The sequence below is a fragment of the Micromys minutus genome, assembly GCF_963924665.1.
Source record: "Micromys minutus genome assembly, chromosome: X".
NCBI classification, from domain to species: Eukaryota; Metazoa; Chordata; class Mammalia; order Rodentia; family Muridae; genus Micromys; species Micromys minutus.
This window is the reverse complement of record NC_137970.1, coordinates 20,253,299-20,325,387: the sequence shown is the minus strand read 5'-3', so window position 1 is coordinate 20,325,387 and position 72,089 is coordinate 20,253,299. Positions and strand designations below refer to the sequence as shown.

Sequence of the window (72,089 nt, the reverse complement as noted above, 5' to 3'; positions counted from 1 at the left end):
GAAATAAAGAAAGAAATTAAGGATTTTCTATAATTCAATGAAAACGAAAACACAATATCCCCAAACCTATGGGATGCAATGAAAGCAGTACTGAGAGGAAAACTCATAGCCCTAAGTGCTTCCAAAAAGAAACTGGAGAGAGCATACATCAGCAATTTGACAGCATATTTCAAAGCTCTAGAACAAAAGGAAGCTAATAGGAACCTGTTCTCACACCATTCTCCTGTGTGTTTGGGTCTCTGCTCTTCCTGGTGGCAGATGGTCTGAGCGCCAGTTGTGTACCCCAAAAGCCACCGGCTGGGAACAGAGGCCCCAATGCCGGGTTCCTGGTTTGATGGATCACGCCGGACAGCAGAAGGAGCCCTTCTTAAAGGGGCCAGCAATGATTCCCCACATTCTATATTCCCTCACCTCCTTTCAAGGGACTTTCTTCGAGTTTAACACTGGCTTCCACTGAGCTATGCACAATATCAGTTTTAGCTGATCTCTGCTAAGATGCATTTGTGTTTTCCACCTTTACCAGAAAGAATGTAGGCCTCTGAATGGGGTTTGGTTCCCTAGTACGGGATATATAATTGAAATTGACATTGTAGATTTGGACCACTCATAAGCAAAATATTTCATAATAGTATACTGTGTGGAGAGGTGAAATTTGTAACTTATTAAGAATTAACAACATTATTTCAAATATTAGAATATTAATAACCACAAATGCGTATACGCATAAGAGAAGTCATGGTAGATTTGTACTTCTTAGAGAAGAAACACGGGGAAAAAACCCCAAAAACCAAAAAGCAAAACAACCAAAACATTGCTAAAAATACCCCTGCAGGCTTTGGAGTAAATGCCAGTGTGGGTAATGAGTTACTTACAGGCTTGGCAGACTCTGTGCAACAACCAGAGACATGGCATATACCTTAGAAGATATCAACACAATTTAAAAGGAAATTCAAAGCAAAAATTCTACTAACTGAAAACATTTAGGAAATCCAGGACAAAATGAAAAGACTAAACCTAAGAATAATAGGAGTAGAAAAGAGCACAGATTCCCAGCACAAAAACCTGAAAATATCTTCAACAAAATCATAGGAGAAAACATCTTCAACCTAAGGACACATATGGACATAAACATACAAAAAGCCTATAGAACACCAAATAATATCAACCAGAAAAGAAAACTCTCTCTACACATAATAATTAATACACAAAATACACATAAGAGAGAAATAATATTTTAAAATGTAAGAAGGCAGACCTGTCAGAATTACAACTGAATTCTCAACAGTGACACCGAAAGTGAGAAGAACCTGGACAGAGATCATGCAGTCCCTAAGAGAACACAAAGGCCAACACAGGATACTATATCTTGTAAAATGTTCAATCATCACAGATGGAGAAATCAAAATATTCCATGACAAAACAAATTAAAACAGTATCTACCAATCCAGCCTGTACTGGCTGGTTTTATGTCAACTTGACCCAAGCTGGAGTTATCACAGAGAAAATAGCTTCAGTTGAGGAAATTCCTCCTTGAGATCCAGCTGTAAGGCATTTTCTCAATGAGTGATCAAGGGGGGAGGGCCCAGCCCATTGTGGGTGGTGTCATTTCTGGGTTGGTAGACCTGGGTTCTATAAGAAAGAAAGCTGAGCAAGCTAGAGGAAGCAAGTCAGTAAGCAACATCCCTCCATGGCCTTTGAATGAGCTTCTGCTTTCTGACCTGCTTGGGTTCCAGTCCCGACTTCCTTTGGTGATGAACAGTGATATGGAAGTGTAAGCAGAATAAACACTTTCCTCCCCAACTTGATCCTTGGTCATGGTGTTTTCTGCAGGAATAGAAACCCTGACTAAGGCAAATTGGTACCAGTATAGTGACATTCCTGTGACAGCCTGACCATGTTTTTGGGAGGACCGTGGAAAGACTTTGGAACTTTGAGCTAGAAGAGCCATTGGGATATTAAAAGCTCTGTGGGATGTTCAGTGGGGGCTTGGAAGATAATGTTGAGAACAGTGCAGAGGATGGAGGCCAGGATTGTGAAATTTCAGAAGGAAGATTAAATACTCTTTGATGCTGCTGTTTTGGTTGTGAAGATTCTGTGGTTTTGGTTAGCTGGGGCTGAAGAATCAGCAGTGATTAACAAGATACATGAAGTGCTAAAGCAAAACTTTTGCATTACTGGGACTATTGATGTTGGTCATCTGGAGCTAAGAAATTAGAGGTGATTAAAAAGAGACCAGCATCACTGTGGTGAAATCTTCTGGGAACTGTTTTCTGAGAGCACAAAGAGGGTGAGTTCCAGAGATAGCCAAGGTTGTACCTCATGCTGTGGCTAGACTTGGCAATGTGTAAGTGTCACCCAAGTGGTACTGGTTTTGAAGGAATTAAGGGGTCATGGAAAGCAGCTGAGGCCCGGAACTGTGAGAGGCCATGAAAGGTCTTTGGTGAAGGTGCATCCTCAGTGGAAATTAGTGACCCAGGACTGACAGTAGTGGTTTGGAGATGCCAGTACCATAAGATGACCACCAAGAACAGTAGCAGCATTGGAGAATAGGCATCTGGAGCCTAGAAGACAAAGTGTGTGCTTCAAAGGGCAGAGCTGCAGAAGTGGCCCAAGACCTTGGATGAGCCCAGAAGTTTGTAAGTGGATTTTCAGACACTGGATGGTTAGAGATTGATTTTGCTTTGATTGTGACTGTGCCTTGATATCTTTCCCTAAGCCTGCCTGCCACACACCCTGACTGGCTGTCTGGGGAGAGAACACCTGCCAATACTGTGAGAAGATAGGGTGGTGAATTGTGGGATTGTGTCCTTTCTGGCATTGCAAGAGGGCCGCGTGACCACCATCAAGACTCAGGACTCACCAGCAGATGGTCGAGACCCCAGAACAGTCTTGCAAGTGCTCATTCCCCTGAACGCACAGGGAGCTTGCCACACACCCTTCAGGCAGTCCCGGGAGGGATAGCAGTGCACTCTGGGATCAGGTCCTTTCTGGCCCAGCGAGAAGGCCATGCGACTTCCATCAAGACTCTGGACCCTCCTACAGAAAGATGACCCCTCAGAGAAGTCTTGCAAGAGCTCTTACACCCGAGTCCATGGAGTCAGAACAGGGTCACTGCAATCAGAACTCACTACCTGCCTGCAAAGTGATAAACACCTAGAAGTGACTTCCTTCCTGAGCCTACAGTCCCTCAGACCCACAGGAGAAACAGGCTCCAGTCAGAGACAACAAGATTACCTAAAATCACAGATAACACAGAGGGTAAGAGGAAAGCAAAAGAACCTAAGCAATGGAAACCAAGAAAACTTTGCAACACCAAAACCGAGCTCTCCCACCACAGCAAGTAATAGATTGCCAAACACACCTGAAAAACAATACTTTGACTTGAAATAATACTTCATGATGATGATGGAGATATTTGAGAAGCACATAAATAACTCCCTTAAACAATTACAGGAGAACCAGAAGATATCACTCAAAGAAACTATAGGAAAACACAAACAAACAGATGAAGGAATTGAAAATGGAAATAAGAACAATAAAGAAAACTCAAAAAGAAACAACCCTGGAGATAGAAAACCTAAAAAGGAAATCAGGAGTCACAGATGCAAGCATCACCAACAGACTACGTGAGATGGAAGACAGAACCTCAGGGGAAGAAGACAACATATAAAACATAGAATACCAGTCAGAGAATATTAAAAAAAAAAAAAACCAAAAAACTTTTAACACAAAATGTCCAGGAGATCCAGAACACAATGAGAAGACCAAATCTAAGAATAATAGGAAAAGAGTAGGGTGAAGAATATCAACTAAAAGGCATAGTAAATATTGTCAACAAAATTGTGGGAAAAAAGTCCCTACCCTTAATAATGAGATGACCTTGAGCATAAAAAAAAAGCATATAGAACCCCAAATACATTGGACCAGAAAGGAAATTCTTCCCAACACATAATAGTCAAAACACCAAGTGTTCAAAACAAAGAATACTAAAAGCAGTACGGGAAAAATGACATGTAACATATAAAGGCACACCAATCAGAATTACACCTGACTTCTCAACAGAGACTATAAAAACTAAAAAAAAAACCTGGATAGATGTCACACAGATCCTAAGAGAACACAAATGTCAGCCCAGGTTACTATATCCAGCAAAATTCTCAATTATCATAGATGAAGAGACCAAGATATTCCAGGACAAAACAAAATTTTCACAATATCTGAACACAAATACAGTCCTACAAAGAATAATAGATGGAAAACCTAATACAAGGAGGGAAGCTACACCCTAAAAAAAAGCAAGAAAATAACTAAGCAAGAAAACCAAAAAGAAGAAAGACACACAGACATAATTCTACCTTTAACAAAAAAAATAGCAGGAAACAATAATCACTATTCCTTTATATATGTTAACATAAATGAACTCAATTCCCCAATAAAGAGACATAGACTATCAGACTAAACATACACTAATCAGAATTCAGCATTTTGCTGCATAGAGGAAACTCATCTCAGAGACAAAGACAGACACTATCTCAGAGTAAAAAGCTGAGGAAAAAAATAAACCTTCCAAACAAATGGCCCCAAGAAACACGATGGAGTAGCCATTTTAATACAGAACAATGTAGATTTTCAACCAAAAGTTATCAAAAAAAAAGATAAGGAAGGACACTTTTACTCATTACAGGAAAAATTTATCATGATGAATTTTCAATCCTAAACATATATGCTCCAAATACATGAGCACCCATATTTATAAAAGAAACCCTATTAAAGTTCAAAACATACATTGCACCACACACAATAATAGTGGGAGACTTCAACAACCCACTCTCATCAATGGACAGATCATGGAAGCAGAAACAGAACAGAGACACAGTGAAACTAGCAGAGGTTATGAATCAATTGGAATTAACAGACATCTACAGAACATTTCATCCTAAAACAAAAGAATACACCTTTTTCTTAGCACCTCATGGCACCTTTCCCAAAATTGATCATGTAGTCAGTCACAATTCGAGCCTCAGTCGATAAAAGAAGATTGAAATACTCCCATGCATCTCATCAGACCACCTTGGCCTAAAGCTGGTCTTTAATAACAATAAAGACAACAAAAAGCCCATATACACATGGAAGCTAAACAATGGTCTACCCAATGGTAGCATGGTCAAAGAAGAAATAAAGAAAGAAATGAAGGATTTTCTAGAATTTAATGAAAATGAAAACACAATATACCCAAACCGATGAGATGCAATGAAAGCAGTACTAAAAGGAAAACTCATGGCCGTGAGTGCCTCTAAAATGAAACTGGAAAGAGCATATACTAGTAACTTGACAGCACAGGTGAAAATGCTAGAACAAAAAGAAGCAGATACACCCCAGAGGCATAGATGGCAGGAATTAATCAAACTCAGAGCAGAAAACACCAAGAAAAAAAAAAAGAACCATACAAAGAATCAATGAACCCAGGAGCTGGTTCTTTGAGAAAATTAACAAGATCGATAAACCATTCACCAGACTAGCTAGAGAGTATCCAAATTAACAAAATCAGAAATGAAAGAGGAGAAATAACAACAGAAACCAAGAAAATTGAAGAAATCATCAGATCCTACTACAAAGGCCTATAATCAACAAAACTGGAAAATCTGGAGTAAATAAATAAATTTTTAGACAGATACATGATACCAAACTGAAAAGCCTCTGTAAGGCAAAGCACATAGTCAAAGACCACCTATATATTGGGAAAACATTTTTACTAAACCCACCTCGGATCCATGGATAATATGAAAAATATATAAAGAATTCAATAATCTAACCTCCAAAGAACTAAATAACCTAATAAAAATGGGGTATAGAGCTAAAAAGAAGAATCACAACAGGAATCTTGAATGGCCAAAAAGCATTAATGTTCAAAGTTCTTAGTGATCAGGGAGTTACAAATCAAAATGACTCTGAGATTTCACCTTTTGAAAATCACATGGCTAAGATAAAAACTCTGGTGACAGCGCATGTTAGGGAGGATACGGAGAAAAAGGAATACTCTTCCATTGCTGGTGGAATTGCAAAGTGAGACAACCACTTTTGAAACAAATCTGTAGTTTCCTCAGAGAACTAGAAATATATTTACTTGAATACCCAGCTATACCACTCTTGGACATATACCCAAAGATTACCCACCATTTCACAGGGGCATGTTCATTATGGCCTCATTTGTGATATCCAGAAGCTATAAACAACTCAGATGTTCCACGGTGGAAGAATAGACACAGAAAATGTGGTTTATTTACACAGTGAAATAATATTCAGCTATTAAGAACAAGTTTTAATATGAGTTTTGAAAGTAAATCAATGGTACTAGAAAGTAACACCCCAAGTAAAGTAATTTAGAACCAAAAGAAATGCATGTTATATACTCACTAATAAGTGAATATGCGCAAAAATAGAGAATATCTACAATATATTACATAGAACTCAAGATTTACCAGCAGAAGAGCCCCAGTGATGATGCTTCAGTCCCACTTGGGAGGGAGAAGAAAACAGCTATAGGAGGTAGGGGGAGGGAGGAATCTGGGAAAACATGTTCAAATATAAGGGCACCTTGAGAGAAGCTCCAAGGGTCAGCAAAATGAATGGAAATATATTACCTTTGGGGGTGTGAGGTGATAGGATTCTCATGGAAGTGCCAGAGACCTGGGAAGTGAGAGATTCTCAGGACTCAAAGGGCATTAGATAAAATGTCCATCATTGGGGAGAGGGAACACATAGAGTCTACCTTCCTCCAATAGAAAGACTGGGCATCAAGTGGAGGGATGATGTTTCCATCCCAAAGTCAAAAACTCTGACCTAGTATTGTTCTTTCCCAAAAGAACTGCAGGGACAAAATTGAACAGGAGACTGAGGGAAAGACAGTCTAGTAACCGGCCCAACTTGGGATCCATGATAGGCTCAATGGCCTGACAATATTACTGATTATATGGTGTTACAGACAAGAGTCTAGCATGACTGCTGTCCAGGAGGACCAAAAAGCAGCTAACTGAGACAGATGCAGCTACTTATACCCAACCATTGGACTCAAGTCAGGGACCCCTGTAGTTGAATGAGAAAAAAGCTAGAAGAAGCTGGGGAGAGGAAACCCCCTATAGTTAGACCAGAAGACTCAACTAACCTGGGCACATGAGATCTCTCAGACACTGAGACACCAACCAGGCAGCATGCATGAGCTGGTTTGAAGCTCCTGACACATACACAGCAGAGGACTGCCTGGTCTGGCCTCAGTGGGAGAAGATGCTCCTAATCTTTGAAACTCTTGAGGCCCCAGAGAATGGGTAGGGCAGGCAGAGGGCATCATCTTGGAGACAAGGGGGAAGAAAAATTGGATGAACAAGTCAGATTGAAAAGGGGCCAATAACTGGACTGTAAAAGTAAAAGTATCTTTTTAAAAAGAAGAAAAAAACATGTGGTCTGGTTTATTACAGTAAGGGTAAAACATCCTATGACTGATTTTATATAGTACTAACTTTGTGTCAGTTATGTGACATATAACTAACGTAAACATAATAAAATAAGGAAGGATTCTCTTTTGAGTCACACACATATACATATTCATATTCATATATATTTAGTACCTTAGGGCCTATGATGAAGAAAAATGTAAAGATGTTTACACTGTAAGTGGTGTCAGGAAGCAGGGAATTATAAATACTAGCACTTGGCAAGGTTTCTCCTTTTATTTTTTTATTTTTTTGAGTCTGAAGCCACAGCCCCTAGACTGAACATATCCATACTGTAAGGTTTCTATTCCTGTACAAAGTATCAAGACCAAAAAGTAAGTTGAGCAGTTTATGCTTCTCATTGCTGTTCATCACCTAAGGAAGTCAGGACCGGAACTCAAGCAGGTACATGGAAAGTAGATACAAAGTATGTGGAAAAATGTTATTTACTGGCTTACTTCCCTTGGCTTGCTCAGCTTGATTTCTTATAGATCATAAGACTACTATCCCAGAATGGTCCCTTCCAGTCTTCTTCTTCTTCTTTTTTAAATTAGATACTCTCTGTATTTACATTTAAAATGTGATCCCCTTTGCCTGCCCTGTTCCTATCCCCCCCCCTACTTGTCCTCACAAAGGTACACTAGCTCCCTATCACCCTCTCCAACTCAGTGCTTTGTCATTCCCCTACATTGGGAAAATGTGCCCTTTCTGGACCAAGGGTCTTTTCTCACATTGATGCCAGACAGTTATTCTTCGCTACATGTGCAACTGGAGCCATGGGCTTCTCAATGCTTGCTTAACGATTGGTGTTCTTGTCCATGGGAGCTGTGGAAGACTTCTTGGCATCATCAAAACCCAGTTGTCCCAATGTCCATATTCCCCAACACACTATAAAAACAAGACTATGATTTAAAATCACATCTCAAGATGATGATAAAGCACTTTAAGAGGGACATAAATAACTACATTAAATTAGTATAGGATAAATCATGTAAATAGGTAGAACACCTTAAAGTGAAAGCACAAAAATTGCTTAAGGATTTAAAAGATAACACAAACAAACAGGTGAAAAAATTGAATAAAACCATCCTGGAGCTAAAAACAGAGTGAGAATCAATAAAAAAAATCACAAAGGGAGACAACCCTGTATATAGAAAACCTAGGAAAGAGATCAGGAGTCATAGATACAAGTATCACCAACAGAATACAAGATATCAAAGACAGAATCTTAATTGCAGAAGACAGCAAAGAAAACATTGACACAAAAGTCAAAGAAAATTCAAAATGCTCCTGCAAAAGATGGAATGTAATGTCCTAATTATGATATAGTTGGGAACAGTGTGACAACTCATTGTATACAGTTGTATGTAAGTTGGACTGATGACCTGATGGTAGAACAAGTGAACCTAAAACATTGTCAAGGGAAACTGGTGTGATGTAAAAATGGAGCATCTCTGAACAGATGTGACATTGTTCTTTTGTTGTCCTCTTGCCAACACCAAAGGGCATGAAAACAGTTGCATGATGTTCCAAATTGCAGATGTCTGAAAACATAAAGAAGAAAGCCTATCCAAGGAACAATATACTGGACAGTTCCAATTGGGAAATAGGGAAAGGCTTCCAAATGGTCAGTCCCCCAGGAGTCTAGAATCATCCTTAGCCAGATCTTTCCATGGATTCCCATTTTTTTGGAACTACAATCATAACTTTGATGGGAGCCATTTGTTAATTCTAATGAAATTGGTAGTTTTTGACACATTCTTCTTTCTGTGTCTGGTTATTCTCAATTCCTCCAACATTCTTCATATTTTTATTTTATCAGGGGCTTCAGTGCAATGCTTCCCTTGCAGTTATTTTCTAATGAGGGGAAAGAATACTACTTGTTTTTTTATTCACTATTTCCATTTTAATTATACTTGTGCTAGTGTTAGATATGTTACCTTGGCTATAAAACACTAAGGAGTGGAACCAGCCCAGGAGGAAGAAGTTTGTGGATGTCAACAAAGATGAAAAAGGAGTTGAATCTAAAGACTGCTTTGACATCAGGAATAGAGATGGCAGAATTTGGAGTTTTCCCAGCTGGTTGCTTGACTTAATTCAAGGATTACAGTTAAGTAATTGGATGGATCTCAGAAGAGACTTTAAATTATGGACTTTTAACATTGTTGATACTGCTACAGACTATGGGAACATTGGAAGTTGGACTAAATGTACTTTTTTATTATGTTATGTTTAGGTATGTTTTGAACTCATGTTTTGAACAAACCTATGGGGGCCAGGGAGTGGAATGTGATGGTTTGCGAATGCTTAGCCCAGGGAATGGCACCATTAGAACGTGTGGCCTTGTTGGAGGAAGTGTGTAATTCTGGAGGTGGGCTTGAAGACACTCCTCCTAGCTGCCTGAGGTTGCTTAGTCTGTTTCTGGTTTCTGTTGGATGAAGATGTATAACTTTAGCTTCTTCTGCACCATGCCTGCTTGGATGCTGCTATGTTCTCACCTTGATGACACTGGACTGAACCTCTGAACTTGTAAGCCAGCCTCAGTTAAATGTTGTCCTTATAAAACATGCCTTGGTCATGATGTCTGTTCACAGCAATAAAACCCTAACCAAGACAGGTAGCTAGCTGGATTGACTAACTATTAAGGGAATCGGGGTAGTCTAGAGTTAGGTGCACCCAAGGAATACTATATGCAACATGAACAATGAGCCATATGTCCACAGAGAGCTCTGGAGTCCTTTTCATCATGTTGATGGGAACTGAGTGTGTCTGTTCGGATGAACTCTGCATTTTTTCTGATTTTGTTTTCTGAAGCTGGTGCCTTTCCCTTTCAGTGTTAATATACAACTCAAATTTTTGTTGCACAGTTTCATATCCTTTGTGTCTGTCATTATTGGGGATTTTTGCTTTTGCACATGCTCAGAACACCAGTATTAACTTTCTGTCAGTGACCATCACATCTCTATTACTTTCAAACCGGGGCAGGTGTCTGCCACATTTGCTCTCCCACTTTTGCACCAGTAGCTGTCAACTGTTTGGCTTTCTTATCTCTTCCACTATCACATTATATTTTGCCTTTCCTCTTGATTTTTTAAAGCTTATATTTTATCTGTTCCCACAAGGAATTAGACAGTACCTTTGGACACATACACACACACACACATACACACACACACACCTCACTGGATTTCCCTATAACACAAAAATGTTTACTCTGATTGCCATACATCCACAGGAATTCTATGACTACAACCTTTCCTACCTTAAGTGGTTTGTGTCATTTATTTATTTATTTTTATTACAGCAATGAATCAAGTATCTAATACAGTGAGTTTGGTGGGAAAACAGCAAAAGAACAGGATTCATGAAGAGTAAATATACACACAGCACACACACTCTCAAAAGCTCACTCTGCTAAAGAATGTGAACAAAAGTACTGAGGAAGACAGTCATGAATGTGTTAAGGGATCTACAAAGTTGGCTTATGAATGATTCTTTTCTCGTTGTTCATACTCTGTATGAAGAAGTATAAAGGTAAAATAACATGGCCCGCCTTTAGCCACCTGAGCAGGCAGTCATTGCACAGATCTCCATTCACTGTAACACACTTGTGATAATTAAATAAAAACTGAATAGAAAAATGTCAGTTTAAATCATCAATGTCCACCAACCCAGAAGAGAAGGGTAAGATATATTTACACTGAGGTAGCACAGTCATATCTACTAGAGACAGTGAGAGACATGAAGCTAGCAAAACTGTTTGACCCATTTCAAGCAAAGCTGAGCTGAATGCTGCAAGCACTGTCATCTAATCTGCCACTATTAGGGGTTTGTGTCTGCTGGTTGCATTCTTGAAGACATTCTGCATTATAATCATCTTATGCCTTTTCCTGAGAAAATTATGTTTGCATATTTCTAGGAAAATTCTAAAATTAACTTTATCTGGCCCTACTTGTAAAGTCTTCCTTATACTCTTGAGATCATTATGGCTAGATGAGGTAATTACTCCAGGAATCTTCCTGGGGTACTATCCAAGAGCAAACAGAAACAGTGTAATTGTTGTATGATTAACACAGATCATTGACAAGCCCTGAAAGGCCATGGCATGAATTTATAGATTCAAGTTCTCTCTTTACTACACACTTGGAGATTTCTGAAAGCATAGTTTAAAGATAGGTAGGGGAGGTCAAATAAAATATACCCCCTTGAACAATAGAACTGAGTAAATAAGAGAAATTGATAAAAATAATTTTTCTTATATAGATGATTGTGAAGAAGACAGGCGTTGCTGAGGGCACGAAATGATTGAGATTAGTTGAAGCCCCAAAGTATGATTATGAAAATAATCATAAAATGGCAGATGCTTTCTGAACTCCCGGAATGTAAGCCCACTCTGCCTTAATGAACCGCAATGGGAGCAGCTGTTCAAAGCTCTAGCGACGCCCCAAGTCTCAGCTCCATGGGAGAAGGTGAAGTAGACTCTATCCAGATCAGCCACTCCCTAAGTCCCTCCCCTGTTCTCTCTCTCTCTCTCTCTCTCTCTCTTTCTCTCTCTCTCTCTCTCTCTCTCTCTCTCTCTCTCTCTCTCTCTCTCTCTCTCTCTCTCACACACACACACACACACACACACACACACACACAAACACATCTCTAGAAAAACAACTATGGCTAATCTCAGAGGCAAATAAATGGGAAGCAGGTGGTTGGATTCTGAACTGTTTAAAAAGGACAGAACAAAGGAGAGAATCACATGAAAATAAATCACACGTGTTGAAACCTTCTCCGTCCAGATTTCTTTATTCCTATGGGAGCCTGGGGGAGTTCTGCTCAAGTTCTTTTGCTGGTGCTGTATTGCTTTTGTGAACCAGGCCAAGGTTAACTTGCCCCACCAGCTGGGCTTTAATCTCAGCGCCCTGCAGAGCATTGACCTGCCAGAGTTCACAGGCCCAGGCTAGACACTGGCAGCTCGCTGGGATTTGTTTCCATGCTACCCTGCTTGAACTTCTTCCTGCACACCAGTGGGAAAGCAACAGAGGCTGTGTTCCCTCAGACTGGCAATGTGAAACTGCACTCCTTCAGACAGGGTATGTGAGATTGAACTGAGTTCAACAGTTGATGAAACACATAATAAAGGAAATTAGATATTACTATTTGCTATTGATAAAAAATATTCATTCAGATAATTTTTTTTCTGGGGTACTTTAAAACTGGAAATACCCTGGCCTAAAAAGTAGCTATCATATAATACATTTGTTTGCTTTGGAAGAGATGATGTTTAGTGTCTTTAAATTGGAAACAACACTGATAATAAAAATAAAACGTGTTCTGTTTGTATTATTTTCCGACTGTGGCTGAATTTGCAACTCTAGACATATTATGAAAAATCAAAATATAATCTTTACTTCTTGAAGACGCATTAATTAGTCTGACTTTGTTCTCTGAAACATGTATAAGTGAACAGTTTGGTTACTAGTAAAATCAGAGCTTCAGAAACAGTCTAATTGATAGTCCGTCAGAGATGTTAGATTTCACGGACCATAAACTCCTGATTCCCTTGTTTTGCTGGATGCTTGTTTCCACTACTGAATTACAAGATCAGATCCCTCCACCATCTCTCTAGTTTGTGGAGGGTATTTCATTATTTCTATGGGAGGTCTTGTTCAATCTTTGGTACTAAGTGGATCCATGGCATTATTTTGCAAATAGTATTTAGTTTAATACTCTAACATTCCAAGTACTTTCATACACTTGAATCATGTCCAAATCCTACCAAGTTGTTCCCAACAGGAAATACTTTTCTGCATTAGAACATATTGGAAATGACTGGGTATTTCAGAAAGTTCCATCAGTGGTGAGGTCTTCATTCCACTAAGGATACTCAGTGAACAATTTGTCTTCTTTTATTAAAGAAAGCACAACTTTCAGCAGTGCTAACAGGCTAAAAGTACTGCTATTAATTCAATACACATTAGGTGTTAAGTGCCTCTACCTGGTGCATGCTTAAATGCCTGTGTGGTGTTTTATTATTTAAAAATAAACCTCTAATGTAAATTTTGTTCTTGGATTTATGCCTGAACAACTCATCTTGGAATGTAGAGTTTAGGATTTGAATACCTTTAAGGAAGGTAGAATATTCAACAGGAAGAAGAAGATAAAAGATTCAGACATACACGGAAAATCAATGTGATATTTTATTTTAAATGAGTAAGTAATTACAGGATTACTGAGTTGGTGTAGAGAATTTTGTCAGTGAGTCTCCTGGTACATTTTTCATACACTAGAATACTCATTTATGGACCTTTCATCAGCTTGTTTAGCAGTATTCAGGCTCCTCTGAAATTTCAATGATCTAATCTCAAAGAGGAACATAATAACTCCAATGAGTGACAGGGTGGCTGTTAGTAGACCTATTGGAAACACATAAGTGCTGTGTTTCTTTATCATGGCTTCTTTCTTAACTGGAAAGGTTGGTGGAAAGTCAAGGGTGGTTTGGCCATAGAGATCTACTACATGGTTCCAGGTAACAGAAATAATGGTACAAAGACTGCTGAGGATCAAAATTAAGATAGAACACTTGTAGCACACTATCTGAATATTAGGGACAGTGGCTTTGATTATGCTGACTCTAATGGCTGCTGAGCTAAAAATCACAACAATAGGTTTTATCAGCATTGCCAGCAATATAAGCTTCCGTGCACATTGAAATTCAGGTGAAATTGTCCAGGTAGAGTTAAGAGGTCTGTGTACCAGAACTGTGGTCTCAGTACCAGAAAAGTTAAATTCCCAATGGTAATAAGCTTCCCAGAGTCCGATGTAAACAAGTTGGACAACTGTATTCTCAAATTCCCAGACGCGCCAATATTTGCTGTTTGCGAGAACGATTCCAAGTCCTGAAGATAATAGGCTGCATAGGAAGCCAGTTACTCTGAAGATCGACTCCTTCGCCCCTGCAAATCTGAAGACAAGACAATACAATTATAGAGTCAACAGGAACACAAATGTTTAAAACTGAATGTGTCATATTATACTGGTATGAAGTCATCATTCCTTGTCCTTGCTATCTCAATGTTGTATTTAAGTGAATTGTACATGTGTTAGGAGTCTACACACAGACGTGAGATCTGTGATTGTGGCAGGCATCACCATTGTAATATGTTTAGACAATAATTTCCAGTTCCTTCAAATTTTGATATTGTTTTTTGAATATGCATTTCAACAAATAGGGTTAGTGGTATCATTTACAGTGATACTTATTGCAGATTTCTTTGAAAAGCAAAAATGATACAAAAAACTTTAGTAAGTATTCCAAACAGAGGAAGTCTCAACTTATTATAGTTGTTTATTGCATGATGCATACAAGAGCATTTAAATATCTGTGTAACCCTTGGGAGGAAAGAGACAAAAGAAAAATAACACATATGGTATGTTCATTTACGGCAAATAATACCATGGATAACTTCTTTAAATACCCAAAGATAGTAACGTAAATGATGAAACAATGGGGATATTAACTAGATAAAGTTTGATGGATCAGACACTACGATAATTCTCTAGCTATTATCCTAATGGGTGTGTATTTCTCTGGAACAATATGTGTAGTATTTTGTAATTCAAATCAACATCAACACAATATGAAATTTCTATTTATAATTACTTTGTTGTAAAACTTCATGGTAGAATGCATATTTACTAGTATATGTGAGGTAGTAAGTTAAATTGCTATATCATCAAAATTATAATATGTATATAAAAGAAGGTGAATAATGAATATGTGCATTCTATATCTACTTTTTATTCAATATTGCACTTTATGAAAATTGACTACATTGAGGTGCAACATATCTTGTATTTAGAGGATTTCTGCTGAGCCAATATCATCTTTGATTCAAAAATAACACTTCATATTTTATTATGAAATCACTTATTTAGATCTTTCAGTTCAGGTCTATGAGAGTACTTAAATTAAAATGAGAAAATTATAATGACATATCTTTATGAGTCCTTTAAGAGAAAGAAAAGAGGAAAAAACAATCAGTGATTCCAGCATGTGCATATCATTGTCATTGAACATGCAGAAGATTGACGAATCTATAATGGGGTGTCCTTTCAAAAAGAGATTAAGTAACTGTCAAGTAATCATTGTTCCAAAGACTCCTTGGAATGCGCTTTCTAAAGGAGACAAGTCAGAAAAAGTGCCATATGGTAAATTTAATAAATATGATGGGTGTGTGGTTGTTAGACATTGGTTGAAAATCAACATGAACTCTTTCTTACCAAGGCATTTCTGAAGTAGTAGACTAAAGGGATCCAAAAGCAGAATGTAGAATGATTTTTGAGCTAGACAAATTTGCTATCTTGAGAGGGTGTGATACTGTTCTTGTCTGAAACCCAAGTGTAGATAGGAGCTTTTTAAAATGAGCAAAATAGAAAGCCTTCATATGTCATACTTTACCTTTTTGTGTTGGAGGTATAGCAATCCATTTGGAGGATGACAATATCACCAATCTTCTAAGTCACTGGAAATATCAAACATACACAGAGAGAGAGTCACAAGTAGTGGTAAAGAAACTAAATGAAAGATGTTCTTTTAGTCACATGTGCCTACTCATAACAAAGCCTTGCTGACTGGTGGACTTGCACAAATAATTTCATTAAATGTTCATGCTTTGATTAACTTGAACATTTAAGGATATTGCGACAGTTCAATGTTACACATACTGCTATCACTCTCATTTAATACATAGGTAAATAACACACAGCCACTAATTCACATGAACACCATTAGTCAGTTGTACAGTGTAGGAACTAACATTCGACTCCTGACATTCATGGTAGTCAGCAAAACTTACTCAACTGGAATTAATGTCTAACAGTAGCCTGACCTATAAGTCAGAGGCCTTCTTTGGTGTTTATGTCTTAGGATCATGAAGGTGACTAGTGGAAAGAACATGGCAAGTATACAATTCTTACCTCTTTTATCTCTATTCTAGGAAGTTCAAATGTTAGCGACTTCCAACCACAAGAGATATAAGAAAATGTATACATTCTTATGTTTCCATGACTACTAAAGCTAGGTGATGGATCCTGGACAATGGCTGGGTTCCAATGAGCATAGGTGAATTGTGGGGTGAAGTCTTTTTAATTAGTTAAGACCACACTCATTATTTAGTGATGGTTTTGTGGTAAATGTTAGAAAAAGAAAACACTAACCCTCGATATTGCTGCCACTGTAGGGCAACATGGCATATGCAGGGTATTTTCATCTCAGTCAGCAAAATGTCTCTACCTGACTCACTACATTTCCAATTTCCACCTCTTTCTGCTTCTGGCTACTCTCTCGTCCCAACAATGGCCACAGCTCCCTGCTGTGGGATCTGCTTATGTTCCCAGCAACCCAGTAAAATAAAAATTCTAGACGCTTGAAATCGCTCAGTCAGATTTAAATCAATAAATTTCATCTCCACAAAATGTCTACACAATAATCTCAGAGTAAATTGATATTAATAAAAACAGCCCACCTAGATAAGAAATATTGTTCTTTAATAATCCATCCCTTATAAGATATTCATAGCTACCTGTGGTTATTAAAAGCCAAACAGGGGTGGGTCATCTTCTTCCTCTTCCATCTTGGCTTTGCCACCTCCTCTCCTATCTCTTTTGTCTTTCCAAAACTCTGTCCCTGTCTTACTTTTTCGCTGTTCAATCACAGGCCTTGTTCTTATCTTGTTCCTGACCTCATCTGTATAACAAGCACAATTTACACTTTCTGTCAAATTTAGAAAGAGAGTTGAGTGTGGCACAGGCAAGGATCCTGAAAATAAACAGCTGCTGCTTTGTGACTCTTATTCTTGGGTCAACATCCGAGTCTCCTCCACTGTGGTCAGCTCAGACTCCAAAGCTCTAACTGCAGCTATGAGAAGCAACAGATGTTTCAAGCATTGGCGATCTGGCCACTGGGCCAGGGAATGCCCTACTGGTGGAGGTCGGGGTCTTGGAATGAGAAGCTATGGCAGAGGTTTCCAGTTTTTTTCCTTATCTATTCCTGACATCTGTTACCACTGTGGTGAGTTTGGTCATCTTGCCAAAAACTATGATCTTCAGGGGGACGAGGCCTGATATAACTGTGGCAGAGGTGACCACATTGCCAAGGACTGCAAGGAGCCTAAGAGAGAGCAAGAGTAATGCTGCTACAACTGTGGCAAGCCAGGCCATTTGACTCTTGACTGTGACCATGCTGCTGATGAACAGAAGTGCTATACTTGTGGTAAATTTGGGCATATTAAAAAAGATTGCACCAAGGTGAAATCCTATAGGTTTGGTGAAGCTGGTCATGTAGCCATCAATTGCAGCAAGACAAGTGAAGTTAACTGTTACCTCTGTGGCGAGTCAGGGCACCTTGCATGGGAATGTGCAATTGAGGCTATAGCCTAATTATTTTCCTTTGTCATCCCTCCTTTTTCTGAATGATGGTTGTATTATTTTCTCTGAATCTTCTTCACTGGCCAAAGGTTGACAGATAGAGGCTGTTCCCAGGACAGTGAGCTTTATTTACAGTGTAAAAGGAGTAAAGGGGTTTATTTTTTTTTTATAGTATGGAATAGAGTTTATTCAGGTCATGGGAGAGTTAAGAGGGTGGTAGAGGCAGAGAGAGAGAGAGAGAGAGAGAGAGAGAGAGAGAGAGAGAGAGAGAGAGAAGTAGAGGAATAGAGGCCGGCCATGAGCACATGGGAGAGAGGGGGAAGGGAAATGGGAGAGTAAGGCTGCAAGAGCACAAGGGCAAGAGAGGCCAAGAGAGAGAGGAGGGATCAAGCAGCTCCTTTTATAGTGTCAGGTCACTGGGGCGGAGCATACGTGGCCACTGCTGGGTAATTGAGGGGTGGGGTATACCTGGCTGTTGCTAGGTAACTGAGGGGTGGGGTTTACAGAATCCCAACATTCCCCCATTTTTGTTTAATTAAAAAAGAAAAATTAGAGGCGATGGTGGACCAGGAATAGGGTCCTTGTGATCTCTTGACTGCTTCATGCTGGTTTGGGGCAATGTTTTTAGAGAGGCCAGAAAAGTGGGGGTAGGGATGTTTGTCCAGTCTTAAGAGTTGGCTGTTTCCTTGTTGTCCAGGATCTGTGGAACCATCTGAGGATAGGTCAGAAGGAACAGGTCCAGTGGAAGCATCTGTGTCTTCGAGAGAAGGCTGAAGCATCTGTAGATTGCTTCTCTGGAGCTGTTCTAGATGTAATAAGCACCTGGACTTGACAAGATGCTGGAACACACATATGTATACATTATAGGTAGAGATTAAGTACATTTGGTTTGGAAGAAAGAAAGATTTTTCAGGAGCAGTCCTTATGCTGCCATTCCTCCCCTTTTCTTATTATAAAAAGGAGAAAAAAGGGAGGGGGAGGCCGATGGTGAAAGGGGAATAGGGGCGTCGAGTCTCATTGGCTACTTCCTGCTGTCTTGGGGCGTCTTAAGGGGGTGCAGCTGGCTTTCACCATCAGGATCCACCTGGCAGATGTTCTCATCAGGCTCCTCTATGTACAGTGGCTGGTAATCCTGTAACAGGAACTAATTAATAGTTTGATTAGAAATTTTTTTGTCTGTCGTTGAAGTAGACAGAAGATTGATAAGGTTCGGAGCAAATTACTATAATGTGTCCCGGATATTTTAAAACGGCTTGTCATGCCATGAAGAAGAGGGATAGGGGAAAGGTGTGGAGTCATGGCAACATCAGAGTCAGGGCAGCTGAATGTTGATAGTACTTACAGGGGGGACTCTGGCTGTTTTTTTACAGTAGAGCTTACCAACAACTTCTGTCTCTCACCTGGGATCTCATGGATCTTGTATGTGGTAAAAGAGGTGCAGGTATCTCAAGAATCACCTTAAAAGGGTCCTGGTAGGGTCTAGTAATTGGATGACAACAGAAGAGTGTTTAGCAACAGACTCGGTGTCTACCTCAGAAGCTGATAAAGGAAACATGTTTGTGTTAGTAGGTTGACTGGATAGAAGAAGCAGAGGGGTTGCTAGTGAGCTTGGGTTCAGGCAAATGGTGGGGGGGGGAGAGCAAAGGAAATAGAGGCTCCCAACTTAGCTATATCTCTTCTCTAATAAAGGGACAGGACATGTTGGCACTACTAAAAAGGAATGGGTGAGAGGTATGCCCCTGAAAGTACAATTAGGTGGTGGGGTTTGGTGAGGGAGATAGGGTTGTCCTCCTACCCTGACAATAGGAAAACAGGAGGGAGAAGTGGGTCCCCAAAACTCCGTCAGGACAGAGTAAGTGGCCCCAGTGTCCAAGAGGAAGGAGATGGGCTGCCCACATACCATGATAGCTACCCGTGGCTCCCTGTTCGTGATGGCAGTGGTCAGGTCAAGGGAGCCTGGGCCTCTTCAGTTGTCCATAGCCAAGTCTAGAAGGCTGGAGGGTTATTTGGGCATGATGTCCCTCTGTCTTGTGTGACACAGGGCAATCGACAGCCCAATGTTCCTCTGAATCATACTTAGGACATGGCCCCTTGGCTTGTGAGGGCTGGAGCAAGCTTTTGTCCAATGACCTATTGACCACATCTGTAGCAGGGGCCCGGTGGTGTAGCAGTGGCTGGGGCTGGTCGGGAAGCCTTTGCCAGCATATGGTATTTGTGAGCCTTTTTACCTTTCCCATGGTACACTTTAATAAAGGTCAGCACCAAGACTTCTGCCTGTGGAGTTAGGGGTCCCCTCTCAAACTTTTAAGCTAGTCTCTTATGTCGGGGTAGCTCTGGGAAAAGAAATAGGTCATTAGAAGTTGTTTACCTTTTGGATTTTTAGGATCTAAGTTAGTGTCTATCTGATTGATGAATCTCATCTGCATGCATTTTTTCTGCTCCCAAACTCGCTGGCTTTCCTCAGGAAGTAAATTATTAGTGAGACTCATAGTAAAGCATGGAACATCAGACTATAAGATTGCGGCTCAGAAGAGGACAGAAAGGGAGGAAAGGGGCACCGGCAGTGGTGCTGGAGGCCGGGTGGTGTGTCCACGTCCACATGTGAGTCTGGCTGTGGAGGGGAGTTTTGAAAAGCTTAGAATAACATGAATAGAAGCCGAGGTAGAGGTTTGGATTTTGCAGCGATGGCTCGTTGGCTGGATCGAGAGCTGTGGTGTCATCTGCCTTATTGCCTCATTGCTAAAAAGGCAGTGGGTGGGGTTATAAGAACACAGAGAAGGATTAGAGCGGAGATAGATAAATGCCTGTACACAGGGAACCTCTTTCCATTTACCAGATCTTTGGCAGTATGAGTGAAAGTCTCATAAAATTAATGAGTCTAGGGTGTCATTTTGAGTCATTATCTAGTGAATACTGAGTCCAAACATTGTTGTAGAGATGTATCAATTTAGATGTCTTTAGCTGAGGTGTCAGTGTTAGAGATTTGGAATTTTCCAGGAGACATCCCAGTGGGGAGCCTGGTGACCCGTTTTGAGACATTGAGTTGTCCATTGGGACGGTACAGGGAGGGGCTACGGAGCCATCCAATCCAGCATCCCAGTGGATGAAAATCGGTAGGAAAGTAAGTTTCGCCTATGCGCAGGGGTCGCTAGTCGTCACTCGGACTCCTGGTGGCTTCGCCAGATCCCGGATCTGGCAGAGAGTGCCCTCAACAGGCCTGGTCTTCGGCTGAGTGAACCAGCTGCTAGAGCCCTGGGGGAAGGGATAAAGAGTGAAGGGCACTCCCGGCTGGACCTTCTCAATGGTCAATGTCTGTCTCAAAACTGTGGCTATAGAGAAGCAACCCTCTTTGCCCGCAAAGGCTGGCCAGGCCTTTTTTGGGAAATCGGGGATTTTCTCTGCCAACTGGAGTGATAATCTCTACAAATTTGCCGATGTTTGTGCGGGAATCTTAGCCATGATCTGGTATCAGGAAAAGTGAAACTCTGTGGTGTGTGGCTGATCTATCTCAGCAGCCCACATGGCGAGTTATTGGCACACATGGTGGAGCAGTGGCCAGCAAGTGTCTAGAGCTCTAGTAATGGCGACAACTCACATGTTGGAAGTCTGTGAGTCGGGCAGCTCTTGGCATATCAGCCCATGGCGGCAGACGGGGAGGCAGCTGTGACACATGACAACGGCGGCAGGAGACGGTCACTGTGGCAGTCAGCGGAACAAGAGACAGTACAGGAACTCAAGGCAGTGGCGTCGGTTAAGAGGAATAGGCAACCGCAGCGCCAGCCATGTAGCTGCCACTATGCCGAGCCCGATGGGGTGGGCTGGGGTGGCCGGCAAGGACTGGTCTCGAGAAAATCTACGTCCCTGTGCAGGTTTGGCTTAACTATCTCAGTAAAGAAAGGAAAATTTTTAGATGTACATTTGAAACCCACATTTGAAATCTAGAGGAATCCCACCCTTTAGAATAGGTAGTGAGCTTTAGGCAGATGTACTTATCTGGGTGGAGTCTTATTTGGTCTATTGGAGGTAGATCTGATTGTAGCTTATGAGAGATAACAACATGAGTTAACAACATAAACATTTTTAAGATGAGCCTTTATGGAGCAGAAGGAGCAAGAATTATATGTAGTGGAAAAGGAAGTTTAGCAAGAGGAAACATGAAGCATTAATGGAACCAGAGCTTACGTAAGAAAGTAACCATATATCTGAGCTACTTGTTAGAAAATAGAAATCTGTTTTTTTTTTTTTTTTAGTAGTTAAACTGCAGTTACCTTAGCTGCCAATGCAGTCAGAAATCTGGCTTAGAATAAATAAAACTTTAATCTAGCAGGCAGAATAAGATTGAAAGTAATAAAGGGAAACAAAACATGCACGAGACAGGCACTATTGCACACAGGTGAGAAGTGCAGTTGGGGCACTGGAGGCACTCACATACAGGGAGGGGGTTTGGTACTGTGGCAGCAGGGCAAGGCTAGCAGTTCAGGCCAGGGGGCGGGCCACCCCGCCCCTCGGTGGGCGGGGGAGTACCTGTGCTGCCGCCAAGGCAGGGGACCACATGTGTGATCTGCTAGGCAGGCGGCTGCTTACTAGGAGGCCTGCTTTCATGCTTTCCCTAGGGACTGCCAGCAGGGCCAGGGTCCCTGCAGAAACCCAATCGCCACCCTACTGCTCGCTGCCCCTAGGGAGCGGCCGGAGCCTGGGGCACTAGGCCCACAGCACATCAGCCTGCTCTGAAGCTCCAGCGGGAGCAGTGTCGCTGGCTGCTGCTCCTTCAGGAAGCCCACCTACTGGCAGGCTCTACTAGCTCCGGATTCCTGCCTCAGGCCCAAGCAACCAAGGCTGAACCTTCCGCAAGACCAGATGCCTGCCCACTGGGTCCCAGCTGACAAAAAGAGTCTGGAACAGAGACCAGAACTGAGAAAGCACATGTGGGATGGGAACAGCTAGGTCTAGCAAACAGTCCCAAGCAGAGGCTAGGGGCAGGGCCAGACCTTCACACAGAACAGATAGCTAGGGAGGGAGTGCAGTTTATTGGTTTCTGATCACTGTAAATTACACTAAAGCATCTCAGGAAATAGGGACAAAGGCAGCGAAAACAATCTCATGGGTGAGGGTAGGGATAGCTGCCATGGGGGCGCTAAACTCGGAGGCTGTGCTCCACGGAGGCGGCCCATGGGTGAGAGTCAGCAATGGGCTTAAAGCAGAGGCGGTGCTCCTTGGAGGCGGTGCTCCAGAATGAGATCCAGGCCTGGCCTGGGTCTAGTAAAAAGAGGAGGGGGGTCCCAAGGGAAAAAGTCCTAGAATGAGGGTCAGTAAAAGCATCTGTCCTCAGGGGTAGTTTAGGAACACTTCCCTGGGACCTAGTGGATGCTTACTCTGACCGATGTGGGGAGGGAGCTTACCGGGTCTTGGGCTAGTGAGCTTCAGGATGAGTTGCACTGGCACCAATCCAAGGTTGTTAAAAGTCAAGGAAAGGAAAGAGATTTTCTGGTCGTGAGGAAATCTAACCTCCTCACAAGGGGCACCAATGTAAGGAAAAGATGACGGGCACCAATGTAAGGAAAAGATGACAGGGCACCAATGAAAGGAAAAGTCACTGAAAGGAAGAGTCACAGGGCACCAATGTTGTGAAAGGATGATGATCCCAGTCACAGCACCAATGTTAGGGGAAGGATGAAGAGAGTGGGGGGCATATGGCCCATGGAAGTGCAGCGAGGCCTGAGGGGAAGGGAGATGCCTCTGAGGGGCCACACAATAGTATAGTACGGAATAGAGTTTATTCAGGTCATGGGAGAGTTAAGAGGGTGGTAGAGGCAGAGAGAGAGAGAGAGAGAGAGAGAGAGAGAGAGAGAGAGAGAGTATAGGAGTAGAGGCCGGCCAGGGACAGAGGGGGGAAGGGAAAGGGGAGAGCAAGGCTGCAAGAGCACAAGGGCAAGAGAGGCCAAGAGAGCAGTAAAGGGGTTTAAAACCAAATTTCTGCATTTAACAACAAAAAGTTTATGTTTAGTTTGTTAGAGGTGTTTGTTGTGTATGATGTTTTGTTAAAGAACCCTCTTTCTGTGCCACTGGTGAAGAGGGATTAACAAATCAAAAGAGTTCAGTCGACTAGTAAGCCCTTCTGCGTTTGAGTGTGTTCCCACATAGGAGGTAAAACCAATTTTTGAAGCATCTAAGCTTCCATAATTAACTTTAATTCTTAACATAATGACAGCCTTGGATTGTCTGACCTCCATAACTATTAAATAACATCAAATAACATCTGCATCAGGCCCTCATAGAACATAGAGTTGAGTTCAGAGTAAACTGAAAAGACAAATCTGTTGAAGGTTATGTCAGGGAATCTGACTAAAAGCCTAAAACAGGAGCAGCTTCATCCCGGTACTGATGTTAGACGTACAAATGGTGATGGCAAAGGTATAGAACACATTTTTTTCAAAGACTAAATCTAAAACCCAGAGTAAACATCTAATGCTTAGAGTTAATGTAATATGGAACTATTATTTCAGAGAAATGCATTTTCACAAAAATGGAGATGTTATTTTTGTATACTCTATCACTTAGGCAACTGTGTTTCACATTTGCTGTAATCAGTTTTTAAAAGTCAGATGGAGAGAGCAACTGAAGTTGTAGAAAGGAGAAAATGTAATTTTAAACTGTTTCAATAAAGCTGGAGGAGAAAGAGGAGTTTTGACAAAGAAAGAAAGAAGGAAAAGAAAAGAAAGAAAAGGAACTTTTCTCTTAAATGTAAGGTAAGCACGACTATTACCATTCTGTAATTTACAAAGTACAAAATACACTCAACACCCAGTCCATCATATTTGTCAATTAACTAGAACATTCTGTTATCTATCCTAGCTTAAGAACAGCTTAAAAGAGAGGGTGGTGCTTAGAGACGGCGGGAGAGCTTTCTCCATGGCTGCAGAGCAGATCTCCGAATGGAATCAGGATGCCAAGGTGTATGTGGGAGGTCTAGAATAGAAAGTGAGCTAGCCACTGCTGTGGGCGCTTTTTCTCCAGGCAGGGCCAGTGGTCAACACCCACATGCCAAAGGATAGAGTCACTGGCCAGCACCAAAGTTATGGCTTTGTTGAATTATTGAGTGAGGAAGATGTTGACTATGCCATTAAGATTATGAACATGAGCAACCTCTATGGGAAGCTGATACGGGTGAACAAGGCCTCGGCACATAACAAAAATCTGGATGTAGGAGCCAACATTTTCATTGGAAATCTGGACCCAGAAATTGACGAGAAGTTGCTTTACGATACTTTCAGAGCCTATGGAGTCATCTTACAGACCCCCAAGATTATGCGGGACCCTGACACAGGCAACTCTAAGGGTTACGCCTTCATTAATTTTGCTTCGTTTGATGCTTTGGATGCAGCAATTGAGGCCATGAATGGGCAGTACCTGTGTAACCGCCCGATCACTGTGTCTTATGCCTTCAAGAAGGACTCTAAGGGTGAACGCCATGGCTCTGCAGCTGAATGACTTCAGCCAGCCCAGAACCCAGTCCCAGGCTGACTGCCCTCATCAGCTGTTTGCCTATGTGCCCCCACCGCCCTCTGCTCCCAATCCTGCAGTTTCATTCCTGGGTTCTGGGCTTCCTCCACCAGGCATGCCACCTTCTGGCTCGTTCCCACCTCCAGTGCCACCTCCTGGGGCCTCTCTCCTGGGATACCCACGGCCATGCCCCCACCACCTATGCCACCTGGGGCTGGAGGACATGGCCCCCCAGTAGCAGGAACTCCAGGGGCTGGACATCCTGGCCATGGACATTCACATCCTCATCTGTTCCCACCAGGTGTAATGCCCCATCCAGGGATGTCCCAGGTGCAGCTGGCCCTCCATGTCCCCCATGGCCTAGGACACCCCCATGCTGGGCCTCCAGGCTCTGGGGGATAGCCACCACCCAGGCCACCTTCTGGAATGCCTCATCCTGGATTTCCTCCCATGGGCATCCCCCCCCCCCCGTGGGCGACCTTGTGGATCTCCTATGGGTCACCCAGGTCCCATGCCTCCACACGGTATGCGTGGGCCTCCTCCATTGATACCCCCTCATGGATACACAGGTCCTCCAAGACCCCCTCCCTATGGCTACCAGCAGGGGCCCCTCCCTCCACCCAGACCCACTCCATGGCCCCCTATTCCACCCCATGGTCCGCTTCCGGGTCCACTTCCTCAGTAAATTGCCATCTTTTGTCTCCTTTTATCCTCCCTGCATCCTCATTTCTTGGACCAATCAGAGCTGCTGTAGCTTGTCAAGGCTAATGTGCCGACCCCTCTTAGTGGCTGTGTCCCCATTCCAATGTCATGTTTTCCACGGGGGAGTTTTCTTCATTTTTATTTTAAAATGTTCGTCCTAATTTCTTTACACATGTATAGGGAAAAATAAAACTATGCTTCTTGTTAAAAAAAAGAACAACTTAAAAATCTGTGTGTTTTGTCTTGTGTAGCTTGTGTGCTATCTGATAACTATCTAATTACATTATGTTTTCTCAATGTTATGTAGCCTTGGTAGGCTATGAGACTATAATTAGTCTTAAACCTTATGAGGAATCTGAGAATGTTCAAGGCTTTCTGCAAATATAGGAAACCTAACATGGCTTTCAGAACCAAGACAAGTTGTAGAGACACCTGTCTACCTGCACAGTCCCCTGTTAGCAACACTTAAGAGCACCAGTCTTCAGCCTTCTGGCCCAGGAATCTGACAGACCGTAGTGAAACAGGAATTACTAAGAATTAGCATATTCTGTCTCAGCAGAACTAAGCTGTCCCAACATGTAAAATGTGTCCTCTCAAGAACATTACAGTACTGTAGGAGAAATAGGCAATTTCTGCCCTGTGGCTACCTAGCCACAATGTATTACCTCATCTGGAGGTAGAGAAGCTCAGTTTCTTCTTTGAATCCACAAAAGGGGAGCTGTTAGAAGCAGATGTCTCAACAAATGATAAATAACATTGAAGGTCACATTTTTTGGATTTCTGATATTTTAAAAAACCAACTATTTATGTAAAGTGATCTGGATTGGTTTCCATTAACTATTCTTAATGAATTATCACCAAAACACCCTAACAGTAAATGCAGAGCCCTGAATTTGCTATTTGTCCCTTAACTTCTATGATTAATCATCTCAGATATTTATAATAGAAGTTATATTACTGAATCTAAGCCTTGTATTCTTAAATGTGTTGTATAGGCACAATGCATATATGAGAATATGAATATCAATCTCAATTTTATGTCAATAATAAATTCATACCAATGAAAACCTTAAACTTGTATCAGATATAATTCTGTACCACTTTAAGAGATTATAACTTCAACTTAGTTACAAATGTAAGGGTTTCTACCAAATGAGATTATGCCTGTACAATCAATTCTAGCTAATTCTTCCCCCATTAAATTGTGGTCAGTGTTAAATTCCCCAGAAAGACAACCTTAGAATAAACACCTCCAGCCCCATAAAGTTCAGGGAACTGGGGTGATGACTCTCCAATAACTTCTGCAAGCTGTACATGGGCACTGAGATGTATTGAAGGGAGTTGGGAAAATGAGGAAACTATCTAGGCTTTAAAAAGTCCACACCAACAATTGTTGTGCTTTCAGATGTATTTCTTCACTGGATCTGGGCTTAAAGTCCCTGATCAGGAGTTCAAGAAGGCCACTTCAGTATGCCTGATCATTAGACTCACCACAACTGTACATTCTGTTTATATATCTCAAAACAATATTTTAGTATGATGAAAATATCTTTTTGTTTTATTCTCTTACATCTAGTTCTTCAAACGGTCTCTCTCTAATAATTCTGATCCATATAATTTCCAGACTCTAATTACCCTTTTTAAAAACACAAAAACAAAGCTTTTCTCCCAAAATATTGTGTCCTTTAGTCAGCAACCAGAAAAGATTGTATCTTGCATTCTCTCCCAGAAAAAATAATGTAACCACAAAACAAAAAATTATACCCATTTTGAAAATTTAAATAATCCAAAACAAATGAAGTACGATAAAATACTGCTTTAGTTATTCTTAGGACTTTAATCTATTATCTAAGTAAATCAACCCAAATTTCCCATAGAGCCCACATTAGAAAGATTATGAATTATTCTGCAGACCTTAATATACTGTCATTAATGTAAATTATCACTAATAATCAAACTTAGGGAAGAAATAGACCAAATAGAAACAAAAAGAACCATTCAAAGAATGAACAAAACCAAGAGCTGGTTCTTTGAGAAAATTAACAAGATTGATAAACCCAGAGCCAGACTAACTAGAGGGCAAAAAGAGAGTATCCAAATTAACAAAATCAGAAAGGAAAGTGGAGACATAATAACTGAAACTAAGGAAATTCAAGAAATCATCAAATCCTACTACAAAAGCCTATAATCAACAAACCTGGAAAAACTCGAGGAAGAGGATGAATTCCAAGACAGATACCATATACTAAAGTAAAACCAGGTCCAGTTAAGCCATTTAAAAAATCCCATAACATCTAAAGAAATAGAAGCAGTCATAAAAAACCTCCCAACCAAAACAAAAAAAAAAAAAAAAAAAAAAACCCAGTTCCAGATGACATTTATTGACAACCTAATACCAATACTCTCCAAACTATCCCACAAAATAGAATCAGATGGAACACAACCTAACTCATTTTCTGAGACTACAATAACCCTTGTTCCCAAACCTCACAAAGATCCTACAAGGAAAAAGAACTTCAGACCAATCTCACTTATGAACATTGATGCAAAAATACTCAACAAAATACTTGAAAAACGAATCCAAGAACATATCAAAATAATCATTCACCATGATCAAGTAGGCTTCATCACTGGGATGCAGGGATGGTTTAATATAAGGAAATCCATCAATGTAATCCACCATATAAACAAACTCAAAGAACAAAATCACATGGTCATCTCACAAGATGCTGAGAAAGCATTTGACAAAATCCAACACCACTTCATGTTAAAAGTCCTGGAAAGAACAGGAATCCAAGGCCCATACCTAAACATAATAAAAGCAAAATACAGCAAACCAACAGCCAACATCAAACTTAATGGTGGGAAACTTGAAGCAATCCCACTCGACAATGCTGCCTACTCTCCCCCTACCTATTCAACATAGTACTGGAAGTCCTGGCTGGAGCAATTAGACAGCAAAAGGAAATCAAAGAAATACAAATTGGAAAGGACGAAGTAAAAAAAAAAAATCACTATTTGCAGATGACATGATAGTGTACTTAAGTGACTCCAAAAATTCCACCAGAGAACTCCTACAGCTGATAAACAAGTTCAGCAAAGTGGCTGGATACAAAATTAACCCAAACAAATCAGTAGCCTTCCACTACGCAAAGAACAAACATGTGGAGAAAAAAATTAGGGAAAAGATACCCTTAACAATAGTTACAAAAAATATGAAATACCTTGGTGTGACTCTAAGTAAGCAAGTGAAGGACCTGTATGGCAAGAACTTCAAAACTATAGAAAAGGAAATTGAGGAAGATCTCATAAAATGGAAAGATCTCCCATGCTCATGGATATGAAGGATCAACATTGTAAAAATGACCATCTAACAAAAAGCACTCTACAGATTAAATGCAATCCCCATCAAAATACCAACCCAGTTCTTCATAGATTTGGAAAGAGCAATGTGCAATTTCATCTGGAATAACAAAAGACCTAGAATAGCAAAATCCATCCTCAACAACAACAACAACAAAAACATCTGTGGTAATCACTATCCCTGACCTCAAGCTATATTAGAAGGCAATTGTGCTGAAGACTGCATGGTACTGGTACAGAAATAGGCAAGTGGATCAATGGTATAGAATAGAAGATCCAGAAATGAGTCCTCACGTATATGGTCACCTGATTTTTGACAAAGGAGCTGTAAACATTCAATGGAAAAAGGACATCCTATTCAACAAATCGTGCTGGTCCAACTGGCACTCAGCATGCAAAAGAATGAAAATAGACCCTTTCTTATCTCCTTGTACAAAGCTCTAGTGCAAGTGGATCAAAGATCTCCACATTAAACTAGATATAGTGAAACTATTAGATGAGAAAGTTGGGAAAACCTTAGAACACATAGGCATAGGAGTAAATTTTCTGAACAAAACACCAATGGCACAAGCTCTAAGGTCAAAGATTAACAAATGGGACTTAATGAGATTGCAAAGTTCCTGTAAGGCTAAGGACATTGTCAAGAAAACAAAACGGCAGCCAACAGTATGGGAAAGATCTTTATCAACTCCACATCAGATAGAGGCCTAATATACAAGGTATACAAAGAACTCAAAAAGTTAGACACTAGAGAATCAAACAACCCTATTAAATAATGGGGTACAGTGCTAAACAAAGTGTTCTCAGTTGAGGAATATGGAATGGCTGAGAAACATCTAAGGAAGTGTTCGACATCCTTATCCATCAGGGAAATGCAAATCAAAACAACCCTGAGATTCTACCTCACACAAGTCAAATTGGCCAAGATCCAAAACTCAGATGACAGCAAATCCTGGCAAGGTTGCAGAGAAAGAGGAGCACTTCTCCACTGTTGGTGGGGTTGTAAACTGATACAACCACTCTGGAAATCAGTCTGGCGATTCCTCAGAATATTGGGCATAGTACTACCTGAAGATCCAGCTATTCCACTTCTGAGCATATACCCCAGAGACACTCCAATATACAACAAAGATACATGCACCACAAAGTTCATAGCAGCTCTATTTATAATAGCCAGAACCTGGAAAGAGCCCAGATGTCCTTCAGTAGATGAATGGATACAAAAATTGTGGTATATTTACACAATGGAGTACTACTCAGCCATCAGAAACAGTGACTTAACCAAATTCTTAAGAAAATGATTGCATCTAGAGAATATCATCCTGAGTGAGATAACCCAGTCACAAAAGAACAGACATAGTATGCAGTCACTGATAGTGGGATGCTAACCCCAGAGGCTCGGACTGCCCCAGAAACAACTCACAGACTGTATGAAGTCCACGAAATAAAGAAAACAAAACAAAACAAAACAAAAATGTCATGCTCAATCTTTACACACCAAGAAAACGTTGACTAATTCCGGGTTACATCCTGTTTTACATGTACTTTTTGCTCATTGTAACTAGTAAGACCTTAATGCAGAGTATCAAACCTTAAAAAAAGAAAAAAAAAAAAAAAAAAAAAAAAAGAAAAGCCAAGCACTGACACAATTGTATTTGTATACATTTATGCAAAAATGTTTAAATTTTTTTCTTTTATCTTTGATTTTTTAACTAAAGTTTAAAAAAAATAAGTTCTCCCTTCTTCTTCACCCTCTTGCTGTCTGGTTCATCTTGTGCTATGAATACAAAATAAATTTAAAATCATCTCAGACTTAAAATTTTAAGGTACTGAAAAATTCAGTCCCCTTAAAAGAAAATTTCTTCAAATTTCAAAATTTCTCATTGTGAGTTCTGTAAAATAAAGTTAAATACCATTATAGACCAAGAAGAAATTGCTATGATCACACCAAAGCAATACCAACCAATAGTATGGAAAATAATTCACCTTCTGTAATTTTTTACTCTCTAATAATTTTTTGGTTTTTTTTTTTTTTGTTGTTTGTTTGTTTTTTGTCTTCCAAGTGATTGTCTAGCTCTAGTTCTGTCATCAGTAGTCCAAGTTGGTTATATCATTGTTCATTCCATATTTACTTTAAACCTGCTACTGACCTTGGTGCTTGTACCCTGGCATCGCTACTATATTGGGGTCTGCATAGTAAGTGAAATTATATCTTTTCCAACATCTCCTCATATATCTTCAGGGATTTTGAACATGTCTCATGCTGTCAATCCTCAGTTTCTTCCTAGAACTCCTTTAATACATTTGCTTCCATAGAACATAAAGTTTCAAAAATGTCCTCTCTTGCCCTCTCAGAGAGATATATCTCATATGGTCTGAATATTGACCTTAAAAGTTTTCTGCCACCAGAGCCATTTCCACACTCCCAGTTTTTGCACATATCACATTTTTTATCGACACACATCTGTGTTCAGTTAAATATCTACTTTGGGATAGATAGACATTGTGATACTTTCTTTTTCTTTAACCTTGAAAGGGTTTATTACAATAAACAATACATACAATGCATACAGCCCTGAAGGTGTCACCATGACAGATGAACCCACAGTGTTCACTCTCAGATGCATCCTGCCTCACTGAGGTAGGACACCTTTGGAAGTGATACGGCAAAAATACAGTCTGTTCTCAGCAGGTTTTGAGACTCTACTTACTCCCTGCATGTTAAACATAGCCCTGTGACACACGTGGTTGGTCCATTCTGACAATCCTCATTAAAGTAGGGATGACCAAGTCAATGGCACATACAGAAGATGGGAGGGAGGTTGCTTTATCCCCTCCCTGGAGGAAAGAAACTCACTCTCCAGCACATTCCAGGACCCGAAGACAAGGCCACCACATGCAGGGGCTCCAAAGGTAGAGCTTGATGGTACCATGGACAATCACCCTGGGCACAGGCCAACCTTATGCAGACAGGAGTCACTGGGTAGTCTGAGCATGTAGGGAAGAGTGAGGTGTGGAAAGACACTAGGAAGGGGCAGGGAATGACAGTCACATTCAGTGTGGAGCCCGAGTCAGCCAGCCCAGGAGAGCTGAGACCCAGCAAGCCAGCCTCAAGGCCTTCACTCGAAGCAGAAGTTCATGAAGGATGATCCGCCATAGGCTAAAGGCCTCACTGAAAGATATCTGGGTCCTTCTGAAAAATGAGCTGGCATCCCTCTTCCTGTGCTCGGCCAGCGCCCTGATACAACACCGAGACATGTTGAGGAAGGAACTGGCACTGGAGCGCGTGCCCAAGGCAGTCTCAATGCTGTGGAGCAGATCATTGGTCTTCAGGATGAGTAGCATCTGGCGAAGCACATGGTTAAGGAGCTGGCTAATCTCGGGCAGGTAGCTGGATGCATTATTGCGAATCTCCGAGTCCTCAGTAGCAGAGACTGGAGCTTGCCCAAATGCCCCGTTTGACTGAGTCCCAGGACCGGGCTGTCAGCATGCAGGCAAACAGTGGATAGAGGTCTGCAGCTCCCAGGCGCTGGCTGTACTGTTTCACCCTGTCCATGTCGGTCCAGATCAGAGACTGCCACAGATGGCAGTAGTCCAGGTGGAACTCCTCTGTGAGCACCTGGTAAAGCCCATGGTCCAAGAGAACAATCTCAGCTTTGCCCATGTCAGGATGCTTCCGCACCAGCACGTTGCCTGGGTGGGGGTCACAGTGCACGAAGCCATTGACAAAGATCATCTCACTGTACATTTTGCCCAGGTGGCAGGAGATCTCATTCACATCGATCTGGTTTTTCTCCATGTAGGCCCTGTCGTTGACCTGACCTCCCTCCACAAATTCCATCAGGAGCACCCTCTTGGTAGACAGCTCCCAGTGGATCTGGGGGACCTTTAAGAAGTCAAAGTGCTTGAGCATGTGGGCCACTTTCTCAGCGTTCTTCCCTTCATTTAGAAAGTCCAACTCGAGAGGCAGATTCGTCTTGGCTTCATCCACCAGCCACATGAATTCAAAATCTGGGAAACGTTGCTTCACAGCCAAGACAAGCACCTCCATCAGGAGAATGTCCTTGGAGCTTTGAGCCTGAACCTTCGGGTGCTGGACCTTAACTGCCACTGTCCAACCATCATGCAACACCACCTTGTGGACCTGGGCCAGGGAGGCTACCCCCAGAGGGGTGTCGTCGAAGCTCAGGAACAAATCATGGATCTCCTTGCCCAGGTCTTCTCGGATGACCTGTCGGACCTCTTGCATGCTGCTCTGTGGGGCCTGACTGTGCAACACCTTCAGCGTGCTGGTGTACTCTTCCAGCAGCAGGTAGTCCAGAGACCCCAGGTGCTGGCCCACCTTGATGAAAGTGCCCCGGTTGGCACAGCAGAGCTCACAGAGACGCCGGGCAGAGCGGAGATGTACCTGGAATCGACGCTGCAAATACTCCTCTGAGCCATATGGGACACTCCTCAAGGAGGTGAGGTAGTCATCGCTGATGACAGCTGTTGCACTTGCAGAAAATCTGGTTCCATTCCCAGCATCTGGTGGCTCATGACCATCTGTAACTCCAGTCCCAGTGTATCTGACATCCTTTTCTGACTTCCAAAGGCAGCAGGCATACACATGGTGTACATGCATATGTACATACATACATACATACATACATGCAATACATGCAGACAAAACTTTCAGAGACCCAAAATAAATAAATAAATCTAATTTTTTTTCTAAAAAGACATGATAACACCAGATGATATTGCTATCGAGCTATCAGAGAAAACATCTAAAGTCAAATATTCAAAACAGAGTCTGGAGATGAATATCGTTCTCCCAGCCCCAGACAATGCACACAGCAACGCCAAATCCAGACCTCCTCAGATTAGTTCGCTGGAGTGAGATTGAGTTTCCTGTCAGAGTTTTTTTTTTTTTTTTTTTTTTTTTTTCTAAAATGGATTCCTTCTGAGTCATGATTTCAGAGTGTTCATTCAGAGTTCAATTGGCCACACATTCTTGCAAGAACTTCTGGGTGGTGGAAACCTCATGGCAGATGGGAATCTGAGAGACAGCAGGCAGAACTGAACTGCTAAAGTCCTCTTTCCACAGAGTCTTCTGTCCTTGGCATTTTCCAAGGAGCCTGTGCCTCTGAGTCACTGCTACAGTAAGACACGGAGCCTCAGTGTAACAGCTTCAGAGCAGAGATATCATCCAATCCTGTGTTCAACTGCAGCGTGGCAGGGGCTGTGTGTACAGGAGTGAAGGTCTGTGAAGATGCACACTATAGACAGAGCTGACACGCCTGCGTTTCCACACACGTCAGCACATACACCTGCCACACCTATGGAACACCTACAGGTGATGCTGTCACTCCTCTGCTACCCCCAAAGGAAAGAAACCCACCATAGCAACAGCTCTGCCCACCCTGATGGCACCAAAGTCATTAGGGTCCAAGTAATTGTTACTGTAGAGGTAGACACCGGAGGCAGCAAGAGCCACGCTGGTCCACGAAGCAAGCTTGAGAGCCTTTCTGGCCATGTCCCCAGACCCCGAAGGGTAGGGAAGCTGCTCCGCCGCAGCCTGGAACCCCGTGATACTTTCTTTTGCAGCAACAAATCCTATTAGCTTGACTAAATATAGCTTTCTAAGCTCTCCACAGAGGTACTGCTTGTTAATCTGGGCACCCATCAGGTGGTGAGTATGAGTAGGGCTCAAGCCTTTTGCCTATGGATGCAGTGGAGCATCTAGGCTCAAGCATAGAGACGTGGAGGCATGGAGGGCTGCTTAACCTGCACATCCTACCTCATTCAGGAATTCTTTGCAAGGCTGGCCCACCAGGAGTTGGAGTTTTCAATAACAGAGTACAGCCTTATCTCCTTACCCTCACTCCTAACCCACATGATAGGACATACACAGGATCTTGAGCAACCTGAAGGCCACAGCCCTAAGACACTAATAACGAAACCAAAGGTAGATAAGCTGATGAAAGCAGAATTTTCTTGAACACTTGATTTTCATGACTCAGTATTCCAAGGTCTTTTGTTATCTACTAATGGTATATACATGGTTTTCCTTTTAAATTTCTATCTACTACATGTGGAAGCATACCTTTTTTATATTTTTCTTGTTAATTACTTTTTAAATTTTATTGAATATTTGCTATATTAACATTTCAGATGTCATCCCCTTTCCCTAAATCCTATCCCCCCAATCCTTCCCATTGCCTCCATGAAGGTGCTCCCTCTCCCAATGACCTTCTCCCCCCTCAGAGCCTTGCCATTCTCCTACACTGGGAAAATGAGCCTTATCTGAACCAAAGGCCTCTCCTCTAATGTCAGAGAATGCTATCCTCTGTTGCATATTCAACTGGATCCATGGGTCTCTCCATGTGAACTCATTGGTTGGGTTTAAGTCCCTGGGATCTGTGGTGGATTTGGTTAATAATTTATTAATTATTTTATTAGTTAATAATTTTGTTCTTTCCATGGGGTTGCAAACCGTTTCAGTGCCTTCAGTCCTTTCTTTAGCTCCTTAATTGGGGCCCTGGTCTTCAGTCCAATAGTTACCTTCAAGCATCCTTCTCTCTATCAGTATTGCTCTCAGAGAGCCTCTCAGAAGGCATCCATATCAGACTCCTGCCAGTAAGCACTGATTGGCATTAGCAATAGTGCATAGGTTTAGTGGCTGAATATGGGATGGATTGCCAGGTGAAGCAGTCTCTGGATAATCTTTACTCCAATCTGTGCTCCTCTATTTGTACCATGAGTGTTTTGTTCTTCTAAGAAGAACTGGGGCATCCACCTTCTGGCCTTTCTTCCATTTGAGCTTCATAATTGCTGTGAATGGTTTCTTGGGTATTCTGAGACTTTTGGCCTAGTATCTGCTAGTATTTTTGTTTAATTAAATAGGAATTGAGTGTGCGATGGGCACGTTTTACAATGCCCTGTCCTTGAGGATTATACGGGAGACCAGTCAGATGAGTCACATCCATCTGGAGGCAGAACTGTTGAAATTTTTGAGAAGTATAAGCTGGTTTATTGTCTGTCTTAAGGAGTTTGGGTTTACCCCAAGCACTCCATGCCTCGAGGCAATGTTGAATTACATGTGAGGCCTTTTCTCCTGTTAGAGGTGTAGCAAACATGATGCCAGAGCATGTATCAATGGAAACATGTAGATAGTGAAGTCTTCCAAAGGAAGGGATATGAGTAACATCCATTTGCCAGACCTGTAGTGGTCGGATCCCCCGTGGATTAACTCCCACATGGGGTACAGGCAAGAACTGACAACAATTTTGACATTGGGTAACTATTTCCCTAGCCTCTTTTCTAGTCAGAGCGAATCGGCAGCGTAAAGTTTTAGCCATCACATGAAATTGTCTATGGAATTCTTTTGCTACATCTAATTGGGGGGACAGGGCAACTGCAATCACTCTCGTAGCTTGGTCTGCTAGGTCATTTCCACGGGACATTGGACCAGGAAGGCCTGAGTGAGCTCTAATATGTGTTATAAATACAGGGGACCTCCTGCCAAGAAGGGTAGATTGAATTTGTTGAAAAACTTGAGCAAGTTTGCTGGAAGGCCTAATTAATCTTGCCACCTCAAGAACCTTAACCACATTACCCACATAGGAGGAATCTGATACAATGTTAAGTGGGCCCGGGAAGGCCTCGAGGACCTCTAGCACCACTAAACATTCCACAACTTGGGGTGAGGTTTCATTATATTGTTTAGATACTGTTTTGTTATTGACCACATAAGCACCTACACCAGTTTTTGACCCATCGGTATATACCATAATTCCATCAACAAGTAGTTCCTGAGACATTATGTGTGGGGACACAATGGCTTGGCTTAAGGCAAATTGCAGGATCGGGTGTTTTGGATAATGATTATCAATCTGTCTAGCAAAGGAAGTGACTAACACTGCCCAAGCATTTGAGGTAGCAACTAATGTTTGCACCTGAATAGCTGTGTATGGTACTACCAGAATTTTGGGTTCTTTCTCAAAATGAGTAATAGCTGCCTTTAACCCACGGAGTGCAAGCTGAGCAACTGCATTGGGATACCAGTCAATAATCTTAGCAGGAGATGCATTGGGATGGATCCACAATAAAGGTCCATTTTGCCACAAGACAGCTGTTGGCAATTGCATAGTTTTGAAAACACATAAATCAAAGGGCTTGGTTTCATCAATGCACTGTAATTGAGCATCCTATAAGGCACTTTCTACAACTTGTAAGGCCTGGTTTGCTGCTGGTGTCAATGTTCTCAGAGAGGAGATATGAGGGTCCCCTTCCAAAATGTCAAATAAAGGTTTCAGCTCAGCAGAGGGAACCTTTAAAAACGGTCTCAGCCAATTTATATCTCCCAATAATTTTTGGAAATCATTTAAGGTATGTAAATGATCTCTACAAATCTCTAGTTTTTGAGGAACTATTTTTTCAGGATAAATGACCGATCCCAGAAATGAACCAATTTCTGCAATTTGAACCTTTTCTGACAATTATAGCAGAACTTGCGATCACCTGTACCTGGGCACTTCTGGCCCTGTAGGATAGCAGCTGCGAGGCCGGTATTAGTAAGCGGGCCTCCAAGTTCTCGGCAAACTCTCAGCCAGTCTTGTAACCCTTTGTTCTTTCTAGGTGTAATAGCTGCTCTGCATTCTTGTGTGGCTTGCTCATAAACCAACTGTTCCACTAAAGGCATTGCTTGTTCTGGGTCTCCAAATATCCTGCCTGCTGCCTCTGTCATCCTAGCCATGAAGTCTGAGAATGGCTTCTGGGGACCTTGTATGATTTTTGTTAAGTGTCCCCCATCCTCTCCCTTCCTGGAAAGTGCCTTCTATGCCTTAATGGCAGCAGTGGAGATTTGAGCGTATGCTCCCCAGTTGTAATTTGTTTGATTATTGGCATATTACCCTTGCCCTTTTAACAGATCAAGTGTCCAATTTCTTTGATCGCCTTCAGCAGTGGCATTGACTTTGGCCTGCGCCTGAGAGGCGTCATACCACAAGGCTTTCCATTCCATATATTGCCCCATATTAGGGAGTGCAGCCTTCACTGTTGTCTGCCAGTCTCCCGGAGTCATGGCCAGAGTGGCAAGCCTCTCGACTTGGGAAATAGTAAAATTGGCACTAACTCCGTAATTACGGACTGACTCGGCAAGTTCCTTAATTTGTATATATTCTACTGGTGCGTGAACACGGCCTCCATCGGCAGACTCAAACACTGGAAATGCCTGCCGTATCTTTTTTTGCTCATCTCTTGTAAGGAGGGAATCTGAATAGAATCTTTCTATATAAGGTGGAGGGGCGCTGGGGCCTATAGGCCGGGAAACATCATGGTTTCCACCTCCCACTTTCTTCTGTTTTTTACCCAAGCTGTTAGCTCGTCGTTCATCTGGGTGGTATCTTTATTCTTCATAGCGAGCTGCCTCATCTTCTAAATCTTCTTCCTCAGAGGGGCTAAGCTCGTCTGTTTCTGAACTATCAAGCCCCAAAGCCTCTAACTCCTTTACTGGATAAAGGCTTTTCCTTTTTGGGGTTTTCCTCCTCATTTCCCTGTTTCTCTCCCAGGACCTTTTTGTCCTCAAGCTTTTCCTCTTTCTCCTGTCTCTCACCCAGGGCGTCCTTTCCCTTATCTCTCACTTCCTTGGATCCAAGGTCCTTGGAAGGGTCTTTTTTTCTTAGGTGCACCTTTCCTCTTTGAGCTCTTTAATCTTTCATCTCGCTCTGTTTCTGACATGCTGTCTTGCAACTCCTCCAGAGCTCCCTGTCCTGCCGTAACCATAGGGCGATAGGCTTCATTTTCTAATGAAACAAAAAGAAAAAGAATCAAGGCAAGGAAGACAAGAATAAAAGCTTCTATGGCGCCTTCAGCGGAGGGAGAGAGATGGGAGAGGTCAAGACCAAGCATGTCTCTCAGAGCTTACCTTAGTCCTGCAGTTCTGGATCCTCTCCGCAGACGAAGGGTCTCCTTGGCACCAGTGATGGTGAGGCATTTATCCCGGGTTTCGGCACCAGATATCCTGCGCTACCATCTCGCCAGCAATAACACACACGGAACACCAGGATCCTTCTGCAGCACAGCGTTTATTGCATCTTGAAGAGGAAGACCACGGGGCCCCGCAAGCTATCCCCTATATAGTCCCCAAGGCAGCATGTTCACTTCTAATTGGTCGCTTACTCATGATCTCACTGGCACGCCCCGGGGTGGGCAAAAACTTGGCACAAACACACTCTTGCACATGCCCACACAGTTTGATTACAGAGAGGGGCCAGGCTGCCACAACGGAAGTCAGCACCATCTTGTGATGGCGAATGCTATTGCGGCTTTCCACAGCTTAAGTACACTATCATGTCATCTGCAAAGAGTGATGTTTTTACTTCTTCCTTTCTAATTTGTATCTCTTTGATTTCCTTTTGCTAATTACTCCAGCCAGGACTTCCAGTACTATGTTGAATAGGTAGGGGGAGAGTGGGCAGCATTGTCGAGTCCCTGATTTTTGTGGAATTGCTTCAAGTTTCCCACCATTAAGTTTGATGTTGGCTGTTGGTTTGCTGTATATTGCTTTTATTATGTTTAGGTATGGGCCTTGGATTCCTGTTCTTTCCAGGACTTTTAACATGAGGTGGTGTTGGATTTTGTCAAATGGTTTTTCAGCATCTAGTGAAATGACCATGTGGTTTTTTAATTTGAGTTTGTTTATATGGTGGATTATATCGATGGATTTCCTTATATTAGACCATCCCTGCGTCCCCGGAATGAAGCCTACTTGGTCATGGTGAATGATTGATTTGATGTGTTCTTGGATTCTGTGTGCAAGGATTTTGTTAAGTATTTTTGCATCAATGTTCATAAGTGAGATTGGTCTGAAGTTCTCTTTCCTTGTAGGGTCTTTATGTGGTTTAGGAACAAGGGTTATTGTAGCCTCAAAAAATGAGTTAGGTAGTATTCCATCTGAATCTATCTTGTGGATAGTTTGGAGACTATTGGTGTTATATCCTCAATAAATGTCTGATAAAATTCTGCACTGAACCCATCTGGACCTCGGCTTTTTTGGTTGGGAGGCTTTTGATGACTTCTTCTATTACTTTAGGAGATGTGGGATTATTTATATGATTTACCTGGTCGTGGTTTAACTTTACAATCTTGTATCTATCTAGGAAGTCATCCATTTCCTCCAGATTTTCCAACTTTGTGGAGTATAGGCTTTTGTAGTAGGATCTGATGATTTTTTGAATTTCCTCGGTTTCAGTTGTTATGTCCCACTTTCCTTTCTGATTTTGTTAATTTGTATACTCTCTCTTTGCCCTCTAGTTAGTCTGGCTAGGGGTTTATCAATCTTGTTGATTTTCTCAAAGAACCAGCTCTTGGTTTTGTTGATTCTTTCCATGGTTCTTTTTGTTTCTATTTGGTCTATTTCTGCCCTATGTTTGATTATTTCTTGCCATGTACTCCTCTTGGGTGTATCTGCTTCCTTATGTTCTAGAGCTTATAGCAGTGCTGTCAAGTTGCTGATGTATGCTCTCTCCAGCTTTTTTTTGGAAGCACTCAGAGCTATGAGTTTTCCTCTCAGTACTGCTTTCATTGCATCCCATAGGTTTGGGTATGTTGTGTTTTTGTTTTCATTGAATTCTAGAAAATCCTTAATTTCTTTCTTTATTTATTCTTTGACCCTGATATTGTATAACAGAGCATTGTTTAGTTTCCATGTGTATGTGGACTTGATCTGAGAGGATGCATGGGAGTATTTCAATCTTCTTATATCTATTGAGGCTCGTTCTGTGTCCAATTATGTGGTCAATTTTCGAGAAGGTGCCATGGGTTGCTGAGAAGAAGGTGTACTCTTTTACTTTAGGATGATATGTTCTGTAGATATCTATTGATTACAGTTGGTTCATAGTCTCTGCTAGTTTTACAGTGTCCTTGTTCAGTTTCTGTTTTCATGATCTGTCCATTGGTGAGAGTTGGGTATTAAAGTCTCCTACTATTATTGTGTGGGGTGAAATGTATTTTTTGAGCTTCAGTAGGGTTTCTTTTATGAATGTGGGTGATTTTGTATTTGCAGCATATCTTTTAGTGATTGAGAGTGCCTCCTGACAGATTTTCCTGGTAATGAGTAAAAAGTGTCCTTCCTTATCTTTTTTGATAACTTTTGTTTGGAAATTTACTTTATTCGATATTAGAATAGCCACTCCAGCTTGCTGCTTGGGGCTGTTTGCTTGGAAGTTTTTCCCCAACCTTTTACTCTGAGATAGTGTCTGTATTTGTCTCTGAGATGTGTTTCCTGTATGCAGCAAAATGCTGTATTTTGTTTATGTATCCAGTCTCATAGCCTATGTCTCTTTATTGGGGAGTTGAGTCCATTTATGTTAATAGATATCAAGGAATAGTGGTTGCTCTTTCCTGCTTATATTGCTTTGTAGGTTGAGTTGTGTCTGTGTGTCTTTCTTCTTTTGGTTTTCTTGCTTAAAAGTTTTCTTGTTTTTAAATAGGATGTAGTTCCCCTCATTGTATTGGGGTTTCCACCTATAATTTGTTGTAGTGCTGGGTTTGTGATCAGATATTGTGTAAATTTAGATTTGTCTTGAAATGTCTTCATCTCTCCATCAATAGTGATTGATAGTTTTGCTGTTTATAGCAGCTTGGGCTGGCACTTGTGCTCTCTTAGGGTGTGCATGATGTCTGTCCAGGCTCTTCTAGCTTTCATAGTCTCTGTTGAGAAATCAGGTGTGATTCTCATTGGTCTGCCTTTATATGTTACCTGACCTTTTCCCCTTACTACTTTTATTATTCTTTCTTTGCTTTGGGCACTTGGTGTTTTGACTATTATATGTTGGGAGGAATTTCTTTTCTGTTCCAACCTATTTGGAGTTCTGAAGGCTTCTTTTATGCTCGTGGTCATCTCATTCTTAAGGGTAGGAAAGTTTTCTTCAACATTTTTGTTGAAGATATTTACTGTGCCTCTTAGTTGATACTCTTCTCCCTCTATTATCTATTATCCTTAAGTTTGGTCTTCTCATTGTGTCCTGGATATCCTGGACATTTTGGGTTAGGAGCTTTTTGTTTTTTGCATCTTCTCTGGCTGTTTTGTCTGTTTACAGTGTTGTCTTCAGCCCCTGATATTCTCTCTTCCATCTCTTGTAGTCTATTGGAAATGCTTGCATCTGTGACTTCTGATTTCTTTTTTAGGTGTTCTACCTCTAGGGTTATCTCATTTAGTGGTTTTTTTTTTATTGTGTAAATTTCTGTTTTAAATTCCTTCTTCCATTTCTTCATCTCTTTGGTTCTGTTTTTCTCTAGTTCTTTGAGTTCTTTGAGTGTTTTTCTTGTTTCTCTTTAAAAGCTTCTGATTCTTTTTGCTTTTCCTCCTATTCTTGTTTAAGGATCTCTATTATCGTCTTGAGGTATGATTTTAGGTCTCCATCTTCGTTTTCTGGAGTGTTTGGCATTCCAGTGTTTGCTGTGATGGGAGAGCTGGGTTCTGGTGTTGCCAGGTTCTCTTGGTTTCCTTAGGATATGCTCTTTGCTTTCCTCTTGCCATCTTGTTGTCAGTGATATGTTCTTGCCTTTCCCTTGTACCTGGTCTGTGTCCCTGGATCTCTGCTGTTCAGGTGGCGGATGGTTCGAGCCCTGTTTTGTGCCCTAAAGCCGCGGGGTGGGAACAGAGGTCCCAATGCTGGGTTCCTGGTCCCTGGATCAAGCAGTGCAGGGGCGCGCTTTCCGTGTGCACTCAGCAGAGATCTCTCTGCCCCCTGGCTACTTGGATCAACTTCTCACCAGGCCTGTACCTTTGGGAACTATATCTATTTTTTAACCATGAAATTTTATTGGATATTTTATGTATTTACATTTCAAACTTTACCTCCTCTCCTGGTTTCCCCCTTTCCATGCACACTTCTCCTTTTTCTATAAAGTTGATTCCCCTCTCACCCACCGACTCACACCTCCACACCTTGGCATTTCCCTATACTGAGGAAAGAAACCTTCACAAGACCAAGAGCATCTTCTCCTATTGGTGGCAGATAATTAACTTTTGCTGCTACATATGTGACTGAAGCCATGGGTCCCTTCATGTGTACTCTTTTTTTGGTTGTTTACTCCTTGGGAACACTGGGGGATCTGGTTGACTGATATTTTTGTTCTTCCTTAGGTGTGGGGCGCCGCCCGCACATTCTCCATTACAAGATGGTGCTGATATCCGGCTGGAGTTAGCAGTAAACAAGCCATGTGCGCACGTGCTGGGTAACTTTCCACTTCTTGAGCTCTGCCTCTTCCGTGGCGTCATAGGGCCTGATGAGTTTCAACCAATCAGGGGGCTCCGCGTCCAAGGCAAGGACTGATCCCTTTATAAGGGGACGGGCTAATTAGTTCCTCCCTCTCGTTGGTTTCGTTCGTCTCGTGGATCTCGTTCGTCTTGTTCGTCTTCTTGGATTTCTTGGTCTTCTTCGTCTTTTCGTCACGTGGAGCAAGTACTGGTTCTCGAGAGCAATAAAGTTTACCGCAAAAGGATTCTATTTTGTGTGCCGCGTCGTTCTTGCAGGCGAGACGGTTGCGCGGGACACTTAGGGGTTGCAAATCCATCTAGCACCTTCAGTATTTTGTCTAACTCATCCATTAGGGTCTCAATTCTGAGTCCAATGGTTGAATGGAAGCCTCCTCATCTCTACAAGTAAGGCTTTGGCAGAGCCTCTCAGGAGACATCCACATTATGCTCTTATCAGCAAGCACATTTTGGTATTAGCAATAGAGACTGGTGGCTGCATATGAGATGGATCCTCAGATGGGACAGTCTCTGGATGGCCTTTCCTTCAGTTTCTGCTCCACTCTCTGTCACTGTATTTCCTCTCCTGAGCATTTTATTTCCCCTTCTCAAAACGACTGAAGCATCCTGATTTATTCTTTTGTTATCTTGAGCTTCATATGCTCTGTAAATTGTTTCTTGGGTATTCCAACTTTTTTGGCTAATATCTACCTGTCAGTGAGTGTATACTGTGTGTGTTCTCAGCATCAGTCAAGTATCCCAAATCATTCAGTGGGCCTCAAATTCTGCAGGACAATGACTCGTTACTACTATAATGTTTGTAGCAATAAACCAGGCAGGTTATTGTGGTTAATTACTCTTTCTATAGCTAAATTTATAGTCAACCTTCTTTTCTGGTTGTGTTTCCAGTATATTTTAGTACAAATTTCTTTAGTCAGGAGAAGTAAAGTGCCCGTTTAGGCACCAGCTCAAATTCTCCATGTTCAATGTGATATAAAAGTGTTGGATTCAACAGTAGAGCATTTCTATTATTTTCTATAGAGAAAAAATATAGCCTTAGCAATAGTCAAGGGCTACATTGCCTGACAATTCTATTAGTTGTGACCCTTTTATGAAACTGTGCATTTCACATGATGTTCCCTGATCTCCCATTGGGCCATTCTCTTCCAAGATATTTGGTGATGCCATTATCATTCATTTTGTACATGAATGTATTTTAAGAAGTATCTTCATTATTATATTTTCATGACTTTTTAAAACTTGTGCAGTATATTTTCATGATCATTTTCTTTGAGCTAATCTCATGTCTACCTCCCCCATACCTTTTAACACAGGTATAACACACCTGCATATATGATAATGGTCAATATACGCCTGCCTTAATTCTTTTTATGTGTCTTGTCCCCAATTTCCATGATACCCTGCATTGGATATCTGGGTAAGTATCTCATAATAAAGTCTGTACAGGATATTTCTACTATTCCAAGCCTAGCACCAGAGACACAAATAAACATTCAAGCATTGCTTTGTGAGCACACCTAGGAACGTATTCAGCATAGCCAGTGTCACAACTATCATGTTTGCTATAGTCACACATTACCTTCCCCATCTTTCTGCTGTGAATTCGCCTGTACCACCTTGCCCTGGCCATCCTTGCATTCTACAAACCATTTCTAGACAGGCAGTGAGCATATGGAACATAAGACTTTCTGCATGTTCAAAACATTTCAAGACCTGGCTCTGATGCACAAATGTTATGATTATTTTTCTGATGAAGTTCACCACAACATTGTTAATTAGTAGAATTCAGTATTCCTATACTCTCTGGATTGTTTGTTTTTAATTAAGTTAACATATTAGCTCTTCATTTTTTAATGATCAGAACCTTTATAACTGTCCACACTTTCTGCTGTGTATGTTTACCCATGTCTGATTTTATCCATTGAGTTCCAATGCAACTAAACCTTCTCTGCCACTACATACTGTCAGCATCTTGTTCTTTCATCTACCTCTAATACCTGTGTTTTATTGTGTTCCCCTAGAAGCTAGATGCCATGCACCATCTCCAGCACTCATGCACTCACAGCAAATGGAGATATCACGAATTACATTTGCCACACTGATGCTCCCGACAAGTTTGCCCTTTGCTGCTTCTGCACAGCTTCTCTTATTTAGTTGCCCTACAACTCAGCTCTCCTGCATATTGCCTGACCCATTTCTAATGGTTGTTGTACCATGTTCCCTAATTGAGTTCCCATAGGATATGTTCATTTGTAGGGCCTAGCTTTAGATTTATGCATCATAGATTGGATTTTCCCATTGATGCTCAACAATAGCTTATGTATCACTGCTCCTGTACTGGCTTTTCGTGGTTTGTTGCCTCAGAACCTTTCTTTTTCCAGATTTTGTCAGAATGCTCTAAACATTCTCATCTTTCAAATCCTTTCCAAAGGCACCAGGAATAGTGCTCACTCCAGCTTTCCCAGGTCATATTCCCCACATTCTACCAGGAGTGATTCATTTCTACACTCCAAATTCCACCTTTACTTACAAAGATGATTTACAGATTATTATGACATTACTCATCAAACGTTAGCTATTATCATGCTTTCCATACACCCAATCCTATTTCCTTTCATATAATGTCTACAGTAGCTTTTCTAAATGTGTACAGTGAATCATTGCTGCAGCTTTTGTCTCTAAATTTTCAGGGTTAGTTCTTGAGGTTCAGAGCTTATTTCTTCTCTCCCATGTCAAGCCTCAGAACATCACTAGTGTCATATCCATATCATCAGGCTAAGCACTATTAACAGGGCACCTCCATCGGCTACTCTTATTCTAGAATAAGCCTGTGCTTGCTATCTCCACACTTACAATCTAAACACAGAATAGCACATAACAAAGGAATTTGCATGGTGATCTCCTAGATATTTGTACACCATTTTTGTAGATCTTTTATCCAATGAACAACACTAGCACCAATGTTGACTCCATTACTGTCAGATCATCTAATGGACATGGAAAAGAAATTGCCTTGACATATAATAATACTAACATTAAATATACAGAATTATAAAAGGAATTTAATATTCAAGGGAAAATTAAAAATAATATATGAAAAAGACAATATAAGCTGATTTCTTATTTGAAAAGGTAAAAGTAAAATGAATCTCGAATCATTTACCTCAAGTTTTAAAACACTATAGATACTGATCTAATGTACCCAGAAAACAATCTACTATATTTAAAGAAAAAACTAAATTTTTCATTATATAAACATGCTACTAAACTTAATGTTCACCAACACAGCCCTTGTGGAACTCTGAAAGCAATACCTCAGACTGAAGACTGGAATAAACAGAGTCAAGATAACAAAGGAAAAAAAACAAACAATATAAAAATTTAACCTCAAAGATCTTTGCCAATCCAACATCCAATAGAGGACTAATATCCAATATATACAAAGAACTCAAGAAGTTAGAATCCAGAGAATCAAATAACCCTATCAAAAATGGGGAACAGAGTTAAGCCAAGAATTCTCAACTGAGGAATATCAAATGGCTGAGAAGCACCAAAAAATGTTCAGCATCCTTAGTAATAAGAGAAATGCAAATCAAAACAACCCTAAAATCCCACCAGTCAGAATGGCTAAGATCTATTACTTGGGTGAAAGCAGATGCTGGTGAGGTTGTGGAGAAAGAGGAACACTCCTCGATTGTTGGTGGGATTTGAAGGTGGTACAACCACTCTGGGAATCAGTATGGAGCTTTCTCTAAAAAGTGGACATAGTACCTCTACCTGAGGACCCAGTTATACCACTCCTGTGCATATACCCAAAAGATGCTCCAATGAATAACAAGGACACATGTTCCACCATATTCATAGCAGCATTATGTATAATAGTCAGAAGCTGGAAAGAACAGAAAATATGATACATTTACACAATGAAGTACTACTCAGCTATTAAAAACAAAAGCTTCATGAAAATCTTGAGCAAATGGATGGAATTAGCAACAATTTTCACCACTATTGACTAGTGTTCATGGTACTTTTAGGTACTAGAATAGTCACTAGAAAAGAAACCAGTAAAATCACATACTTGAAATACATCCTTAGAAATACAGTGAGTTTCAGGCAAGGGATACTGGTGTAATTTCACAAAGGTTAAGGGAGTAACTTCTGACAATTCTATTGAACTTAGGAGCTTCTTTATTAGATATAACCCATAAATAATACTGCTTAGGTGACAAACACATCATATTAGGTAGTTAGTGGACTTATTGGAAAATCTCCTATTAATATTCTGGTAATGAAATATTGAAAATTGACTCCTAAATAGTATTTACTGATATATTTCTGACTCATACAACCCACATCATAAAAACTCTTTTTTGTAATTGATAAGCAACAAAGAGATTCAACATTGAACAGTGTGAAGTGTGAGACACTTTGAAGTCCTAAATGACATGTGTTCATCATGCCCTCAATACAGAGACTGTTAGAGCATGCACACACTGACACCAGACAATGGCAATAGTGTAAAAATTTAGTGAACACTATGAATCACCACTACCATGGAAGTTACAATTTTCCAGTATTTTTCAACATCACTGGTTACATCCACTACATTCCAGGGAAAGCATCATGACAGGGAGTCGTTTTGTGAAAAAAGTGAATAAACGTTTCTTAAATGTCTTGAGACTTTGATTTGTATAATTATAGATTTCATATTTTGTCCTCTAATTAACTAAGTTTTAGAATTTTTCACACTTTGGGGGCCAGGAACAAATATACATGCAGTTATGTGACTATGTGCTCCAGGAGAGCTCTTAAAAACATCATAGGGAAAATCCAATCAAATTATACTGTATGAGAAGACTTTCTAAATAAAAAAATATTCTTAAACCTTCTCATATATGACTCATCTTTCTGCTGTAACTTAGTAAATGGTACATCTACTATTTTTTTCTAATTTGAGAAGCATATTCTAAACAAAAAAAGTGTCCAGGACTCAGTAGGTGCTTAGGAAACATAGATTTCTGGCAAGAACATCCTGTTTAAGGACCCTAAACACTACAGGGACAGTGACAATGAAAGTTTCCAGATACAAGGTAACTATAAAAGTTTATGAACTTGCTTGCTTTTCAAGTACACTACAGTATTCCACAGAGCAGAGTTTTTCATGAGCTTGAATACTAACTTTATCCAAAATTTTGGAATGATAAGAGCTATAAATATATTGGTCAATACAGTGAATGTGGAGTGTTTATTTTTTGTGAAAATTTACATGCAATTTAGTCAAAATACTTTACTTGCAACAATCAAATAAAGTTCATTTTCTAAAAATGGACATTAGAGTTAGTTATAGGTAAATTATAAAGATGTCCATGAGTGCTCATGATTTAAAAGTAGCTTATTTATTTTAGCATTGAAGAATGTCAAGATACAAATGTTTTAAAATAATTATTCAAATTGTTAAATTTGTAGGTAATAAATATTAAATTTTAGAATTTAAAAATTACATTGAAATTTCAAAGCAAAACTTTCACATGGTATTACTTTCAGAAATTTCATGAATTTTATATCGTAGATGTCCAGCCTTCTTATACTGTGACTTGTAGTTGGTTTTTTTATATTCCTCTACACTGAGACATTAAGACATGACAGGACCAAGGGATTCTCTTCCTACTGATGCCCAACAAGGCTATCATCTGCTACATATGCAGCTGAAGCCTTGGGTTCATCCATTTTTGTTAAAGGTTTAGTTTCTGGGAACTCTGGTTGGTGGGTATTCTTGTGCTTATGGGGTTGCAAACACTTTGAGCTCCTTCAATTCTTTAATTTCTCTATTAGAGGTCCTGTTCTCAGGACAATGGTAGTCTGTGAGCATACGCCTCTGTATTTGTCATGATCAGGCAGAGTCTTTTAGGAGACAGCTATATCAGACTCTTGTCAGCATGTACTTCTTGCCTTTAGGAATACTTTTTAGGTTTGGTGGCTGTATATGGGCTGGATTTTCATGTGGTGCAGTCTCTGGATGGCTTTTGCTTCAGGCTATGCTTCAAAGTTTATCTTTGTATTTCCTCCTAAGTACAGTTTTGTTCCCTTCTAATCCCTTCTAAGAATGGCTCAAGCATCTTCACTTTTGTCTTCCTTCTTTATGGGGTATATGAATTCTATATCGGTTAATCCAAGCTTTTGAGCTAATATCCACTTATCAGTGAGTTCATACAATGTGTGTGGGTTTTTTATTTTTGTTTTATTTGTGTGTGTGTGTGTGTGTGTGAGAGAGAGAGAGAGAGAGAGAGAGAGAGAGAGAGAGAGAGAGAGAGAGAGAGAGAGAGAGAGAGAGAGATTGGGTGACCACATCAGGATGATATTTTCTAGTTCCATCCATTTGCCAAGAATTTTATGAAGTCATTGTTTTTAATAGCTGAGTACATTATTGTGTAAATGTACCACATTTTCTGTAACCATTCCTCTGTTAAAGGACATCTGTGTTATTTTCAGCTTTTGGCTATTGTAATTAAGACCACTATGAACATAGTGGAGCATATATCCTTGTCATAGGTTGGAGCATTATTTGAGTATATACTCAGGAGTGTTATAACAGGGTACTGAAGTAGTACTATATTCAATTTTGGGAGGTACCTCCAGACTGATACCCAGAGTGGTTGTACCAGCTTGCAATCCCACCCACAATGGAGGAGTGTTCCACTATCTCTACAACCTCACCAGAATCTACTTTCATTTTTTGGATATTCTCTGTATTTACATTTTAGGTGTTATAACCTTTCTACCAATCCCATCTCCCATCCCCCTCCCATTGCCTCTATAAAGGTGCTTTCTCTCCCAACCTCCTTGTTCCACCTCAGCACCTTAACAATACCCTACACTGGGAAAATGAGCCTTTGCTGGATCAAAGTTCTCTTCTCTCATCAATCACCACTGTCTCCATAAGAACTCATTGGTTGGTATTTTAGTCCCTGAGAGCTGTAATGGGGTTTGGTTAGTTAATGAATTTGTTCTTCACATAAAATTGTAGACCCCCTTTCAGCTCCGTCAGCCCTTTCTCTAGCTCCTTCATTGGGGTCCCGGTGTTCAGTCTGATGGTTAGCTGAAAGCACCCTCCTCTGCATCAGTATGGCTCTGGTAGAGCCTATAAGGAGGCATCCATATCAGATTCCTACTAGTAAGCACGACTTGACATCAGCAATAGTGCATGAGTTTACTGGCAGCTTATGTGATGGAACCCCAGGTGAGCGAGTCTTTCCATGATCCTTTCTCCAATCCCTGCTCCTCTATTTGTCCCACTATTTTCTCCCATGAGTGTTGTATTCTGCCTTTTACAAAGTACTAAGGCATCCAAATTCTGGCTTTTCCCCCTCAAGCTTTATAACTTAGGTGATTTGTTTCTTGGGTATGCTAAGCTTTTTAGGCAAAGATTCTGTAAGGCAAAGGACAATGTCAAAAGGACAAAATGGCAACCAACAGATTGGAAAAAGATCTTAACCAATACTACATCTGAAAGAGGGCTAGGATCCAATATATACAAAGAACTCAAGAAATTAGACTCTAGAGAATCAAATAACCTTATTAAAATGGAGAACAGAGTTAAACAAAGAATTCTCAACTGAGGAATACCAAATGGATGAGAAACACCTAAAAAAATGCTTAACATCCCTAGTCATCAGGGAAATGCAAATCAAAACAACCCTGATATTTTACCTCACTGCAGTCAGAATGGCTAAGATCAAAAACTCAGGTGTCAGCAGATGCTGGCGAGGATGAGGAGAAAGAGGAACATGCCTCCACTGTTGGTAGGGTTGTAAGCTGTTACAACCACTCTGGAAATCAGTCTGGCAGTTCTTCTGAAAACTGTACATAGTACCACCTGAGGACCCAGCTATACCACTCCTGGTCATGTACACAAAAGAAGCTCCAGCATCTAACAAGGACACATGTTCCACAATGTCCATCACCATATTTATAAAAGTCAGAAGCTGGAAAGATCCCAGATGTCTTTCAACAGAGGAATAGATACAGAAATTGTGGTATATATACACACTGGAGTACTACTCAGCTATTAGAAACAATGACTTCATGAAATTCCTAGGCAAATGGATGGAACTTGAAGTTATCATCCTGAGTGAGGCAATCCATTCCCAAAAGAACACTCATGGTATCTACTCACTGATCTATTTTCACCTGAGTATTTCATTTTAACCATCCTGACTCATGTGAGGTGAAATCTCAGGGTTATTTTGATTTGCATTTACTAGATGACTAAGAATTTTGAACATTTCAGCCACTCTGTATTCCTCACTACACCTCCCAATAGTGCAACTCTCTGGGCTAATCATATACAAATCATAACAATCCCCCAATTTATTGTCTATTAGACTTAGTGTATCACAATTTATGTTGAAATCTGTGATTAATTTGGACTTTAGTATTAAGCACGGTGGTAGACATGGTTGTAGTTTTGATCTTTTACATGCAGAATTTCATTTAGATCAGGACGATTTATTGAAGATGCTTACTTTTTCTGCTCTTTTTTTATGGTTTTGGCTTTTTGTCAAAAATCATGTGTCTGTAACTGTGTGTGTTTATTTCTGGGTCTTTGATTCAATTCCATTGATCTATCAGTCTGTTATTATACCAATACCATGCAGTTTTTATTACTAGTTCTCTGTAGTACAGCTTGAAACCAGCAATAATGATAACCAAGAAAGTTTATTTGTTTTCTGGATGCTTGTGTTATCTCCTTAAATACTCTCTGATCTTTTTGGAGATACTTATGGAGATGACATAGCAAATACCAAGCATGAAGTACACATCTCCTGTTACACCATTTAATGTACAGATGTGAAGGTTTTGCTTGATTCACAAGGTAAGTATTCTAACCAGAGAAAGCCATAACAGAAGATTAGCAGTCAATAACTGAGGAAAATTAGAAATAATCACAGTTCCAGGAATAAATTTACAGACCATAAAGGAACTCTGGTTACTGGCTTATTTACTCTGAATATATCAATACTTTCATATACTTACACAATATTTCCCTGTATGTCTACACACAGAGAGAATTGTGCCTCCACAATTAGACTTTCCTCAAGTTCCTGTAGATTGTATCATTGACCAAAATAAATAAAACAAAATAAGGAGAACAGCCATGGTAAATATCAACTGAATAAATAACTTGGCAGCATGAGCACATGATACTGAATTTGAAGAATGGGAAGATCAAGTAAATGTGTCTCAGTATATGAATCCCTAAAAGGGTAATGAAGAGTAAAAGGTTGTCAAAGGACACTGATTCCTTGCCCTAGGGATTTCCTCTGCAGGAAATCGCTCCCAGGAAATCCCACTTTCTTGAGATTTGAGTTCCTAAAATAACCGCAGAAGGTTCAGATGACCTCTGTGGAATGTTTCAACGCCCTAGATGTGCCCCGGGTGCACTGATAAAAAAAATGTATGATTCTTCCCCTTTGAATTTCCTCATTGCCCCCTTTGAATTTCCTCATTCCCCCTGTCCTCCCCCTCTTTTGTGATTTTTGCCTTTATAAGCCCGTTACAAGTTCAGGCCAGGGTCGAACTCCTCTACCCCTGCGTGGTGTATGAGTCTCGACCCCAGCATGCTGGCCTGAGATCTCACTCTGTTTCACTTTCAATACTTCCTTGTGCGATTGCAGCAAGTCTGGTCTTGGTGCCTCACTGGGTGCGCGCCTCTCCTGAGATTTGAGTAAGGGTCTCCCTTCGGAGGTCTTTCAGTAACAAGAAAGGCTCCTACATTAAGTTGTAAAGGAGAAGCCCAAATTGTAGTCAGGCATCAAATGCTTAAGTATTTGGCCTTAAATTTCTGATCTTTCCAAGGCTCTTAACGTGAAGAGGTACTGAATTTTTTGAATGCTTTCTCAGCATCTAAAGAGATGATCATGTGTTTTTAATTTTCCCCCCTTTGGGTTACTCTATTGTGGATTACATATATTGAATCATCCTTGCATGCCTTTAATGAAGCCTACTTGATTTTGTTGAAGGATCTGAAAGAGTTAAAATTTTAAGTTAGCCCAACTAACCCTGCCTTGGGGACAAGTATATCTCAAAGCTGAGAACAAAAACTGCAGACCACCTGGTCTCGATAAGGTCTGACTTCAGTTCTTAGAAAAACTAGTATGAAGGTCAGTGTGCCCCAAAACAGGATGGATGATCTGGAGTTCAATCATATCCAAAAGCAGACAGAGAGTGCCAATTTGAATGAACCAATGAAATTGCTATGTGCTTGTTGCTAACTACTTATATAATTTTCCCTATAAATATGTCCCCCTAATTGAGTTCAGGGTTGACTTCTTAATCTCCTACGTGAGATATGTGTCGTCCCCAGAGCTCTGGCCTCCCCCTCCCTTAAATAAACCTCTTGCCTGATGGTAGCAAGATTGGATCTCTGAGTTCTTGCATTCACATTTTCCTGGTACTAAAGTGAGGGTCTTCCCCAATTTGGGGGTCTTTCAGTTCGGGGATCATCCTAGATTTTGCAACTACCCAAGACTCTGAGACCCTCTTGGAGGTTAAGGGGGATTCCCCAATTTCCCAATTGTGTCTGAGTGTGTCTGAGTGTACAGCTGCTGTCTGTCTCTGTTCTGATCTGGGTCTGAGCAGTGCTTTTGGTTTTGCAGCTGCTTCTGAAGCTGTAAGGCTTCTTTAGCTGTGTTTGACAGACTTGTCCAGAGAAACACAGGCTGCAGCCCTGAGAGACACCTCAGGAGGACAGGAGAGTCAGGGACGCCTGACAGGTCTCCTACAGGGTAAGGGAGGATCGGGGGTAATCTTGGAAGAGAAACCAGGGAAACCTCTTCCTTTTGCTTTTGGCTGGTGCCTATGGAGTAGGCAAGGCTATGGTTGTCTGGATACTATGGTCTCTTTGTGTTGTCTATTGTTTGTTTGTCTAGGTGGGGACAGGCATCTGTTAGTCTTTGTCTGTGTGTCTTAGGTTTCTGTTTGTGTTACTTTTGACAATGAACAGACTGTGACAACTTCTCTGAGTTTGACTTTGTTGGACTGAAGTTAGGAACAGAACACACACACTATGTCAGTTAAAGCTAAGAAGGGAAGGTGGCATATTTTCTGCACTTCTGAGTGGCAGACTTTTCAGCATCAGCTGGCCTCCTAAGGGCACTTTCAACCTGACTTTAATTTCTGATGTTAAAGCTATTGTCTTCCAGGAAGGACCGGGATCCCACCCCAGAGGAGTTCATGGGAAGGAAGAGGCTCACGCAGGCGAAAGCTGTATAGAGAGGAAATGAGTGTGGGGAGCCTGGGGCCAAGAAGTTTGGCAGCTGTGGGGATGGCAGGGCAGTGAGACAGCTGAGAGTCTCTGCCTGCAGTTGCTAAGCTGCAGCGGCCCTGTTGTGATGGTATGGCGGGACCTGCAGGTAGGGGAAGGAGGCAGGCACAGCCCATGCCTTCTGAGAGGCTCGCGTAGCAGCAGCACACGGAGGGGGCATTGCAGCCGCTGGCCCCTCGCGCCCCAAGAGGCTGTGCGGGCCATGGAGGCTCAGGTAGTGCTGGAAGAGTTCAAAGCACCTGCCGAGAAGGCAGAAGGCGGCACTTTTTTAGCGGAGACAAGGATACATCTAGGTTCCGTTCAGCGTGAGCCTTGCAGTGCTAAGCGCCCTCGGGACAAAGGAGCGACTGCCTGCTGCACCAGACTTTGAGCTGTCCTGCACTGCACCAGCTGCTTGGGGGAAGGGCCCTGGGGTAGGGCGGCAGTCGCAGAAAACAAAGCAGGAACAGGAGGAGGCGTTGGGAGCACGAGAAGATGGGCTCGGAGGGGCACGGGACGCTAGGAGACTGGGGGGGGCGGGGGGGCGTCTCAGGAAGCCAAGCAGGCTCACCTCTCCTCCAGCAGCTTTCTTCCCGCCGCTTCCGCTTCCCCCCCTTCCCCGCCCACCTCTGCTTCCTGGGTGGTGGGTCTGAAGCAGAAGAGATTGATTTTTTAAAAAAAAGAGAAAGAAAGAAAGAGAGAGAGAGAGAGAGAGAGAGAGAGAGAGAGAGAGAGAGAGAGAGAGAGAGAGAGAGAGAGAGAAAGAAAGAAAGAAAGAAAGAAAGAAAGAAAGAAAGAAAGAAAGAAAGAAAGAAAGAAAGAAAGAAAGAAAGAAAGAAAGAAAGAAAGGGGGTTGATGGCAGACAGGCTCCAGGCTGGTCCAATTGCTTCCACTTAGAGGCGGGAGAAGGGAGGACTGACTCCTGCTGTAATCTCTGGTGGCAGGTCTTAAAGGAGCCAAGAACAATTTGGCTTAATTAAGAGAAACTGGGAGAAGGAAAAAGAAAAAAAAATAAAACAAAACAAAACAAAAAAAAAAAACAAAAAACTAAAAACAGATGTGTCTGGTCAGAGAGATAGAAAAAGACACTGAGTATAAAAAAGTAGACAAATAGTAGGGGCAGAGAAAGTGATTAGACAACAACAGTCAAGTAGACAGAGGGACACGGAGAGAAGTGACATAAGCAAAAAAAGAGAGAGAGGCGAGAAACAGAGAAAAAAATTGAAAGTCTTTTAAAAAAGAGACAGGGAGTTAGAAATCAAGTCTGGGAGTAGGAAGGAGCCTCTTGACAAGGATGAATGTGCTTTCTGTAAAGAAAAAAGCCACTAGGCCAGAGATTATCCCAACATAAAAGAAAGGGGACTTCAGCAACAAGACCCCTGGACCTGTAGCTACAAAGTTTTGACCATCCAGTTCCTTGTACATGAAGGGGATCAGTCCTCTGTCAGAGACAAAAGTATTCATGGACTACTCAATAATCTGTGGATCTCAGAGTGGGCTGGGTATCCCACTTATTCATAGTAAGACCAGAGTGTCCCTGCCCTTGGTGGGGAGAGACGTTCTGACTAAAATGGGGCACAGATTCAATTCCACTCTGATGGATCTCAGGTTAGAGGGCCAAAAGGAGAAACAGCCTGCCTCAGATCAAATGGACTGGTGGCTGCAGACACATCCACAGGAGCTGAAAGCCCACACTAGCCTGATAGCCTAATAGCTGTGTGTCAGTACACCATGTCAAAGGAGGTAGGAGACAAGATCAAGACACACATCATCAGGCTACTCCAACTCGCGGTTCTGCATAAGTGTCACTCAGCCTGACTGGTGTGGAAACCTGGAACCAACGACTGCTGGACAGTTCAAGATCTCCGCAAGGTAAACAAACAGTTGGCTGATTTCCACATCACAGTACCTAACCCCTATAAACCTGTTGAGCTCATTGCCTCCTATACAGTACTGGACTTAAAGAAAATGCATCAATGGACTCATCTAGAGGTAGACAAACTTGTAAAGACTGTCTTGAGGTCAAATACTTTTGTGCCAGATTTGAGTAGATAACTGTGTGCCATTCCAGAAAGCAAATGTATGTAGAGGGCTGGGAAAGAGAAAAGATAGAACTGAGGCTTACTGGGAAGTAGATTTTACAGAGACTAAGCCATGAAGATAGACCCTCCTTTGCTGCCCAGGTAAATCAGATATTAGCTCATTTCTTGGGGACCAATTAGGAATTACATTGTGTATATAGATCCCAGAATTCAGGACAGGTAGAGGGGATAAACAAAACTCTAAGAAAATACCAAAATTGGCCTCAGAGACTGCTCGGCGGGAGACTAGACTGTCCTCCTCCCGTTCGCCCAGTTCCATGTATGAAACACACTGGCCCCCTTTGGCCTAACACCTTATAAGATCCTATGTGGGGGATCATCACTGATTTGGGTAGAGAGTGTATAATCCTGATGCTGTTTTTCTAAACCTTTGTTTGACTACCTAAAGACCCTTGGGGTAATAAGATGTCAAGCCTAAAACAACTGAAAGAGGCCTGTGAGACTGGAAACATACCCCACCACTTCCAGGTTGGAGACACAGTCCTGTTCTAATGCCACTGAGTGGGAAACTAAAACCTCACTGGAAGGGGCCCATATCTTGTGCTTTTGACAACTCCTAGCAGTTATATTGGGGCTTAGAGTGGCTGCAGGTGTGGGAAAGTATACAGCAGCACTAATATAGACTCCTCAATATTTCCATACATTGAGATCCACAATAGATGAAGATTTACAAGCCCTAAACCAATCCATATCTAAGCGTAAAGAGAGTAACTGACCCCCCTCTCAGAGTGGTCTTGCAAAACAGATGGGGACTAAACTTGCTGTTCTTTAAAGATAAAAATCTATGTACTGCCTTAAAAAATGTTGCTTTTATGTAAATCATTCAGTGGTGATAATATAAATATATATTTATATTTATAAATAAACATAAATAAGCTAAAAAAAAAAACCAAAAATAGTTTAAAAGATGGCTTAACAGATCCCCATCGCTGACTATTTTAATCTCCTCATTATTGGGGCTTCTTTTAATTTTGCTTTTGCTTCTTACATTTGGACAATGCTTCCTTAATAAGTTAGTAGCTTTCGTTAAAAAAGAGTTAGTACAGTACAGATTTTAATGCTTCACCAGCAATATCATGCATTAAGGGACTTCAAGTAAACCAAAGACAGTGAATTTTAAAATTAGAACTAACCACTAAAAGAAGTGGGGAATGAAAGAGTTAAAATTTTAAGCTAGCCCCACTAACCCTGCCTTGAGGACAAGTATGTCTCAAGACTGAGAACAAAATCCACAGACCACCTGATCTCAATAAGGTCTGACCGTGCAGTTCTGAGAAAAACTAGTATGAAGGTCAGTGTGCCCCAACACAGGATGATCTGGAGTTGAATCATATCCAAAAGCAGACAGAGAGTGGCCAATTTGAATAAACCAATGAAATTGTTATGTGCTTGTTGCTAACTACTTATGTAATTTTCCCTATAAATATATCTTCCTAATTGAGTTCAGGGTCAACTCCTCTATCTTCTGCATGAGATATGTGTCGCCCCCAGAGCTCTGGCCTTCCCCCAACCCCCCTGCTTATATAAACCTCTTGCCTGATTGTAGCAAGATTAGATCTCTATGAGTTCTTGGGTTCACAGTCTCCCAGTACTAGAGTGAGGGGCTTCCCCAATTCGGGGGTTTTTTAGATTGTTTAGATCAGTTCTTAGATTTGGTTTGCAAGGATTTTGTTGAGTATTTTTGCATCAATGTTCATGAGGGAGATTGGTCTAAAGGTCTCTTTCTTTTTATGGTCTGTGTATGGTTTAGAAATGAATTTCAAACAATGAGTTAGATAGTGTTTTCTCTGTTTCTACTTTATAAAATAATTTGGAGAATATTGGTATTATGTTTTCTATGAAAGTCTGATAGAATTCTGCACTAAACCCTTCTGGTCCTGGGATTTTTTTGGGTTGGGTGATTTGATGACTGCTTTTCTTTATTTAGGGGTCATGGGACTGTATAGATGGTTTATCTGATCCTGAATTAACTTTGGTATCTGGTACCTGTCTAGGAAATTGTCCATTTCCTCTAGATTTTCTAGTTTTGTGGAGTATAGACTTTTGTAGTAGGAGATGATGACTTCTTGAATTTCTTCACTTTCTGTCATTATGTCTTCACTTTCATTTATGAATTTTTTTAATTTGGATACTCTCTGTGCCCACTAGTTAGTCTGGCTAAGGGTTTACCTATATTGTTGATTTTCTTAAAGAACTAGCCCCTGGTTCTGTTGATGCCTTGTATAGTTCTTTTTGTTTACCCTTGGTTGCTTTCAGCCTTAAGTTTGATTATTTCCTGCTTTCTATTCCTCTTGGGGTTATCTGTTTCTTTCTTTCTTTCTTTCTTTCTTTCTTTCTTTCTTTTTTTTTTTTTTTTTTTTTTTTTTTTTTTTTTTTTTTTTTTTTAGAGCTTTCAGGTGTGCTGGCAGGCTGTTAATATGTGCTCTCTCCAGTTTCTTTTGGAGGCACTCAGAACTGAGTTTTTCTCTTAGCACTGCTTTCATTGTGTCCCATAAGTTTGTGTATTTTGGGCCTTCCTTTTTCATTAAATTCTAAAACGTCTTTGATATCTTTATTTCTTTCTTGTCCAAAATATCACCGAGTAGAGCATTGTTTAGCTCACATGTGTATGTGGGATTTTTGGTGATTTTTTTATTACTGAAGACCAGCCTTAGTCCATGGTGATTTGATAGGGTGCATGGGATTATTATGATGTAATTGTACCAGATGAGGACTGTTTTGTGACCGACTATGTGGTCAATTTTGGAGAAGGTGCCATGAGGTGCTGAGAAGTAGGTATAGTCTTTTGTTTTAGGATGAAATATTCTATAGATGTCTGTTAAATTCAACTATCTCATAACTTCTGTTAGTTTCACTGTGCCTCTGTACAATTTGTGCATTCATGCTCTGGCCAATGGTGAGAGTGGGGTGTTGAAAATTCCCACTACTATCGTGTGTGGTGCAATATATGTTCTGAGCCATAGTAGAGTTTCCTTTATGAATGTGAGTGCCCTTGTACTTGGAGCATAGATGTTCAGGATTGAGAGTTCATCTTGATAGATTTTTTTTTGATGAGCAAAAAGTGCCCTTTCTTATCTTTTTTAATGTCTTTTGGTTGAAATTCTATTTTATTCAACATTGGATGGCTACTCCAGCTTGTTTTCTTGAAACCATTTACTTGGAAATTTTTTCCCAACCTTGAACTCTTTCTTTGTTGCTGCGATGAGTTTCCTGTATGCAACAAAATATTGGGTCCTGCTTAAATATCCAGTATGAAACTCTATGTTTTTTTTTAAACTGGTGAATTGAGTTTATTGATGTTAAGAGATATTAAGGAATAGTGACTGTGCTTTACTACTATTTTTGTTGTTAGAGGTAGATTTATGCTTGTGTGCTTTTCTTCTTTGGGGTTTGTTGCAAGAAAATTAATTTTTTGCTTTTCTTAGGGTGAACTTTCTTTCTTTATGTTGTAGTTTTCCACCGATTATATTTTGTAGGGCTGGGTTTGTTGACAGGTATTTTATAAATTTGCTTTTGTCATGGAATATCTTGGTTTTTGCCTCTATAGTAATTGAGAGTTTTGCTGGACATGGTAAGCTGGGCTGACATTTGTGTTCTCTTAGGGTTTGTATTATGTCAGCCAAGGATCTTCTAGCTTTCAGAGTATCTGTTGAGAAGTCTGGTGTAATTCTGATTGGTCTCCCTTCATGTGTTATATGTCCTTTTCCCTTACTGGTTTTAGTATTCTTTCTTTTTTTTAAAAAAAAATGGTATTTTGACTATCATGTGTTGGGGGGAATTTCTTTACTAGTCCAATCTATTTGGAGTTCTCTAGCCTTCTTGTATATTCATGGTAATATATTTCTTTGGGTTATGTATGCTTTCTTCTCTAATTTTGTTGAAGATTTTTACTGTGCCTTTTAGTTGGGAGTCTTTGGTCTCCTCTACTATTATTCTTAGGTTCGATCTTCTCATTGCTTCCTGGATTTCCTGGATGTTTTGGGTTAGGAGCTTTTTCATTTTTACATTTTCTCTGTTGTGTCATTGATTTCTATGTTATCTTCTGCCCCTGAGATTCTCTCTTTCATCTCTTCTACTCTGTTGGTGATGCTTGTGTCTGACTCCTGACCTCTTTCATAGGTTTTCTAACATCAGTGTTGTCTCCCTTTGTGTTTTATTTATTGTTTCATTTTTTGTTTTAAGATCCTTTATGGTTTTGTTCAATTCTTTCATCTCTTTGCTTGTGCTTTCCTCTGTTTCTCTAATTGCTTGTACTTGTTTATATCTCTGTTCTTTTATATTTCTTTAAGAGAGTTAACCATCTGCTTCTCTAAGCTCTCCATCATCAATATGAGGCACAATTTTATGTCCTATTCTTGTTTTTGTTTTTTCTGGTGTGTTTGGATATTTACTACTTGCTGTGGTGGGAGAGCTTGGTTTTGTTCTGATGTTTTCAGGTTGTCTTTGTTTTTGTTCCTTAGATTCTTGTGATTGCCTCTTCCATCTTCTTATCTTTGGTATTAGTTGATCTCTGAATGCATCTTGTCTCTTCTGTGTGTCTGTGGACCTATGGGTTCTGGAGGGAGATTGGTCCTGGGCACTCACATTTTGACATTCAGACTCTGAGTTCTGATGGTGATGGGTTGTATTTAGCTCTGGGGAAAAAATAGGATCCTGAAGAGAATAAACCCAAGCAGTATTTCTATACCTGCACCCTGAGCATTCCTGGCAGTCTCGCCCCAGATAATTAATGGAGTAAAGTGGGGGAATGAGGCTCAGGATAAAGAGAAGTCCTGAGTCTCTTCTGGGTGCTAAGCTCTCTGCAGGTAGGCAGTGAGTCCTGATGGCTGTGGGCTGGCTCTTGATGTGGATCTGGGCACAGATGGAGCCCAGAAGAGTCTCTTTCTAGTCTGCACCATGATACCTATACCCTGATAGTTCCAGGTGGTTTCTCCACACATAGTCAGTAGAGAGAGTGTGTGGGCTCACCTGTGGGCTCAGGAAGGAGAGTGCTTCTGCGTGTACTCTGGGTGATCAGCTCTCTGCAGGCAGGTCATTTGTCCTAATGCAACTGCTGTGAGACTTAAAAGAAGCATTGCACCACGTTAAAAACTTGTCACTCTTAAAGAATAGATAATTTTTACAGATATCATGAAGTATGATATTTCACAATGCACTAGCATTGATTCTATGGAGGAATAGCAATAACGGTTATACTTTTGCTGTTAGTGGCACTGGTCCATAGATCTTTAAGTTTGCATTAAATTGAGTTTGACATCAGAGTTTAAGAAGTTAATACAGGGAGAGAAAATTTGTACAAACTCTTCTCCTGTGTCAAAAGCACTTCTTACATCAGAACATAGCAGAATTCCCTAGCCAAAAGTGATATTCACATAGATTCAGTAGATGCTAATTGCCTAATGCACAGAATAGAATTCTCATTACATGAGAACTGCATATGCTGTCCACAGAAACAAAATTTGAAATCCAGCTCTGCTCTCATTATTGGTAAGAACCTAAAGGTCTCTACAGAGGTATGTGGGTGCTTTTCTTTGATGAGATATCAGCTTTCTTATGAAATGTTTTTCCCTGGATATTTTTTTGTTTATTTTTGTAACATGTGTAACACCAGTACATCATCTTGTTACTGCTTTTTGACAAAACAGCATATGACCATTGCCTTTACATTCTGAGATATAAAAGACATTTAAATAAATGAACAAGTTAGAAATATAGAGGATAAAGTAAAATTTAAAAACACTCAGAAAATGAGGTAACGCAGTCACAAAAAAAAAAAAAAAAAAAAAAACCCACACATGATATGCATTCACTGCATATTAGCCCAAAAGCTCAGATTACCCAAAATATAATTCAAAGACCACATGAAGTTTAACAAGAAGGAAGACCAAAGTGAAGATGCCTCAGTCCTTCTTATGAGGGGAAACAAAAATATTTACAGGAGGAAATATAAAAAAAAAAATTTGAAGCAGAGACTGAAGCAAAGGCCATTCAGAGACTGCCCCACCTGGAAATCCAGCCCATATGCAACTACCAAACCCAGACAATATTGCTGAGGCTAAGAAGTACATGCTGAGAGGTGCCTGATATAGCTGTCTTCTGAGAGGCTCTGCCAGATCATGACAAATTCAGGGGCAGATGCTCACAGCCAATCACTGAAATGAGAATGGGGTCTCTAATAGAGAAGTTAGAGAAAGAATTGAAGAAGCTTGGGGGTGTTGCAACCCCATAAGAACAACAATACCAACTAACCAGAACTCCCAGGGACTAAACTACTATTCAAATAGTACAAGTGGATGGATCCATGCATCCAGGTTTATATGTAGCAGAGAATAGCCTTAATGGGCATCAACAAGAAGAGAAGCCCTTGGTCCTGCCAAGGATTGATACCCCAGTGTAAGGAAATATCAGGACAGGGAGGCAAGAAGAGGTTGTTGGGTAGGAAACACTCCCTTAGAAGCAGGAGAAGGGGTTGGGCTAGGGAGCTTATGGGGGGTATAACTGGGAAGGGCATAACATTTGAAATGTAAAGAAAATACATCCAATTTTTAAAAAGAAAAATAAAGTACCCGACAAGTAAAGTCATCATACAAAGAGTAGAAGTCAAAACTACCCTTAGCTCAATCCTGACTGGCCATTCAGAATCTTTACAGATTGTTTTGTTCACTATTTTAAAAAACACAGGAAAAATACATGGATCTACACAATTAACAATAACAAATGCTAACATGATTACAGATTTACATCGATGAAGATTATGACTTAACCAAAGGTAGAAGAATGCTCAAAGCAGTAATTTCAAGAAGGAAAAATATAATCTAAATTCACTTTTCTTGTTTACCTAAATGAGTCATGACGACTGACTCCTCTTTAGATTTATTATTGTAGATAAATTGTGAAAATCAACACATGGCATTTTTTCTTTAAATGTGCAATTGCCCCTTTGTAGCAAGGCAATCCACTGTTTGAGATTAGGAGGGACAAAGAACCAATTTTTGAGGATCACAGCCTAGATGATCTGCAACTAGACAACAGAAAAAAAAGCACATTAAATGTGATGTCAGTAAATCTTTATCAAAGCTGGGGAAAAAAACTCCAGAACCAAGTTGATGCTTTCTTTTAGGATGAGGTTATGACTAATTGAGTTTTGCATATGGATAGAAAATTTCTTCAAAAGCTGTTGGGAGCTGTTGGTGCCAATAGATGGCGCCAGCTTCCCGCCTATAATTCAGCCAACAGAGCCTATGCCCAGCCCGAGAGACATAATGCCCATCATAGTGCTCATATATCACAGATGTCACAGCCCACTCTTGGGGCATGCTAATGAGCTACTGGAGAATGCACCAATCAGGTAGCAACACAAGTCTCCTGGGCATATATAAGCAGTGCATTTTTCTTCCATGTGGGGGTCCCCTGCTCAGAGTGTTGTACAATAAAGGTTGTTCGCAGAAGAATCATGTTGTTGCACGCCTTTTCCTGCCGGCGGGAAGTGGGGAGCACGACAAAAGGCCATTCTTATAGATGTTATAAACACAGAAGCTATCACTTAAGACCTCTTGAAGGGCCAGTTTGGAATCACACTTGGCCTTCACAGGCCTCTGTAGTTTCAAATAGCTTATCTCAAGAGAAAATCATGATCAAACCAAAGAGTAGCATAGTAGCTATCAGAACCCCTACTTAAAACACAGCAGTAACATGTGTGTTTCTCAGGGCTGCTTTCTTGACAAAAAAATTAGGTGGAAAGTCTAGAGTCATTTGGTCATAAAGAACTACAAGGTGGTTCCAGCTCACTGAAATATATGTGAACAGGCTGCTAACACACAAATCTAAGGCACATACCTTGTAAAAAATTATATCTGCATCTCCACAAAAGGGTCTTTTATACAGCTGATCTTAAAGGCCATGGCACAGAAAACTATAATTATAGGCTTCATCAAAATGGCCCATTCATTCAGGAATTGTGCATGCTGAAACTCAAGTAAAATGTTACAATTTGAATCAATAGGGATATGCACCAGCATCTTGATAATGTCCCCAAGTTGTTAAACTCTTGAAGGTCATATTTTTCCCATAGTCCAAAGCATAGAACCTGAAAATCATTGTGGTCAAATTCCCACAGACACCAGCCTTGATTTGTTGACCATGACTATTTTGAACACAAATGCTGATAGGCTGCTAAGGATGTCATTCAGCTGGTAAATGCACTTCTTTACATCCATAAATCTGAAGATGAGATTGATCATGTGTAAAATCAAGTCAAAAATAAAAGAGAAGATAGGAAAACAAAATGAAAACAGTATATAGAGACAACGATCTCATACATTGTCCTTGTTGTCACATAATTGAATTTAAATCATCTGTCTATGTTTTAGTGTTAAACTAAATAGAGGTAAAAGTACAAGCAGCCTGAAAATCTGTGACAATGGCAGGGATACCTACTACAAAATGTTTTGAATACTAATTTTATTTATCTGTCAACTGCTAAAATGTGCATATTTGTTAAATAAAATAATACTTGAAACTAATACTGAATAATTTATAATATTGTATATAAAATTATGCTTATTTTAGCTATATTTGTAATATATAACTATTATAAATAACTTAAATGAGAACCAAACTAGGAAGGATGCTCAAATATTAATTCTAAATTATGGCAATCAACTACATTTTTATTGCAAAAAAATAACTGCTAAAAGAATTTGTCAAATGAAATTTTTTAAATTGTACAGCTAAATTCTCAAGTAAACAACAACCACACACACACACACACACACACACACACACACACACTCAAACACACTCTCAAAGAGACTGAAACATAAAAATACATTCAAAAAGGAAGACTATGCTATAAATATAAAACTACCAGTGTAAAATGTGTTTCTTATCTGTACATGTTTTTGAAAATTTGCAGTTTTTAAAGTGCTATATAGAGCAAGGGAGCAGAGAGATCTCTGCGGAGTGCGCACAGAAAGCACACCCCTGCACTGCCTGATCCAGGGACCAAGGACACAGCATTGGAACCTGTTTCCACCCAGCGGTATTGGGGCGCAGAGCAGGGCTCGGCCCATCTGCCACCCTCCCTGACCAGCAGTTCCTAAAGTTCTAAAGACTGGTGAGTAAGAGATCTGGGCAGCCAGGGAGCAGAGAGATCTCTGCGAAGTATGCACGGAAAGCGCACCCCTGCCCTGCCCGATCCAGGGACCAGGGACACAGCATTAAAACCTCTGTTTCCACCCGGCAACATTGGTGCGCAAAACAGGGCTTGGCCCATCTGCCACCTGGACCAGTGGAGATCCAGGGACACAGACCAGATACAAGGGAAAGGCAAGAACATATCACTGACAACAAGATGGCAAGAGGAAAGTGAAAGAGTATATCCCAAGGAAACCAAGACAATCTGGCAAAACCAGAAACCAGGTCTCCCATAACAGCAAACATTGGAATGCCAAACACTCCAGAAAAAGAAGATGCAGACCTGAAATCACACCTCACAATGCTGATAGAGATACTTAAACAAGAACGGAAGGAAAAGCAAAAAAACTCAGAAGCTTTTAAATAGGAAACAATAAAAACACTCAAAGAACTCAAAGAACTAGAGGAAAAGAGAACCAAAGAGATGAAGGAATGGAAGAAGAAATGTAAAACGAAAATTGCCACAATAAAGAAAACACTAAAAAAAGATAACCCTAGAGGTAGAACACCTAAAAAAGAAATCAGGAGTCACAGATGCAAGCATTTCCAATAGACTACAAGAGATGGAAGAGAGAATCTCAGGGGCAGAAGACAACATTGTAAACATAGACAAAATAGCCAGAGAAGATGCAAAAAACAAAAAGCTCCTAACCCAAAAAGTCCAGGAGATCCAGGACACAATGAGAAAATCAAAACTAAGGATAATAAGAATTGAAGAGGGTGAAGAATATCAACTAAGAGGCGCAGTAAATATTTTCAACAAAATCATAGAGGAAAACTACCCTACCATTAAGAATGAGATGACCATGGGCATAAAACAAGCCTACTGAACTCCAAATAGATTGGATCAAAAAAGAAACTCGTCCAGACAAATAATAGTCAAAATACCAAGTGGCCAAAGCAAAGATAGAATACTAAAAGAAGTAAGGAAAAAAAATCAGGTAACATATAAAGTCAGACCAATCAGAATAACACCTGATTTCTCAACAGAGGTTTTGAAAGCTAGAAGAGCCTGGACAGACATCATGCTGACCCTAAGAGAGCACAAGTGACAGCCCAAGCTACTATACCCAGCAAAACTATCACTCACCATAGATGGAGAGATGAAGATATTTCAAGATAAATCTAAATTTACAAAATATCTGACCACAAACCCAGCACTACAAGGAATTATAGGTGGAAAACCCAATACAATGAGGAGAAATACATCCTAATAAAAAAAAGAAAACTCCTAAGCAAGAAAACCAAAAGAAGAAAAAGACACAGACACAACTCAACCCACAAAAGCAATAATAGCAGGAAACAGAAACAACTATTCCTTGATATCTATTAGCATAAATGGACTCAACTCCCCAATAAAGAGACATAGGCTATCAGACTAGATACATAAACAAAATCCAGCATTGTGCTGCATACAAGAAACTCATCTCAGAGACAAAAACAGACACTATCTCAGAGTAAAAGGGTGGAAAAAAAAACTTCCAAGCAAACAGCCCCAAGAAGCAAGCTAGAGTGGCTATTCGAATATCGAATAAAGTAAATTTCCAACCAAAAGTCATCAAAAAAGATAAGAAAGGACACTTTTTACTCATTACAGGGGAAAACATTCAGGAGGAACTCTCAATCCTTAACATATATGCTCCAAATAAAAAAACAGCCACATTCATGAAAGAAACCCTACTAAAGCTCAAAAAATACATTTCACCCCACACAATAATACTGAGAGGCTTTATTACGCCACTCTCTCCAATGGACAGATCATGGAAACAGAAACTGTACAAAGACACTGCAAAACTAGCAGAGACTTTGAACCAACTGGAATTAATAGATATCTACAGAACATATCATCCTAAAGTAAAAGAATACAAATTCTTCTCAGCACCCCATGGAACCTTCTCGAAAATTGACCACAAAATTGGACACAGAATGAGCATCAATCAATATAAGAACATTGAAATACTCCCATGCACCCTCTCAGATCACCATGGTCTACAGCTGCTCTTAAACAACAACAAAGACAACAAAAAGCTCACAAACACATGGAAACTAGACAACACTCTGTTAGACGATAGCAGGGTCAAAGAAGAAATAAAGAAAGAAATTAAGGATTTTCTAAAATTCAATGAAAACAAAAACACAACATACCCAAACCTATGAGATGCAATGATAGCAGTACTGAGAGGAAAACTCAGAGCCCTAAGTGCTTCCAAAAAGAACCTGGAGAGAGCAAACATCAGCACCTTGAGAGCACAGCTAAAAGCCCAAGAACAAAAGGAAGCAGATACACCAAAGAAGAGTAGACGGCAAGAAATAATCAAACTTAGGGCAGAAATAGACCAAATAGAAACATAAAAAAATATTGAAAAATCAACAAAACCAAGAGTTGGTTTTTTGAGAAAATCAACAAGATTGATAAACCCCTAGCAAGACTAACTAGTCGGCAAAGAGAGAGTATACAAATTAACAAAATCAGAAGGAAAAGTAAAGACATAACAACTGAAACTGAGGAAATTCAAGAATTCATCAGATCCTACTACAAAAACCTATACTCCAGAAAGTTGGAAAATCTGGAGGAAATGGACGAATTCCTAGACAGTTACAAGATCCTAAAGTTAAACCAGTACCAAGTAAACCATCTAAATAATCCCATAACACCTAAAGAAATAGAAGAAGTCATCAAAAGCCTCACAACCAAAAAAAGCCCAGGTCCAGATGGGTTCACTGCAGAATTTTATCCGACATTTATTGCAGACATAACACGAATACTCTCCAGACTATTCCAAAAGATAGAATCAGATGAAATATTACCCAACTCATTTTTTTTGAGGCTACATTAACCCTCGTACATAAACCACACAAAGACCCTACAAGGAAAGAGAACTTCAGAATAATCTCACCTATGAACATTGATGCAAACATACTCAACAAAATCCTTGCAAACCAAATCCAAGAACACATCAAAATGATCATTCACCATGACCAAGTAGGTTTCATCCCTGGGATGCAGGGACGGTTTAATATTAGGAAATCCATCAATGTAATACATTATATAAACAAACTCAAAGGACAAAATCACATGGTCATCTCACTAGATGCTGAGAAAGCATTTGACAAAATTCAACACCCCTTCATGTTAAAAGTCCTGGAAAGAAAAGGAATCCAAGGTCCATACCTAAACATAATAAAAGCAATATACAGCAAACCAACAGCCAACATCAAACTTAATGTTGGGAAAAGTGATGCAATCCCACTAAAATCAGGGACTCAACAAGGTTGCCCACTCTCCCCCTACCTAATCTACATAGTACTGGAATTCCTGGCTGGAGCAATTAGACAGCAAATGGAGATCAAGGTGTTACAAATCAGAAAGGAAGAAGTAAAAATATTACTCTTTGCACATGACATGATAGTGCACTTAAGTCACCCCACAAATTCCACCAGAGAACTCCTACAGCTGATAAACAAGTTTAGCAAAGTGGCTAGATAAAAATTAACTCAAACAAATGAGTAGCCTTCCTCTACTCAAAGAACAAACATGTGGAGAAAGAAATTAGAAAAATATACCCTTCACAGTAGTCACAAAAACTAGGAAACTTTTAGGTGTGACTCTAACTAAGCAAGTGAAGGACCTGTATGACAAGTATTTCAAACCTCTGCAGAAGGAAATCAAGGAACATCTCAGAAAATGGAAAGATCTCCCATGCTCATGGATGGGGAGGATCAACATTTTAAAAATGGTCATCCTACCAAAAGCAATCCACAGATTCATTGCAGTCTCCATCAAAATTCCAACCCAGTTCTTCATTGAGTTGGAAAGAGCAATGTGCAATTTCATATGGAACAACAAAAGACCTAAAATAGCGAAAACCATCCTCAACAACAAGAAAACACCTGCAGGAAACACTATCCCTGACCTCAAGCTATATTACAAGGCAATTGTGCTGAAAACTGCATGGTACTGGTACAGAAATAGGCATGTGGATCAATGGAATAGAATAGAAGATCCAGGAATGAGACCTCACGTATATGGTCACCTGATTTTTGACGAAGGAGCTGTAAACATTCAATGGAAAAAGGACAGCCTATTCAACAAATGGTGCTGGTCCAACTGGCACTCAGCATGCAGAAGAATGAAAATAGACCCTTTCTTATCTCCTTGTACAAAACTCAAGTGTAAGTGGATCAAAGATCTCCACATTAAACCAGATACACTGAAACTATTAGAGGAGAAAGTAGGGAAAACCTTAGAAAACATAGACACAGGAATAAATTTTCTGAACAAAACACCAATGGCTCAAGCTCTAAAGTCAAAGATTAACAAATGGGACTTAATGAGATTGCAAAGTTTCCGTAAGGCTAAGGATATTGTCAAAAAAACAAAACAGCAGCGAACAATATGGGAAAAGATCTTTACCAACACCACATCAGATAGAGGCCTAATATCCAAGGTATACAAAGAACTCAAAAAGCTAGACACCAGAGAATCCAACAACCCTATTAAAAATGGGGTACAGAGCTAAATAAAACGTTCTCAATTGAGGATTATCGAAAGGCTGAGAAACATCTGAGGAAGTGCTCGACATCCTTAGCCATCAGGGAAATACAAATCAAAACAACCCTGAGAATCCACCTCAGACCAGTCACATTGTCCAAGATCCAAAACACAGATGACAACAGATGCTGGCAAGGTTTTGGAGAAAGAGGAACACTTCTCTACTGTTTGTGGGGTGGTAAACTGATACAACCACTCTGGAAATCAGTATGGTGATACCTCAGAAAATTGGACATAGTACTACCTGAAGACCCAGCTATTCCACTTCTGGGCATATACCCCAGAGACACTTTAATACACAACAAAGATACATGCACCACAATGTTCATAGCAGCTCTATTTATAATAGCCAGAAGCTGGAAAGAACCCAGATGTCCTTCAGTAGATGAATGGATACAAAAATTGTGGTACATTTACACAATGGAATACTACTCAGCCAGAAACAATGTCTTAACCAAATTTATGAAAATGGCTGCATCTAGAGAATAACATCCTGAGTGAGATATCCCAGTCACAAAAGAATAGACATAATATGCAATCACTGATAATGGGATGCTAACCCTAGAGGCTCGCACTGCCACAGAAACAACTCACAGACTGTGTGAAGTTCATGAAAAAAAGAACACAAAACAAAAGAAAGTTTTGCTCAATTCTTACCCACCAAGATCACATTGACAAATTCCGGGTTACACCCTGTATTACATGTACTGTTTGCTCATTGTAAAAAAAAAAAAAAAAAAAAAAAAAAAAGAAAATCTTCACACACCAAGAAAACTTTGACTATTTCCAGGTTACATCTTCTTTTACATGTACTTTATGCTCATTGTAACTAGTAAGATCTTAATCACACTATCAAACCTTTAAAAAAAAAAAAAAACAAGTACTGACGAAATTGTATTGTATACTTTTATGCAAAAATGCTTAAAATCTGTACATTTATCTTTGTATTTTCTAATAAAGTTGTTTAAAAAAGTGCTATACATATTTATAATTAAAGCCACAATGAAACTTACTTTTAAAATACATAGATATAAGGTCTAAAATTGCATCTCAGTGGAATAGTGACACAACCAGGGGCAAGCATATACAAACCACCACATTCTGCTCCCTGGCCCCCATAGGTTTGTTCAAACATGTGAATCTATGGGTAACATACCTTTTCATACATAGCATAAGGTAAAATAAATTTGGTCCAACTTC

General features: G+C 40.5%; 2 protein-coding genes and 2 pseudogenes across 4 annotated transcripts; 2 read left to right on the top strand and 2 right to left on the bottom strand.

Annotated features, from left to right (window-relative positions):
* Window positions 1-13,757: 13,757 nt before the first annotated feature.
* LOC308414825 (uncharacterized protein) lies at window positions 13,758-15,968 on the bottom strand (the record flags this gene model as incomplete). The annotated part of the gene is made up of 2 exons (XM_080910045.1): window positions 13,758-14,442; window positions 15,940-15,968. 2 exons carry the CDS (start codon window positions 15,966-15,968, stop codon window positions 13,758-13,760), a joined length of 714 nt encoding a protein of 237 aa, XP_080766171.1.
* A 1,431-nt stretch (window positions 15,969-17,399) lies between these two features.
* Window positions 17,400-17,918, top strand: LOC308414647 (CCHC-type zinc finger nucleic acid binding protein-like; annotated as a pseudogene). The gene has a single exon. The product of its transcript is annotated as a CCHC-type zinc finger nucleic acid binding protein-like (transcript).
* A 6,897-nt stretch (window positions 17,919-24,815) lies between these two features.
* On the top strand, window positions 24,816-26,091 carry LOC308414438 (splicing factor 3B subunit 4-like; annotated as a pseudogene). The gene has a single exon. The product of its transcript is annotated as a splicing factor 3B subunit 4-like (transcript).
* A 6,434-nt stretch (window positions 26,092-32,525) lies between these two features.
* On the bottom strand, window positions 32,526-34,989 carry LOC308414787 (aarF domain-containing protein kinase 1-like; the record flags this gene model as incomplete). Its single annotated transcript, XM_080910021.1, is given in 3 exon segments — window positions 32,526-32,918; window positions 32,920-33,959; window positions 34,851-34,989. Coding segments are annotated over 3 exon segments (1,572 nt in total).
* Between the last annotated feature and the right edge of the window lie 37,100 nt (window positions 34,990-72,089).